Source organism: Periplaneta americana, chromosome 5 (assembly GCF_040183065.1).
Source record: "Periplaneta americana isolate PAMFEO1 chromosome 5, P.americana_PAMFEO1_priV1, whole genome shotgun sequence".
NCBI lineage: Eukaryota > Metazoa > Arthropoda > Insecta > Blattodea > Blattidae > Periplaneta > Periplaneta americana.
Window position 1 is genome coordinate 19,452,208 of NC_091121.1, and position 72,089 is coordinate 19,524,296.

General features: G+C 34.4%; 2 protein-coding genes across 2 annotated transcripts; one reads left to right on the plus strand and one right to left on the minus strand.

The window, feature by feature from the left end:
• Positions 1–19,040: 19,040 nt before the first annotated feature.
• Positions 19,041–44,810, minus strand: LOC138700576 (glutamate receptor ionotropic, delta-1-like). Its single transcript, XM_069827158.1, has 10 exons — positions 44,725–44,810; positions 43,063–43,403; positions 40,687–40,844; positions 38,187–38,350; positions 35,844–35,977; positions 32,300–32,594; positions 29,825–29,954; positions 25,133–25,414; positions 20,549–20,709; positions 19,041–19,224 (listed from the first exon to the last, which is right to left on the minus strand). The coding sequence occupies exons 1-10, from the start codon at positions 44,808–44,810 to the stop codon at positions 19,041–19,043; spliced, it is 1,935 nt and encodes a 644-aa protein (XP_069683259.1).
• A 12,220-nt stretch (positions 44,811–57,030) lies between these two features.
• Positions 57,031–66,189, plus strand: LOC138700472 (sodium/potassium ATPase inhibitor SPAI-2-like). The gene is made up of 3 exons (XM_069827080.1): positions 57,031–57,047; positions 60,128–60,502; positions 63,526–66,189. Exons 2-3 carry the CDS (start codon positions 60,136–60,138, stop codon positions 63,711–63,713), a joined length of 555 nt encoding a protein of 184 aa, XP_069683181.1. The 5' UTR covers positions 57,031–57,047; positions 60,128–60,135; the 3' UTR covers positions 63,714–66,189.
• The last annotated feature ends 5,900 nt before the right edge of the window (positions 66,190–72,089 follow it).

The following is a 72,089-nucleotide window of genomic DNA, read 5'->3' on the forward strand; positions in this document are numbered from 1 at the left end:
GGGGGGGCATGGAGGTAGAGCCCCATGCTTTCCATGACCTCGGCACTAGAATGAGGTGATGTGGTCGGCACCACGCTCTGACCGTATTTTACCCCCGGGAAAGACCCGGTACTCAATTTTATAAGAGGCTGAGTGAACCTCGGGGCCGTTCTGGAAGTTTTGGCAACGAGAAAAATCCCGTCACCACCCGAGATCGAACCCCGGACATTCCAGTCCGTAGCCAGCTGCTCTGCCGACTGAGCTATCCGGTACACATAAAAATTATAGAGCTATTTATAAATGAAAAAGTCACCGAATAAATTATATCTTATGGTTAAAGTAATGAACGAAGTCCTAAAAGTCGTAAATTTACATCATAATTCAAAATTATAATTTATTGGCGAATTCAGAAACTTTATTTTTCTACAGTAGAAATCGTACAAATTATAAGTTCGTTGTTTCGAATATTAAAAAAACAGTAAAAACGACGTTAGAGATATAAAAATTTAAGGCTAAATTATTCCAATTATTTATTAAATGAAATGCTTAAACAATTATGTTTAAAATTACGGTAGAAAATTTGAATTTTTTTTTACTTCCGGATCACTGTGTATTGGCTAAACTGGAGCGGCAAAGACTCTTTGGGCCGTATTTATGGAGATTTTTAGCGCGGGCTTCCGGTGGATGATCAGCGAACTAACGTTTTTCGTATACATAAACCAGTGTTAGCGATATGATATGATATGTTATGAATCTTGTACAAGTAACCAGTCGATAGCCGGGGCTAGTTTAGCACGCTCGTAGCGCGGGCTAGTGAAATGTCTATGAATAGCACCCTTTGAGTTTACGAGTGACCTCGCGAAGGGTGCTCCCCGTAAAGCTGCATCTACAATACAGTTCAATTTTCCATACGCATACGCATGCAATCAGGGAATAATATTCGAAGAATCAAATTTAAAACGCTCGTTCAATGTAGCGGTGAGCAAGATCGGTTTCACGTCCCTATTTCATTTCATTAGATGAAATATGATTATTACTCGACCGAGGCGAGTGGAGATGCGGGCGTAATGTGAACTATCGTGATGACGCTATACGCTGAGGAGTACAAGTGGCGCTCCGGGCTGCTGGACTCCACTGGCCTCGGTCGAGTAATATTTATGTGTACAGAGTGGCCAGTGTACAGTCCACTGCTGTAGAGTAACAGTTAGCATGTCTGACCGTGAAATGAGAGGGCATAGACGCACTGAGCATGCGCAGTATGCTATAGCTGGAAACTGGAAAATTCAAGTGGCCCAAATTTTGTTTCTCACAGCTATATGCTCTTAGGGGAAAGAGAGTAATCCCTGAAAGATTCGTTAAAAAGTGGTTCTACTGTTCCTTTATTGCGAGCTTCCTGTGCATCTTCAGCAGTGGCGTAGCCAGACTAATTATTTTGGGGGGCCAGATATGCAGGGTTTAGAAAGTACCTGACCCATCTCCTGACAATGCCGCTGCCGTCAACTCTCTTGAAACTCATTCTCGGAAGTCTTATTTAACCACTTCCCTTATTATCCCGAGTTAACTCGCGTTGCTAACATGTGTCAAAATTTATTAACCCGAGTTAACTCGTTTGAGTCCCATTGTCTATTTCATAGTGATTTTTTAAGTATGTAAGAAAATTAGTGATGTACAGTGATTCTGCAATATTAAATGACCTCTTTACGAAAATAAAAAAATATGACACTTTTTTTTCACAAAACTGGTAAAATATATAGTAAGGGAAGAGGTTAATAACATACAAAATTATGATAAACAATCATGCAAGGCATACCTATACAAATGCTTCATAAGGTGAACTGGAGCTGTCCAGATTTCCTAGCAACGAATCTGTCGATCGCTGATGATGGATCCTTCAACAAATCCCAAATTTTCTCCCTCTCAATGGATTCAATTGCTAGACTACAAAGCCTTATGCTTGACATGATTGTCGAATTTTTCTTCGTTTCTTCGTTGAAAAGTTTTATATTATTGCCTTAATAAAGGACGAACATTTACTAATATCCATTTTTGGAGACTGAGATGCTTCCGAAAATGAATTTGCAGGAGCAAGAATATCATCTAAACATACCAAATAAAATATGGTGTCAAATTTTTCTAGCTGATTTAACAATTCAGTAGCATCCACAGCTTCCTTCTTTTTATCGCTGCCAGACAATTTTTTAGTCCCAATCCAACACAGTTAAATTGGCTCTTGAAGAAATGAACGCATTTTTGACTTCTTACCTTAATGCTATGGACTGTAACTATTTCTCTGGATCCATGATTTAGATTTAATATTGGGTATTTTCCATAAAAAACGCAAAAATTCGCATATTTTTTGGGTGGGCCTGGGTCCACCTGGCCCACCCGCTGGCTACGCCACTGATTTTCAGATAACTGGTCTATGTATAACAGAGCTGATGAAATGACCTGGGAGTCATGGACAAGAATTTAATGTAAAGTTGTGGACATATTATAGTAGCTACCAACGATATTTCTTTTACATACTTCCTTACAATCTCCTTATTCATGAAAAGAATTTGTGTCGATGGCATAGTTACTACAAATAGTTTTAAAAATTACTCCGAATCTCTGTATGATGCTTCATTCACTCCCCATCATTTCTGCAGTCTCTTTTGGAAATTTTCAAAAAAGTACTGGGCACTACTAGCATTAATATTATTCCATAATCCTACATGTGTTGATTAGCAATTGTCAATTTTCATTATTGCGAACTATTAACCTTTCTAATAGATTTAAAAATTACTCCGAATCTCTGTATGATGCTTCATTCACTCCCCATCATTTTTGCAGTCTCTTTTTGGAATTTTCAAAAAAGTACTCGGCTTTAATTAATATTATTCCATAACCCTGCATGTGTTGATTAGCAATTAATTGTCAATTTTTATTATTGCGAACTGTTAACCTTTCTAATTTTTTATCTCATATTTCTCATTCATTGTTAACTGTTCCTTTTTAGATGTGTTAAACAAAGTAATTTTTTCACACATTTCTTCGTCATTAATTGTTACTTACTGTTAAGTTATTTTTATTATTTGTCTTTTGTATATTTTGCCATCTTGACAGCCTCATAATTAGGGAAGTTGAGCAAAAGAAAAGTCCTAGTTTCTCCTCCAGTCGTTGTTGAAGTTTCTCTTTATTGTTTCACAACAAAATTTCTTTGTTTCTGTGTTCTCGTTTGCCATTTCCAAACTTGTAATCCATAAGACAAATCATGAATTTCAAATGTATTGGAGTAGCGACTTCAACAACTTTCCTGTACTCTGGATAAATGTGGCATTTATCTTCCTTCACAGCTGATCTTATTATTTTATAAAAATTCACCATTGTTAAAAATTAAATGAATTATGTAAAATATGAGACTTAAATATAAACTTTTTCTTATTAAAATATTGACGGTAGTGGATTTAAAATAATACTTCTATTTATTTGTTATTACGAGTATATAATCTTAATTTATACAATTTACATCTTGTATTTATACCTGAATTTATCTACTTTTTCAATTTATATCTGTGTCTTGAACTTATATACATAGTTATCTCTTTTTCATATATTTATCTATTTTATTTATATGGCATAAGTAACAATAATTTTGTAGTATCTATTGTAATTGGGAGTTTGCCCTGTTATAGACAAAAAAAAAACAAATATTGGGATTTTGTGAGCTTAACTTCAATAATATTGATAATGCTTTGTTGACCGATAATGGAACAATAGCATTTGAACTGGATCTGTAAGCTTTACTATAACATTGGATACCTTAGTCAGCGTGGAAAATGTTCTCTCTTTAACTACATTAGTACTGCACGAAGACTCATCTATATGTAAGCAAATTCGATGGAAATAGTTGTTGCTCGTGATATCTCTGTTTTCCGCCTTTTAAGTCGTTCACTACTTCTATCAATTTTGAACTGACAGGTGCTCACCTCTCTCCTGCCTTATATGGAGAAATGCTGATTCATTTTAGAAACTGATTGAGAATTCCGTTTGTTCTTGTCCATTTTGTCTTAAACTCGGATATTAAGTGAAACAGGACACTTTTCAGTTCTTCAAATATGATTATGGAAAAATGGGTCATAACTAGACTAAAGAATTTTAGGTCGCTAATATATGATTTTTAGTGCCTAAAATAGGCTTTGAAGTTCAGGTAACAGACTTTAAAAATCGAAAAATAAGCTCTAATATAAAACCATTTTTTTTTTAAATCAAGTTAGAAAGTTACTGAAATTTCAGTTATAACATTGTGAAATATATTTCAGTGCATATAAAATTATTACATTAACTATATAATATTTATCTAACTTTGCCACATTATTACATTAATCAAAATAATAATACAACACTATTGCTACCACCACTCCTGCCTCCTCCACTACTACCACCACCACTTCCACTGCTCTACTGCCGCTGCTGCAAATGCCGCCACTGCCACTGCCACTGCCACCACTGCCACCAACACCACCACCATCATGAGTTGGTTATGGTCAATTGTCTGCTACAATTTTAATACTCTACTGGGGGTACATCAGAACTCAGCTTTCCAACAATTAAACAGCACCTGATGCTATCTGTAGTTTCATCTACAGGCAGCCAGATTTGTGATCACTGATCACCAGGGAACGGATTTATATGGACTAAAAATATATGAAATATGTAAATATATATGTAGTTATTTTTACCAAAATATGGAATTAAATATGGATTTTTACCAAAATATGGAATTAAATATGGACTTAAAATTATAAAAAAATGACTATGTACGTTAAATATTGGTACATTTTAATCAAACTAAACAAAAAATATAATGGACGTACCTTATCTTCCAATGTAGTTTCAACAAAACACAATTTTTATTGTCTGTTACCATAACAATAGGTTACAAACATTTCTTTCAAGTGCTGAAAAGTGAATCTTCTTCTATTGTCTCTGAGGATAGATTTATACTGACTAAAAGAGCGTTCGACGTCACAAGAAGTAACTGGTACATAATTCAATTTCACAATGTCTGCTGGGGATAAGTCCAAGTTAATCTTCACTGTTGATTCACCACTCATCACAGCAACAACCTTTTGTAGTTCTTCATATCCAGGGTTTTTTGAAAGTACAGTGTCCACCTTAGCTCTTACTGCATCTGCAACTTTACCTCTACCACGATTCAGTTGTTCCACAGTACTATTTATAATTTCAAAACTTTCAGATAGTGAAAGGTGCCTATTTTGGAGACTTTTGAGCGTTTTTATGATGCATGAAAATGTATGCTGAATGTGAGCTAAGTCATTCTTCACACTTATGTCACAGGTAACTGTTTTCGCAGTATCAATTGAGACTGCATCTTCAGAGTCCAATGCAAGGAGAACATTGTTAATAGAGTCTATATGTTCGGCATAATATTCAACTGCTTCTAGCCATGTACCCCATCTAGTTAAAATTGGCTTTGGTGGCAATGGAATTTCAGGGTACATTTCTTTCAACACGTTAACTCTACTGGGAGCTTTGAGAAATACTTTTTTCACTGATGAAATCAACAAATCTACTTTAGGGAAATTGTCTCTGACCACTTCTGCCACACGATGAAATGCATGCGCCACACAAGTAAAATGAGTCAATTTAGGATATACAACAGATAATGCTTGTCCAGCTTTGACCATATAAGGGGCAGCATCGCTAATAAAGAATAACACATTATCGTACATAATACCCTTTGGCCACAGGATACCCATAGCTTCGTTGAACAGTTTAACTATAGTTTTGTTATTGCACTTTTCTAGAACATCACAATGTAAAAGAATTCGTTCAGAATATTGTTCACTTAACAAACCGATAACTACATTACCAACAAGTCTACCTTCTTTGTCGGGAGTCTCATCAATGGAAACCCAAATTGAACTATCTTTAATTTCATCTCTTATCTTCTGTATTGTCTCATCGTAGATGGATGGAGCATACGTCTTCCTAAGTGTTGACTCATCCGGGATTGTATGTTGAGTATATTTTTCAAGGAATTCCCTGAAGACCTTATTCTTTAGTTTGTAGAGAGGAATATCAGCAGAGATGAGAGAACGGCACAGGTCGATGTTAAACTCAGATCTTACATTCGATGTTGTTGGTTGTGTTAAAAACAATTGTCTCTGCTTGGAATTTAGTTGTTTGTTGGCCTGATGTTTACTAGTTGTAATGTGTTGTTGCACCAGGAACTTTTGTGTAGATGATACTGCACACTGACACAAATTACAAAATAATATTTTATTGTCAGTTGATAAACCATCTTCTTTAAATTCTGAAATGTAACTTGTTAGTTTTGATTTTAAATTGACTGAATGACGTACTTTTGGCATATTTACCGTCTTTATAGTATGATTTACAAAACTGAACCTATGTGTACTCTGACTGGCATTTAACTGTTGAGCTGCACAACTGAAGTCTGTTAAAAATTTTAAATTAAATTAATACAGTTTTGTAACTTACTTTCCCATTGTTGATAGGACTGCTAATTTTCAAATAACTCTGATGTTAAAGGGATTACTGAACATGTGTTTAAATCTCTATTGTTGAAATGTATTTTTAAAAGTTAATGGAATTTTGTTTTGGTTTATTGTTAAACCTAATATAATATGGACTGTTTTATATGAAATATGGAAAATATATGGAAATTAACGAAAATATGTACTAAACTCTAAAATATGGAAAAATATGGAAAATAAAAGTAGGATTTTTCAACCCTACACATTGTGAAACATAAAGATAATGCAAAATATAAATTATATTAGCTTTATAAGTAAATATGTATTTACATATAAATCCTTTCCCTGCTGATCACTAATGTCACAACGAATTCTGCACAGAGTCCCCTTATACATCCTGTGAACATAATTGTTCCTTATAGTGGATTCTGATGGAATATTTCTATGGTAATATTTTTTAGAAGCCTTTTCAAATGAGAATTCTAAAGGCCGTTAAACTGGATATTTGCTGCGACAATGACTCAGTATAGTTCAGCATAAAATTAATTTTTGTTTGAAGAAATATTTAATCTCTGGCTTAGTAGAGAAATTTTATTTTATTTATCTATTTTTTTTTTTACTTCAAGTTTTCTTGGTGTGTAGTTTCTTGCACATGTTAAGTGGGACATTTTATAAATGCATATCCTTCACACAGAAAACGAAATGATAAACAGCTTAGGTAAACTGTTCCATACTTGAAATAACCTAACCTAATTTCAAAAGTATAGTAGGCCTTTTTATTAAACATTCCGGATTTCCAATAAGATTTTAATAACGCAAATTTTAAATTAAAGTTATAGGAAACACCATCACTTCATTACACAGTATGCTACACCATGGCAAAACTGGTTTAAAATGTATCCCAGCAAAGAGTAAAAATAAAAAATAAATACACCAACAGGAATTAAAATTTCTTCCAGCTCATGAACAGACTTTCACTTGTATAAACTGGAGAAAAAAAAAATTATTTCAATACTAAGACCTGTTTGCTGCATGCTTGGCACTATACTATCTGTCCATGTGACGTTAAGTCCGAAAATTCTTGTAGCCATTGATGTATCAGGAAAACCTTTGAAGTCTTGAATGTAGCCATTCCACAGTTCATGTATTCATACGCCATATTTTACAATTCAAAAAATGAAGACAGAATCCACAATTTGATTGCAACATATGAAAAGATTACCAGGTAGAAGGGATAGTTGCACTTTCTCTTTTTCCAAGAATTGGGTGCGGTCTTTGTTAATTGTGTGTTACAGCACCTTGAACGCTATAAAGTAATAAAGCAACCCCAGGCCAGATCAAGGAATATGATATGTGTAGTCCTAGTTCAAAAATGAATACAAACTGAAGTACCCGGTATACAACTTGATTACCGGTACACAACTTTTAACACTATATCACTTCAGAGAACGTATTGTTTGTCTTTCTTATGTTAAATTTAACATAAAAAAGACAAACAATACGTTTTCCGAAACAAACTGAAGAATATATTTTGGAATTTATAATATGTTGTTGTTGTTTGTTGTTTTCTAATGCCAGGCGTTTGACAATAAAGTCATTTGACCTCTTGCACTCCAATATTTTTCAAAGATATTATCATGGCCAGCCACTGAAGCACAGATTTTGAGGTGTTCCGAATCCATTTCTTGGTTTGAGTTGCACAATGGGCAGTTAGGGGACTGATATATTCCAATTCTATGCAAGTGTTTGGCCAAACAATCATGGCCTGTTGCCAATCTAAATGCAGCTACAGACGATTTGCGTGGTAAATCGGGAATTAACTGTGGATTTTGATGCAGAGAGTTCCATTTTTTCCCTTGAGATTGTGTTATCAAATTTTGTTTGTTGAAGTCTAAGTATGTAGATTTAATAAATCTTTTCACAGAGTAATACGTAGGTTTAATAACAGGTCTGTAAGTAGCAGTGCTGCCCTTCTTTGCTAAAGCATCCGCATTCTCGTTTCCCAGGATTCCACAATGGGATGGTATCCATTGGAATACAATTCTTTTATTGAGTCATATTAATTGAGAGAGCATTTTAGTTATTTCTGCTGTTTGAGATGAAGGTGTGTGTTTAGAGACTATGGATAGAATAGCTGCTTTGGAGTCTGACAATATAACTGTATTTTTAAATTTATTGATGTGGCATAGAAGATTCCTGAGACTTTCACTTATTGCAATGATTTCTCCGACAAAACTTGTTGTTCCATACCCAAGAGATCTATAAAGTGAGAAGAGACAGCACGTAACACCTGCACAGGCACCTTATTCTCTGGAGATCAAGGATCCGTCAATGTATAAATGAAGCCAGTTATAAATTTTCGAATAAAGTGGGTGTTTTGACTTTTCAAAGGCAAAATTAGTATGCTCCATCATCAAAATAGGCATTTTTAGGTTCTATAAAAGTAAGTACCAATTTTAGGCATAGTTTTCTATGAAACATATACTTGTAAGTTTTTATGCATTTATCATTTAAGAATTAAAATAGGTTTTTACCTAAAATCCGAAGACCTCTCATTTGCTTTCTTAAATTATTACCACTATGTTTCTTGAAAATAAATGATGGCCTGGTCTGTATTATTTCAAACAGCTCCACAGGTGCCAACCTTTCAAGACTTATCAGATCAGTAATCCCACAGCGCTTATGCCCCACACCCCACTTCTGGCAAAGTCGATGTTATTGTTCAGTCAACTGTATGAAGACAGGTTTCAACCTCATAAGTGACACCAATAAAGCATCACTCATGAGACAACTAAGCCAGAAGCTAATGGTGTAGGATGGCCAGTTCCTTTCCCCCTCCCATGCATATATTGCTGACTAGTTACATATTACACTAATCAGACTTCAGATGCATACAAACAATTGTTCTTCCTCTGACACATATACCGTCAAGTGAGATGTACTGCCTGATAATAGATGTACATATCAGCCAGAACTTCAATCAGAGGTAAAAGTCGATGTAATCATATTATGCAGAGTGAACCGTAAGTAATATCATTAATGTCTGGGGGATTATTCATAAACAAAAAAAATGTAATACAGTTTTGCTCGTTTTTTCCAGATAAAAATTGTTTTATATGAAACATTTCATTATGTGATTGAATTCTCAATATGCTCAGTCAATTTAAGACAGCAGTGTACCTATTATGAAAATAAATTATTGAAAGATTTTAGTTTTGTCCTTTAAATGTGTAGAAATTTGATCAGAGCAAATGTAACTTCCTGTTCTGCAAAGGAATTTTACTATGTTACATTTGTTCGGATCAAATTTCTGCACATTTAAAGGACGAAACGAAAATTCTTTCAATCATTCATTATTAGAATACACCGCTCTCTTAAATTGACTGAGCATATTGGGAATTAAATCAATTGCTTCCCCAAAACACGCTATGAACTATTTCATATAAAACAATTTTTATCTCAAAAAGGAAACAAAAACGAGAAAAATTGTATTAAACTTTTTTGTTTGAAATATCTCAAAGAATAACCCCCCCCCCCCCTGAAATTAATTACATTATTTACTGTTCAGCAGCTGCTGCTTCTGCAAAAACAGGATGTTTTGTGATATTTTTGCATCTAACAGCTTGCTTTTCTGCAAATTTGTTCTTGAAGTATACTTCTCCTTATGATATCATCTTGATCTTTTGGATCAGAAGTCGTTCCAGTATTGATGTGTTTAATGTAAACTTGAATTCTGTCTGATTTTTTTTTCTCACAGCATTGAAGACTCTTACCATAGGAGAGTCACTGTGAGGCACACTTAGTACTGCAACACAACGTTTTCCCAACACAACTTTTTTTATGTTTCATTTTTGAAACCTGCAATTTTCATCCTATTTGCATCTACACTGTAGATCCGTTTCAAATCTCTGTGTCTTCCTGGAAGTAATGCTGTAGTGGAGAGTGTTTTTCCTTCAATGAATATAATGTGGACATCCAAAAAGTCCAGAATGAATTTAGAAATTGTTCGAGCCATGTTTGCTATCTTAACCAACTTGAACATGACCTGTCAGGAATTCGCAGCAAAATTGGAGATCCAGAGAATATCTGTTAAAAAAATTCACTCTCTAAGAATACCAGTAGTTTAAGTAGACCTAATAGTGTGTAAATAGAATGAGTATTCTAATTTCTTTATGGTAGTTTTTGATATGTTTATATCTGTTCCTGGAAGTAGTGAAAAAATCTGTTAATCTTAGTATACAAGAACAATTCTGTGGCACCGTATATGAAAGCAATAACCCTCAAATAAAAAAAAGGAGAGAGAGATTATAGTATTAATGTGATGCTACACTTCTCACATATCCTCCCTCAAATTATGTACTGTATGTTGTGTACAAAGTTGAAGTAGAGATATAGAGGTGGTAGCATATTGTAAGCACGTTTAAAATAACAGACCTCCGTGCATAAAATCCTTGATTTCCTCAGAACAGGCCGAGTGAGGGTTATGGGTTTCATGCACGGTGCCACAGAACTGAAAAAATTACTCGTCACCAAAAACAGTCCAAGATTACAGACTAAAAAGACGAAGTAAACACTACAAAGATACCAGAAAATACATTTCCTTTGGAGAGGGAACAGTCAATTGGATCTATGTAATTAGTGACATTGTTTATTTAACTTAAAAATTCAGGAAACATTTTTCTACTTTACACCATTTAATGTTCTAAGCTACAGTGACAGTGACATATTATCGGCAGAAACTGTAGAAAAACTGCTGTAATACAAGCTTTCTCCTTCCACCTCCATTACATGCAACTATGAGTACATTAATAATAATAATAATAATAATAATAATAATAATAATAATAATAATAATAATAATAATAATAATAATAATAATAATAATAATAATAATAAATTTTATTTTACCTGGCATTATTTACATTGTGTATATATATATCATCTCGTCATAGATACAAGGTGTATTATGGTAATATATGATTGACTCATGGCCAGTTTCATCAATCTCTCTTACAATTAATGCTATTAAATCTCTTGTTCATTTAATATCTCATTTTTGTGCTGTTGATTAGTGTAACGAGATACTAAAAAATTTAGTATCACAGCAAGATAACATATTTTATAGTATAATTACTCTTTAAAAAATAATTAGAAGATGAATAATATAAAAGAAATCGGCTCAGAACAAATTATTATGTTAGTTTATCCGAAAACAAATGTATTTTGCATACAGGTTCTCAGAAACTGTATTAACAAAGATGCTGGAAGAACTCTAAGCAAAGTTAGTAGGCCTGCCTATATCTCCATACACAGGAACTTATTGTTACACACTGTACACCAGATTTTTAGAACATAAAATATCCAAATTGGGATTTTGCTAAGTGTAGTAAGATTATATTACTTTGATACTGTATTTAAAATATTAATTCGAATGTTGTAATTTTTAACAAAGAAAGAAAACTTGTAACATACCATTATGTTTAAGGCACCATTCAGTATTAGAACTGTAATATCGAAAGCAATTACGTCATACTTTTCATACAGCAGAAATAAAAAAAAAGGGAACTTGGTTTGGTGCTTATTATGAAGTTTAAACGCTTTTCATACAGTAAGCTTTTAGTGTAGGCCTACTACAGTCTTTGTTTAGCATTAGTTGTAGGGGTGCTTATTATAAAGTTTAAACACTTTCGTACAGTCAGCTTTTAGTGTACTACAGTCTTTGTTTAGCATTAGTTGTAGGGGTGCTTATTATAAAGTTTAAATACTTTCGTACAGTCAGCTTTTAGTGTACTACAGTCTTTGTTTAGCATTAGTTGTAGGGGTTCTTATTATAAAGTTTAAACACTTTCGTAAGGCAGCTTTTAGTGTACTACACTCTTTGTTTACCATTAGTTGTAGGGGTGCTTATTATAAAGTTTAAACACTAGTGTACTACAGTCTTTGTTTAGCATTAGTTGTAGGGGTGCTTATTATAAAGTTTAAACACTTTCGTACAGTCAGCTTTTAGTGTACTACAGTCTTTGTTTAGCATTAGTTGTAGGGGTGCTTATTATAAAGTTTAAACACTTTCGTACAGTCAGCTTTTAGTGTACTACAGTCTTTGTTTAGCATTAGTTGTAGGGGTGCTTATTATAAAGTTTAAACACTTTCGTACAGTCAGCTTTTAGTGTACTACAGTCTTTGATTAGCATTAGTTGTAGGGGTAATCCTCGTTTAGATTTGGAGTCTGATGTTTTTCTGAATTCGTGATGGTTTAAAAACTTAATTTATTACCCCAGAGACTTTAATATATTTTGATATTTTGTTTGCCATATCTTCATCTATACTAAATGACATCTTGTAAGCCAAAAAATTAAAACAGCTGACTCGTTCAATTAAAGTATTATTAATACAAATTTTGCTTTGAATAGGATATTTCTCTTTGAGAGCTATAACTTTAGTTTTATCTGTAGAAATGCTAAGTCAAAAATCTGAGGTAATTTATTGTAGATTACAGGCTGCACTCTGGAGGTCATCGACAGAAGTAGCAATTAAAATTTGATCATCTGCATACAGCAGTGTGTCCAGTAGTAGAGAGCAAATCCTGCATTTATTTATACTGGCGAAGTTAAGGCCATAAAGCCTTCTCATAACCAGTGTTCAGAAAATAGTAGTATTATCAAGGCTGCCTAGACTCTTACAATGCATCTGTCCTTCAGGTCCTTGCAATGACTGGGTGGTTTAGATCATAAGTCTATCATGCAGTGGAGTTTGGGTTCACATCAGTACAGTCAGTTGAATGTAATTTGGGAATGTGCCTGGATGAGGAGTTAGCACAAAGGATCTACAAGGTCGCAGTGACCATCTCGAAAGGTATCAGTAACAATAACAGTCCATTAGTTAACAAAATGATAATATAGGCTACATTGAAGACACACAATACTTTTAACAAGCTGTTAAATCACAACCGGTATTAAATTGTTGGCTAACATCTGTCAGGGCATCTGCATATCAGATGCTAATGAACAGTATGTTATAATTGGAACTTGGAAAATTCAGTTGGCCCAAATTTTGTTTCTGGATCTGTACAATTAAAAAATTCCACAGAAAGGTGAACACAATCAATGAATGCAATTGATATATCTAATTTTCATATTCAATCTAATCTGAATATTTATCAAATTTAGCTATTCTATTCTATTATCTATCCGATAATATTGCAAAACAGGTAACATATTTGCAACCAAGACCTCTTCAAGTGATATCTTTATCCAGTGCTTTTGCTTCAGTCAAGTCTCATTTTACAAACCTATGGATCAACAATTGGCTCTCTTCTGACAAAGGAAAAATTTTACAGTCTGTACAAAAAAACCAAATGACCTGGAAATGTACAAAACCTTGCCCAGACATGTTCAAACATTTTTAACAAGAGCCAGAACAGGTCACATTGCCACTCAATTGTACCTACGCCGATTTCACATTTCTGATAATCCTACTTGTCTGTGGTGTAATAATCATGATGAAGATCTGGAACACATTCTTCTATACTGTCCATCCATAAACCACAAAATAAGTAAATTAAAATCATCAGTACCAGTTGCAAAAGACACAGCCCTGCAGTATATATTGACTACACCCCAACTCTGGCTACTAGCAACAGGCATGTATGATGAACACCGATCAAAATACCCCTCATTTCTCGTGAAAAACAACAACTGAATAGACTACAGTGGATTATAGTGAACTTTATGTTGTCAGCAAACAGCTGGATACATTAAGAAGATTGATTGATCTATTCTATTCAACCTACATACTATCGATATTGATCTATAGGTCTAAATATATTTTAATATGTTCTGTGCATTCTAATTCATTAGATATTAATACATTCCAACCTTAAGCTGACGCCATCCCTGTTGAACTCCTCCACTTCTGCATGTCCTACTCATTTGGCCTCAGGAATAGCTGTGGTCCTCCACTGGCCCGTGGAGAAACGACCTGGAGAAGAAATTCGAAAGAAAGTTAGCCCAATATTGAGTGAAATACAATTAGTTTATTTATAAATTCTGTTCCTACTTCATTATTTGAAGTACAAAGTATTGCGATTCTGCAGGATGTCTATTTCGAGAAAGTACACATTGTCTGAAATCCTGATATGAAGAAAATGTTTTTGAGCACACTGTTTATGTACAACTATTTCTTCTATACTATTTGCTAGGTTTTTATTCAATATCTATATATGGAATATAATAATTTCTAGTTAAGAAATTAATATGTGTATAAAATTAAACACAACCATATATGACTATTTTGGTGCTACTTGACACCATCCTCACAAAAGATTATTAAAGAGCCAAATTAAAGAATATCTAATTTATCACGCCTTCTATTCTGCAAGTGAATTTATGACATTCAACAACGCTTCATGAATATTTCTATCTTGTATTAAATAGGTATTGATGCTAAACCTTTGTGTTGTACTGGTACTAGTAGACTATATTGTAAAACTCTTCTGTATATATTTCAACTAGACTGTGACTATAATAAAATTAAGACAATAATGTACTATTAAGATTTTTTTATGTTCCATATTCTAGCTGTGAAGCGATGTATGAATACCATGGAATGTCAGTGAGTGAGTGAGTGAGTGAATGAGTTTATTGGATGCAAAGGCAATATCACTTACATTTCTTCAATGTAATCTCCTCCCATGTGTATCACATTTTGCCACACATGTGGCATGATACACCATCAGTGCATCGGTTGGTGTCCTCCATCGACCGCACTAAAGGGCTGATAACAGCATCTCTCGTACTGAAATATTTTCCTCACAGAATGTGGAGCACGGTTTTGTAGCATAAGCCTGCTTCTGCAGCTGTCATGCACAGTCCATCAGCGATTAACATCAAGCATGGCAGCATGAGTCATCACCTGTAAATTCAATATTATCTTCACTGCCAATTGGAGGGAACTCAAATATTTTTCTTTCCTAAGACATTTTTCACTTTCTTTGCCTTTTTATTACGATACGTAGTGATTACCTATGAAACTCTTCTTCTTAACAGGGGATTCCTCAGCAGCCTGTAAGCTTGTATTTACTCATTCAACAGCAACATTGGAAGCAGCAGTTTCTACTAATTCACGTTCCTCTTGCACTTTCCTCACATGTTAAGGCACATAACGATAGTTATGTTTAAGATATCTGTTAAAAATATATTACTGAAACATATGCCAATGTGCACAAAGGAATATTTAAATACTGTATAAAGCTTTAAAATTTAACCATTTATTCTTGTTTGTACTGCCCTTGTGTCCTCTCTTGTTTCGTGGAGAATCTACTGGAAGAGAAGCAGCATCAAGACTCAGATGAAAAAAAATAGATTGCCTGCTAGTGTGTGATTACAAAATAATTAGTGCATCTCTTAAAAGAAACTAAGTGTCTTATTTTCAAGTAGGCTAACTATTTTAGTGTGTCATGCATTACTCACTGGGTAAATAGTACGTCAATTGCTAAGTGACTAGTGCATTATATTGTAAGTAACTAGGGTCCTATTTAATAAGGAAGTGACATGTTACTGTAGATTAAGATGATTGTAAAATCACTGTATTATTGTTAGAATAGTGTACACTGACGATACCATGAATAATTGTATTTCAACAGCTATTAAAATATCTAATCTAACCTAATCTAATCTAACCATTCTCAGGTCCCCACTTGTGCCTTCTTCCAGACTATCATGACTTTCCCTTTTTTTTTTTAACTTATAATATTCGATCTCGTATTTACTAGAAATTTTACCACTTATATTAAGAACACTAAATTAATCATCCATTTCTGAATGGGTCTTTATGTTTCACAACATGAGGCTTTTTTACGGTTACAAAATAAATCTGTTGGCATACACCCATTACTTCATTAGATTAAATTATGTGAAACCTTTAACAGTAAGATAAGTATGTTATAAATATAGATTTGAAAAACTGCAAGTCATGTTCTGAATTATGGTTCCATTAGTACAGAATATTTTAATTAATCTTTTCTTGTTTCCACATGCATCCAACTGCAAAAAAAGAAAAAAAAAAAAACTTTACCCTAGTTACCTACAAATTTTTACAAAATAAACTATTTTCGCTATTTCCGCAATAAGAAAACTCCCAATAATATATGATTATAGAAAACTATAGGAAAATACTGTCAACCAAAACTGTAAGAGACCAGCACATCCAGAGACTGTTTATTTTAGGATGGTTATTTATTATAGTGAACATATCGTTGACATAATAACTAATAACTTTAAAGATTTGAAGTGTTCAGGTTATATTAGGCACATAAGGATTTAAATTATACGTATTTTCCAAAATTTTAAATTTCTAGGTTTTTTAAAAACCTGTACACTATTCAAATTTTTGATGTTCATGAAAATGTTGATGGCGTTGTTAACTAATGCTGAGTTCTTGGTAATAAAGACATTAACTCTCCTGCTCTCCAATATCTCTCACAAGCAGTAGGTTTAGAGGAAAGGGCTGGACATCACTGAAGATGATTCTGATCCATTTCGTTCTGAAGACTGCACAATGGACGAAGTGGTGAAGAAAAAATTACAATTTTGTTCAAGCGTTATTAGTATTATTTTCTGATTTTAGCTTAGAAATTGTGTTTCTTAAAACGTCTCTGATGCAATCTTGGTTGCAATGCACCTCCCATAATCCTGATGTTTCCCAAATTAAAATACAACATTTAATGCCATGGCAGCACATCTCACTTGACGACATCTATCAGAGGAAGAACAATCGTTTGTAGACCAGTATACAGACGTGGACAAATTATTAACAAAATTGACGATTTTTATGATAATTCTGTGTACAAAATTTGACTTTTCAATTTAGACTACAGTTGACAATTTTGCAGATTTCTATCATTACAATAGATAGAAATATGCAAAAATGTCAACTGTAGTTTAAATTGAAGAGTCAAATTTTGTAAAAATATATAATAAACATCTTCATATTTTGCTAATAATTTGTAAATATGCAAAAATGTCAACTGCAGTTTAAATTGAAGAGTCAAATTTTGTAAAAGTATAAAATAAAAATCTTCAGTTTTGCTAATAATTTTGAAATATCCAAAATGTAAACTGTAGTCCAAATTGAAGAGTCAAATTTTGTAAAAATATATAATAAAAATCTTCAGTTTTGCTATTAATTTGTAAATATGCAAAAATATCAAATGTAGTTCGAATTGAAGAGTCAAATTTTGTAAAAAAAATTATGCAATACAAATCTTCAATTTTGCTAATAATTTAGAAATACGCAAAAATATCAACTGTAGTCTAAGCTGAAGAATCATATTTTGTAAAAATATGTAATAAAAATCTTCAATTTTGCTAATAATTTAGAAATACGCAAAAATATCAACTGTAGTCTAAGCTGAAGAATCATATTTTGTAAAAATATGTAATAAAAATCTTCAATTTTGCTAATAATTTGTCCACGTCTGTATCTTAAGTCAGATTAGTGTAATATGTAGATGCACACACTAACTACCTATATCACTGTCCCCGGCATCTTGTGATTTAGGTAGCCCCTCATCTAACCCACAATAACATTTTCACATTAGGCCATGATTGTTTGGCCAAGCACCTCCATAGAATTGGAATATATCAGTCCCTAACTGTCCATTGTGCAACTCAAACCAAGAAATGGATTCGGAACACCTCAAAATCTGTGTTTCAGTGGCTGGTCATGATAATATCTTTGGAAAATATTGGAGTGCAAGAGGTCAAATGACTTCATTGTCAAACGCCTGGCATTAGAAAACAACAACAACAGCATTTTCACTTCGTATGTCACGGTAAGTTGTGTTGGTATGACTTAAAAACAGATGAAGCAGTACAAGCACAAGCAAGGAAACAAGTGAAGATGTTGAAGCTATGTAGCAATGGAACATATAGTGTGCTCGATCACCCATCGAATTTATTAGTAGGTATATTCTTACTAAATTCCATCCATAATTTATGTGTTTTGAATATCTGTGACACAAAATCGTGAATATTACTTATGTCCCAGCCACTCTAGGAACTTGATGAAATACCTTGAAAATGCCTTGGATTTATAGTATTGATTATTAGAAATTGATGTGATCACTGGAAGAGCTGTAAGCCCATCTAACCCATCATAAATACGTAACTTACTTATATACCAAAATCGTCGTGCGTGAACGAAGAACGGCCATATTTCTTTAATATATTTAATTTTGTCCTTTAAATGTGCAGAAATTCCTCCAATCATTTATTATCATAATACACTGCTCTCTTAAAGTGACTGAATATATTGAGAATCAAAATAATGACTTTCCTAGAACACGCTATGAAATGATCCACATAAAATAATTTTTATCTCGAAAAGGAAACAAAAACGAGCAAAATTGTATTAAACATTTTGGTTTGAAATATCACAAAGAACAATCCTCTGCAATTAATGACATTGCTTACAGTTTACCCAGTACCTATAGTGAGAAGTCATATCATTTTCTGGACGCCAGTTTCTTACTTAAGAAATCATAGGTTTAAAAATTAGTGACTAAAGTAAGATTTTGGTTTTATGTGATGTTGGATATTTCTCCTTCTGTACCCAGAACTTGGACCGGAAAATCTCCAGCAGGAACATGAGAAGTGCTAGAAGTAGTCCCATAAGTAGGACCATGAAGGCGCTACTTAGATGAGGAAGCGAGAGGCCTGATTTCAGGATATCTGTACCGGGGCTCCTGGAACATGAATGTGGTGCTTTATAGTCACTCCTGCACCAGAACTACTGTCTTCCTCCTACGAGTTTAGCGCTGGGACCTGAGGTATTCTTGCCATCGGTGCGGGGGTTTGCAGGTAGATTCTTTTGTTGCTACAGCCAAGCCGAGACAAGCGGAGTGGGAAGTATTAATCGTCCAAAAATATGCAGTCTTCAGTTTGTAGTAGTGTGTGAATATTTCATATACATATTGTTTACCTAGGTCTATATGTTTTTGTTATTAATATATTAAATATATTGTCCCAATTTTTGCTCAAAAGTCTCCCTGATGTTAGCTATGTTAATATTATATGAATTACTCACCATTACAAGTTATTTTTAAGGAAACATGCTGCGGAAAAGTTTTTGGTTTTATTCTATTGGAATTTTAGAATATATGTGATTGGTATCGTGAAAAACAGATTCCTATAATGTCATGCGAAAATCATTTGATGGTAATATCTTAAAATACAAATCAAGTAGTTTTACTTCTCAAGTGAGTTCAGCAGTACAGTATATTTAAATTGATTACTTTACTAATTTAATTCAATTCTACTAATCACTAAATTTTATAGTATGATTCTTCTTTTCATTTATATTATTGTAGTTGTATTATGATTTTTCTTTTTATTTATTTTATTGTATTTGTATTTCTGGTAGTGTGATGGCCTTAACTTCACCAAAATAAATAAATAAATAAATAAATAAATAAATAAATAAATAAATAAATAAATAAATAAATAAATGAATGAATGAATGAATGAATGAATGAATGAATGAATGAATGAATGAATGAATGAATGAATGAATGAATGAATGAATGAATGAATGAATGAATGAATGAATGAATGAATGAATGAATAAATAAATAAATAAATAAATAAATAAATAAATAAATAAATAATAACATTTTCTACAATTCTTTATCTCTCCAAAAATACGTTAGAAAACTAATAGGCATACTGCTCTCGTAAATTGGGCAAATGTTTTCAGTATGATTGTACTTCCTTCCAGACTGCCACTGTCACTGTCCCCTCCCGCTCCAGTACCGCGCTAGACTAGTCAGAACCGCATTCCTCTCAGCACTAAACTCCTCAGAGGATGACAGTACCACTCTTTGGCGGTGCTGCATAGGCCTACATTTCGTGCTAGAATTAATTTTAGGTGCAAGCTATTTTTTATATACCACTCTCTGGGCCGAACTGGCGTCCAACATTTATTACAGTCAACTAATATAATCAATTGCTTTGGGTTTTAAGTTGTGACACGTTGCCTGTAGCTTTTCAAGACTCAAGTTAAATACCTACCTGGGTGTGAAATCTGAAACCCATTTATCGACGAATCCGCTTTCTATGAGACGCTGGATGATAACGTTGAATCGAGGTATCAGAGGAGACCCTCTACGCAGCGCCAGAGTGGTGTGGTGTTTCAGCAAACAGGCTTCGGACATCACGTGGAACTTCCAGCCCTGAATTCAGGAAGAGAATGCAGGCATACAGGAAGAGAATGGCGAACAGCAGCATGTTTTTCAGTTCGTTATTTTACTATACTTTATCAACTGCTATGGTTATCTAGCGTTTGTGTGAGATGAAGGTGATAATTCTGTGGTGTTCGGTCAAAACATGATAACTCCAAAAAACCTGTATTGTATTGTATTGTATTTATTAACATTCCATGGTATTCATATATTGCTTTACAGCTAGAATATGGAACAAGTCAAAAACTTAATACTATTATAAAGTCTTAATTTATAGTCACAGTCTAGATGAAATATATACAGATGAGATTTACAATATAGTCTACTAGTACAACACAAAGTTTTAGTATCAATTTCATGAAGTGTTATTGAATGTCGTGAATTCACCTACAGAACAGAAGGCGTGAGAAATTAGGTACTTCTTTAATTTGGCCCTAAATAATCTTATATTTTGAGTTTCATTTTTTTTATCGATTAAAAATTTTTACTGCCATATAACGCACTCCTTTTTGATAGCACGATAGACTTGCCGATGGAGTATGAAAGTCATTTTTTTGACGTGTATTTATGCTATGAACTGTTGAATTAGTTACTAAGTTTTCACGATTACATACGAGGAAGATTATTAATGAAAATATATACTGACAAGCCATGGGCATTATTTGTAGTTTTTTTAAAATAGTCCTACACGATTCCCTAGATTTGGCACCTACTATTATTCTAATTACTCCTTTTTGTAATAGAAATATATTGTTACTATCTGTGGAATTTCCCCAGAATATTATTCCAAAACTCATTATAGAATGGAAGTATGCGAAGTATATTGTTTTTAAGGTATTGATATTTACTATCTTTTGCATAGATCTAATAGCAAAACAAGCTGAATTTAGTTTGGGGGTAATTTCTTTAATATGATTTTTCCAATTTAACACATTATCGATTTTTAAGCCAAGAAATTTGGCTGTTGTTGTTTCTAATAGGGATCTATTGTTAATTATTGCGCTAGAAATTTCCAAGTTTGAATTTGCACAGGATTTAAATTGAATTATGTTAGTTTTGTTACAGTTTAATACCAATTTATTAACTGAAAACCAGTCACATATTTTGAAGAGAATTTCCTCTGTTGAAGATTGGAATGTGTTGGAGTTATTGGCTTTTTTGAGATACAAGCATTTTTATTTCCACTTTTGCTATACAAATCATAATTCTAGTTACATACAAATGTGAAAGAAAATAGCATAAGATTAGATGGAGATATCACGGCTGTACCGAACGAAAGAGAACTGTTTTTATATAGGGCTGTGCTTTTAGTTAAAAAAAGGTCATTTTTGGAGTTATCATGTTTTGACCGAACACCACAGAATTAGGGATCGTATTCTGTCAGTTATTCATAGATTTCAAAAAGGCATATGACTCGGTTAAGAGGGAAGTATTATATGATATTCTTATTGAATTTGGTATTCCCAAGAAACTAGTTCGATTAATTAAAATGTGTCTCAGTGAAACATACAGCAGAGTCCGTATAGGTCAGTTTCTATCTGATGCTTTTCCAATTCACTGCGGGCTAAAGCAGGGAGATGCACTATCACCTTTACTTTTTAACTTCGCTCTAGAATATGCCATTAGGAAAGTTCAGGATAACAGGCAGGGTTTGGAATTGAAAGGGTTACATCAGCTTCTTGTCTATGCAGATGACGTGAATATGTTAGGAGAAAATACACAAACGATTAGGGAAAACACGGAAATTTTACTTGAAGCAAGTAAAGCGATCGGTTTGGAAGTAAATCCCGAAAAGACAAAGTATATGATTATGTCTCGTGACGAGAATATTGTACGAAATGGAAATATAAAAATTGGAGATTTATCCTTCGAAGAGGTGGAAAAATTCAAATATCTTGGAGCAACAGTAACAAATATAAATGACACTCGGGAGGAAATTAAACGCAGAATAAATAAGGGGAAATGCGTGTTATTATTCAGTTGAGAAGCTCTTATCATCCAGTCTGCTGTCCAAAAATCTGAAAGTTAGAATTTATAAAACAGTTATATTACCGGTTGTTCTGTATGGTTGTGAAATTTGGACTCTCACTCTGAGAGAGGAACATAGGTTAAGGGTGTTTGAGAATAAGGTGCTTAGGAAAATATTTGGGGCTAAGCGAGATGAAGTTAGAGGAGAATGGAGAAAGTTACACAACACAGAACTGCACGCATTGTATTGTTCACCTGACATAATTAGGAACTTAAAATCCAGACGTTTGAGATGGGCAGGGCATGTAGCACGTATGGGCGAATCCAGAAATGCATATAGAGTGTTAGTTGGGAGGCCGGAGGGGAAAAAGACCTTTAGGGGGGGGGCGAGACGTAGATGGGAGGATAATATTAAAATGGATTTGAGGGAGGTGGGGTATGATGATAGAGACTGGATTAATCTTGCACAGGATAGGGACCGATGGCGGGCTTATGTGAGGGCGGCAATGAACCTTCGGGTTCCTTAAAAGCCATTTGTAAGTAAGTAAGTAAGTATTCTGTCTTAGGGCGTACGGCGATAAGGTTAGTTGTGCATAGACTATATTGATGTAACTTCATGTTGGCGCGTGGAAGACTATATAATCTTATTAAAGACATTTTGTGGAAATGGGATATTACAAAAGAATAAAAAATGTTCATTTATAAAACTTACGTTGTACCAATGCTAAGTTATGTGGCTGAAACATGGTTAAGGTCAAAGCAGACTGCAAGCAGCAGAGATGGGGATATTAAGAAGTATTGAAAGGAAGATTAAAAGAAATAGAATTAGGAATACAGACATAGAGATTACAGAACGAGTTGGTGTTAGACCATTACAAGAGTAAATTGAGCAAAAGAGTCTACAGTACAATGGTTTGGAATTGTTAAAAGGATAGTATCAGAGAGGTTACTAAGAAGAGCATTGGAGATGAGAATAGCGAATAAGAAGAGGACAATGGGAAGACCAAAAATGAGGTGGTTGAACCAGATAAGGGAGAAATTAAACGAACAAGAGTGATGAGTGAAAAATCTTGAAAGGCTAGAGATGTCTGGAGGAAGCTAAGTCGGATAACCCATATAAACGTCAATAGAGGAAGAAGAAGAAGAAGCTACCTCTTGATTTACTCAATAAAAATATTGAAATGTGTTCAAAAGTAGATTGAAACTTTATTCATGTGAAAGAACATATACTTTTAACGAATTTTTATCACGATTATATTTATTGTGTTTAATTATATTTAATGTATCTTAATTGACTATTTATTTACTTACTTGCTTACAAATGGCTTTTAAGGAACCCGGAGGTTCATTGCCACCCTCATAAGACCGCAATTGGTCCCTATCCTGAGCAAAATTAATCCAGTCTCTACAATCATATCCCTCCTCCCACAAATTCATTTTAATATTATCCTCCCCTCTATGTCTCGGCCTCCCCAAAGGTGTTTTTCCCCTCGGCCTCCCAACTAACACACTATATGCATTTCTGGATTAGTCCATACGTGCTACAAGCCCCGCTCATTTCAAACATCTGGATTTAACATTCCTAATTATGTCAGGTGAAGAATACAATGCGTGCAGTTCTGCATTGTGTAACTTTCTCCATTCTCCTGTAACTTCATCCCTCTTAGCCCTAAATATTTTCCTAAGCACTTTATTTTCAAATACCTTAACCTCTCTCAAAGTGAGAGTCCAAGTTTCACAACCATTCAGAACAACCAGTAATATCACTGTTTTATAAATTCTAACTTTCAGATTTTTTTGTAAGCAGACTGGATGACAAAAGCTTCTCAACCGAATAATAACAAGCATTTTCCATATTTATTCTGCATTTATTTTTCTCTTGAGTGTCATTTATATTTGTTACTGTTGCTCCAAGATATTTGAACTTTACCACGTATTCAAAGGATAAATTTCAAATTTTTATATTTCCATTACGTACAATATTTTCGTCACAAGACATAATCGGGATTTATTTCCAAACCTATCTCTTTACTTGCTTCAAGTGAAATTCCCGTGTTTTCTCTAATAGTTTGTGGGCTTTCTCCTAACATATTCACGTCATTCGCATAGACAAGCAGCTCTTAATTGACTATGTCCATCTGTATTATGCACAACAAAAAATACATAAGAAAAACTGTTAGCTATAAACTGTAAGTGGAATAATCATTTTGTGAAAGTAAATTAGAAACGGTTCATTCATTCACAATACGATAAAATAAACGGAATTGCTGTGATATGGGTAAAACGTGTGTGAAAAGTAGCCAATACGTCGTTTTCTTGGAATTTATTCCAAGAAGAGGAGAGCAATATAACAAAATATTATTTACATGATTATAATCATGCTATATAGTTTATTAATCTTAGTAATAACTAAGTTATTTCAAGTCCAAAACAGGCAATGTCTCACCGACTGAGAGGCATAGAACTCCAAGCTTCGTCTGTACATGAGATAAGCGAAGTTCCTGTTCTGGTTTTGAAGTTGATCCACAGCCTCCTTCATCTTGCTGACCGGCTGGAAGCGGCTCACCATTTCCTTGAAGAGAGGATTTTCTTCGTCGTCCCTGGATTTGTTCAGAATCGCGACGAATTTCCAAGGCGTTTTGAGAGTGAGGCCTGACTCCAGGAGTTCCTTGATGTCGCGAATGTCGGTAGGTCGCCATGGAACAGTCACGTTGCTTCCCAGTTGCGCCTGCAATTTTATTCACAATCCACATATAAATTCTTAAAATACAAGAGGAAAGCTTCTGTTTCAAAAGCTGGAAATTTGGTGTTGAAATGACCAGAAATTTTGCCTGATGTCTCTCAATCAGAGAATGGTTATTTCACGCGTTGTAAATCTACGAAACTTGAAACTACCCTTTTGGCTCACATCATAAACCTGTTTTGTAATGCGTGTTGCAGTATATATGTTGCATCCATTTAATTTGGTAATTTTTTATCTTTTCCATTAAGCTTATAGTTTTTAATTAATTTCTCATGACTTCAATTTTTTTGTCCATAAGTGTGTAATCCGCAACATACAGTAGCGTGCAAATTAATCCGAACACGACATATTTTTACATTTTCTGTCATTGTTGGCCTCACAGCTGCTCATACCGCTTTAATTGATATCTGTAGTACGTGTAATTCCATTGTTGAAGGTCTGTCATTATTTTTTTTATAATATGTGACATTTTGCCTGTCGTTTTGTACTTATAAGCATTTCAGTTGTGTTGAAGACTTAATACTGCAATCCTGTGTACAATCTTCACAAATGGATACAACTCCACGAAAAAGGTCTAAAATTATAACTTTAGCAGAGCATTCTTCTATGACAGAGGCAAATTGCTGCAGAATGTCACATCGGTTTGGCTACTGTTAAGTTGATCATAAAACGATATAGGGACACTGGATCCATCACACCCCAGAAAAAAGGAAACTGTGGCCGGAAAAGGAAGACTTCACCTCCAGATGATCGTTTAATTGTCAGGAAAAGTAAATTAAATCCTAGATCAACTGCTGTCGACTTAACCCTCGAGTTAATGGCTACCACTGGGGCGAATATTCACGTCACAACAGTGCGGCGTAGGCTTTTGGAAGCTGGACGAAGGGCTCGTAAGCCTATTAAGAAGCAACTGCTAACCCCTGTTATGTGCAAAAAACGCTTAATGTGGGCAAAATTACATCAACACTGGACAGTGAATGACTGGAAGAATGTACTTTTTTCCGATGAGTCTCATTTCGAGGTCCACGGCCACCGTGTTTCTTACGTACGGAAAGGATCCGAAAAAAGTAACAGCAGCTCATCTCCAACAAGCACCCAAATGCCCCCCTAAAGTAATGTTTTGGGGTTGTTTTACACATGAAGGGCCTGGAGCATTAATACCTATCAAGGGAATGATGAATTCTGACAAATATATTCACTTATTGGAAACCAGAATCGTACCCCAGCTGCAAAAATCATTTCCAGATGGCAGAGGTGTGTTCCAACAAGACCAGGCACCATGCCATACGTCTCGAAAAACTACAGAATTCTTCAACAAGAAGAATATTCAGGTATTCCCCTGGCCAGGCAACTCACCCGACATCAACCCCATTGAGAACTTGTGGTCAATTTACAAAAGAAGAATGCAAAAAATGGATTGTTCTACAAAGGAGAAGATGATTTCTGCCCTCATTGGTGTATGGTTTCGCGATGAAGAAATGAAGAATATTTGTGGGAAATTAGTGGAATCCATGCCAAATCGTCTCAGAGCTGTTATTAGGAACAAGGGAGGCCACATAGATTACTGAGGTATGTCTTAGATCCTTTCTTTATCCCGATTGAGTGTTTTTGCATAAGTAATTACGTTGTTAGGATTAATTTGCACGCTACTGTATCTTACGAATTTCATTTCGTTGGCTATAATTTTTCATTCTAGCAATGGGGAAGGTGGAAGGAGGGAAGTACAGTAGACTCTCCTAAGTTCGACAAAACAGAATTGAAAGTTCAGTCCAATAAGGGTAGTGGGTGTGGCAGGTGAAATGAATACAAATTCTTATTGGTTATCTATCAACGAATACATTTCCTGCTTGCCCCGAGACTTGTGTATGCGTTTCTAGTACCACAGTGGGTTTCGACAGTTCCGTCTCACAAATGGCACAATTCTCAAATAGAAAAATGAGAGTTCATGAATTTAAAATCAGTGATTAAATATGGATGTCCTAATCAATAAAATATTCTGTTTTCCTTTAACAAAAGTATCACTACAAGACACAGAACCAATTCCCATTCAAATGGAAAACCCATTTCTTAGTGTCCCTACAGGGGCAGTAGAACTATAGGAATGTCGAACTTGATTTCTGTCTAACTTAAGGCTTCCACTGTATAAGAGGAAAAATCGCGGAACACCTTCACTGTTGTAAGTTTTGTGTGCTCTGAGGACAGTGAACACACCCAAAATAAGAAAAGTTCAATTAAGTTTATGTGAATATAATATATTTGTTGAATTTTTCTTTCATTTTTGCATAGGCTAAAGATATAAATGTTAATCTTGCAAAGTCTGTTGAAACGTTTCTAATAACGTTATTGGTAGTGGATGGAATGTTGAATCAAAACGAACTCAGTCCATCTGCAGAATAGGGTAAATGCTGTTTGAAACGGATTCTCCCTATTTCTGTAGCAATAAATCTGTGAAGGAGTGCTTTCTGAAATAAACGGATTTCACAGATCGATTTATTACTACAGAAATAGGGAGAATCCGTTTCAAACACCATTTACTCTGTGGATGGACTAAGCTCGTTTTGATTCAACACTCCTCAATATGAATTCCCTTGTGATATTCAATATAAAAAAAAAAAAAAATTCATGATGCATAAAATCTCAGAGGAACAAGAAACATAATCCCTGGTTATAAAACTTGAGTTTTGGTTGTTTTTTACTATATTTCAATCCTTTATCTCGTACAACACAATATTTGCTGTGCCCTTGTGAATACGAAATATAGTGAACAATTCTTTTTTTTTTTTTACACTCCACTTTTCAAATTGATAAATTCTTACTCTAAAAATCCTACGTATCCTCAGCCTTACTATTACTTGGAAATTACCTTCACCAAATTCACTGAGAATTTCAATAATCTCTTCCATTTTACAATCATTTTTTTTCTTACGATGTTTGGTGACGTATACACGTCCGTTGATGTGACATATTAATGAATTTAAATGCTATTATAGTCACAATCATGCCATGGTATGAAAGAAAAATTTCACAACCTCGAGCGGGAATCGAACAGGAAGTCGCAGGTTCGATTCCCGCTCGAGGTTGTGAAATTTTTCTTTCATACCATGGCATGATTGTGACTATAATAGCATTTAAATTAAATCATTTTTTATTTTTCAGGCAAATCAGTTCAAAATTATAAATTTATTTTAAAGTTTCTCAATCATATGATTTATCATTTGTTGCAAATTATTATTTGCTAATACGTCTTATAGAAAAAAAATATATGAATGTTTTCGCCTTTACGGCATCATCAGATATTCAAAATGGTACAACGATATCTAAAACGTAAGTCAAATACGGTATTCACAGTAATAAGCATAACAATGATTTAAATAATTGATCATGAGTTATATGTAATAAGAATCTGATACTGGTGTGAGAAATGTTCAATTTGACTGATTTGTGTGTAGTTTCGCCGACTTGCCGAAAATGTATTGCACATAAGACTTGCACTATTACAACATTATAAATTTTAATTATAACATCAATAATATTTGCATAATATCATGTTGAATCTGTATCACACAGACATAAGTATAAATATTTTACTTTTTATCAATTTTAACAACTTTTTACATATATAATAGTGACATTGAATAAATACATAATATGTAACATGAGTTCTATGTAATTTACATTTATATTTTATATTTTTTTATATTTTTACATTTTCGGCAAGTCGGCGAAGCTACACACAAATCAGTTAAATTGAACATTTCTCACACCAGTAACAGATTCTTATTACATATAGCTCATGATCAATTATTTAAATCATTGTTATGCTTATTACTGTGAATACCTTATTGGACTTACGTTTTAGATATCGTTGTACCATTCTGAATATCTGATGATGCCGTAAAGGCGAAAACATTCATATATTTTTCTTCTATAAGACGTATTAGCAAATAATAATTTGCAACAAATGATAAATCATATGACTGAGAAACTTTAAAATACATTTATAAACTCTTCCATGCTCTTGAAGCTAAATATTAACAATATGACTCACAGTCAGATTTTTTTAGACTTGCAGCACATGAATAAGGCAGACTTAATCACTCTTAAACTTAAGCCCTCCTTCCTCAAGATTTAACTTTAATTCGAATTTAAGAGTTAAACCAATTTTGGAAAACCCATTTTCAGTTTAAACCAAGAAACAATCTAAGTTTAAATTACGTTTAACCACGTTTAACCTCTAGTTGGAAGAAGCGGCTGTAAATAATGTTGATCTTTCATGTTCTGTAATAAGTAATAGTGACCTCTTTCATATCTTAGATTAAAAATATTTGTCCCTCTTGTGTTGTAATTAAGTTATGTTGTCCCATCTTACTGTCTTAAGTAACTTCTGCTTTGTACCTGGTATGCAACGCTCACAACGATGCAGTAGAGGAGCCATAGAGACACGAACGTGCGAACAGGCTGGGATCTGGGTTGAGTTAAAATGGGAGCAGCGATCAGCGTGTTGCAGGTGTAGCATAGCACCGACCTATAATCGACATGACAAACAGGGGATATTAATTTCATGATAACTTTACATGAGCAAAAAAGCAATTTCGCAATTACTTAACTACAACAAACCAATAAACCTAAAGGGTGTAATTAGTATTTTGTTATTGAAGTGTTGTATCAGTGAAGAAGTGTGTTGTGTCAGTGAAGTGTGAAGTATGTTGTGTCAGTGAAGTGTGTTGTGTAAGTGAAGTGTGTTTCTGTCAGTGAAACTTAATAGTTTATAGTGGCAGTGCAAAGTATTTGAACAGTGAAATGTTTTTGAAGTGTTAGTGAAATCAGGATAGAATCAGTGAAATGTTTTTGAAGTATTAGTAAAATCAGGATAGAATCAGTGAAATGTGTCGTAATTCCAGTGCAGTGAATGAGTTGACAGCGAAATGAGTGTAGTGCTGAAAGGTACTTGTGCAGGTATGAACATAATATCATAGTCGTGGGTTTTATTTCGAACTTAGGGTTAAGATACAAATTAGATTTACTTTAAATGTTATTTTAAGTGATTGTGCTTCATTTAATTTAGGATGTTCCCTGTTATTATTATTATTATTAATTTATTATTAATTGTGTTTATTATTGTCATTATTGAGTGTAATTAGTTACCACTGCCACTGGGTATATACCCATTTGCAGTGTGAATAAATACATACATACAATATTCTTAGAGATGCAACAAAAATGACCAAGAAAGACATTCAGAATAGCAGATAACCGTACAAGTTGTAACTAGGGACCCAATACTTTGGTAACTTTCTTTGAAACATTAACCCTTCAAGATACCTGAAATTTCATATTTAAGCAAAAAAAGAAAACTCGCGAAATAAAGCAAAATTTGGATCTTTATGCGGAATATGTCAATAACCACGAAATATACTCCCTATTTACAAACAAATACGAAACATGCACCAAGATTTTATGCAATATTGTTAAAACATGTTTGTAACTTTTGTTTCAGTTAATTTGCCAATCGATTGGTAACGCCAATACTTCTGTATTTTCTCTATGGATAGTGTGTACACTGACGTTCAAAGATATGAGACTTACGATTTGGTGATCGTGCAAGCGAACTTTGCAAATACTCGCTGATTATAAGATATTGCAGAGTATAAGGGACAATAAGACTGAATTTTGAAATTTTTACAAAATTTATTTAATTTTTATTTCTTTTTAGATGTATTAAGAACAAGATGTGTTTCTATTTTGAGCTCAATCATATTGCTGATAGTTTCGAAGTTAATTTCTTTTTCATCATCATCATATCCCTCTCGTATTAGACCCTACAGGATCTGTTACGGTCTCATGCCAGCGCTTTCGTGGTCTTCCCAATTTCCTCTTTCCTCTTGGTACATAAGTAAGAAACTATTTAGGCCATCTAGTGCGATCCATCCTTTCGACATGTTTTTTCCACTGAAGTCGATATTGTTGAACAAAATTAACTATAGGATCCATTTTTAGTTCCTGCAATATGTCCACATTTTTACGGTGTTCCAGCAAAGAGCATCCCGCTGTCGTCAGCCTTTGCTCATGAGCTTTTCTGATTGTCCATGCCTCGCTACCGTAAGTGAGGACCGGTCGAGCTAGTGTCTTATATACCTTTAGCCTTGTATGTTTCTGAACATGGGAGGATTTGAAGACGGCATTAATGACGCCAGTGATTTTTATAAATTTAGATATTTTGTTTGACATATCTTCATCAGTGATGTAAGAGAGGTTATAACCTAAATAGTTAAATGAGTTAACACGTTCAATTAAAGTATTATTTATCATGATCTTACTTGGAATTGGGTTCTCTCCCGAAAATGCCATGACTTTTGTTTTCTCTTTTGAGATTTCCATATTGAAATCAGAGGCGATTATTTGCAAATTATAAATGGCTCTTTGTAAAGCATCCTCTGTTTGTTAATTTCTTTTTAATTATGAAAATTAGTGATGTAATCGAAATGTTCCACGAGCATTACATTCAAACATAACAATTTTTCTCTTAAATGCCCCAGATCAACAGAAAGATGCACAACATGGCACAAGGATACAAATATTGATCCCATAGTATGACAAATGTCTCAATTCTGGTGGGGAATATGTTGAAAAATAGACAATTGCTATATCTGTTCCAATAAATCTTTCCATGAAATTGTAATTTTTTCTGTAAATGGCCCCAACGAAAATCACTTTCTGGACGGCCTTTTAATTAGCCTTTAATTTAAGTAGCCAAAATTTGTACAAGCACTTGTTTTGACATTAACATGGTGGAAGAAAAAAAAATGACTTTTTTTTATCTGCCCCCATCAGAATGTTTACTTGTAAGAGCATCTCTTCTTGTACACGCACCTCGGAGTTCTGTACACTTCTCGATCTGGTTCCAGCCGTCTGGGCAGCGCTTTGGGAAGACTCCATATTGCAAAGGCAGAAATAAGAAGTGCTACGAAAAGCAAGCTCCAAGTAAGCAACGTAAACTCAGTGGTGAGCATCACCCAAGCTGGAGTTTGTCTTCCCGCCCCGAGAGGCACGCCCCACCCGTAGCAGTCCACTCCCAGGCTCGTCGAGTACTCCAAAAACCCGACATCCTGCATACCTTCAGTCACGTGACCGAAACCCACGTCACTGATCTTGTTTTTGATGTCCGCTGCAACGACAAAACGAAATAATTCTTAGATACGTAAACAACGTCACTTCTACATGACAGGACAGTGTAAGTTAGTACAAGTATACTTTAATGTTTAATAAACGATTAATCTCAATTACAAACACGGTAACATTTGTGATCTTCTAGTAATGGTAGTAGCCTAATATTGGTGGTAGTAGTATTGCCAGTAGATATAGTAAAAGCAATAGTAGTAATCATATTGATAATAGAAGTATCAGTAGCAGTAATAGCAGTAGCAATAGTTTAATAGTATTAGTAGTAGCAGTAGTATTAATTAATAATAAAAATACCAACAAAAGTATTGTTAATAGCAGTTGTACTAAAATTATAGCTGGCGCCAGCGTTTTTGGCGTGTGTCCTAGATATATAGTGCCCAGTTTATGAGCACATTGCTAGTGCAGCTGAGAATGGTACCACTTCCTATACACGTCACATCAGCCATTTTTCAAATACAGTTCTCAGACTGACTGTGGCAAATGTAAAACACTAGCTCTTAACGTTCCCATTACTTATTTCACACGCCAAAAACGGTGACGCAGACTTTAACAGTAGTAGCAGTAGAAGTATCAGTATCGGTCTGAGTAGAAATATCAATAGCAGTAATAGTAATATTATTACTAGTAAAAGTAGTATCTGTAGCATTATTAGTAGTAGTAGTAATAGCAGCAGTAACAGTAGTAGTAGTAGTAGTAGTAGTAGTAGTAGTAGTAGTACCAGTACCAGTATTATTAGTAACAGAGGCAGAAGCAGTAGCAGTAATAGCAGCACTATTAGTAGTAACAGTAATACTGGTAGTGACAGTAGCAGTATCAGTAATAGTGAAAGTCAAAAGGAGTATATTACTAGTAACTGTGGCATTAGCAATTGCTATAAAAGCAACGGTAATAATACTAGTATTGGCGGTACCAGTAGTAGTAGTAGTAGTAGTAGTAGTAGTAGTAGTAGTAGTAGTAGTAGTAGTAGTAGTAGTAGTAGTAGTAGTAGCAGCAGCACTCATAGCTTTGGTAGTAGTAGTAGTAGTAATAATAATAATAATAATAATAATAATAATAATAATAATAATACCAGTATTAGTCCTGATACTAGTAGGAGTGATGTTGCACCCGTTAATAATAATAATAATAATAATAATGGTTTATTTAACCTGGCAGAGTTAAGGCCATACGACCTTCTCTAACACTCAACCAGGAGTAAAACTGCGATACAAAAAAAAAACAAATTTACAAAGTAAAGTACACTACAATTTTACAAAAAAAAACTGAAGTAGATAATCATAATATAATGTAAACAAGTCAGTAGAAATCAAGCATAGTATATAACATAGAGAAAGAAAGAAAAATGCATAATAAAATGTGAACAGTAAGTCAAAATACGAGTATATGAGACATACAAAGTGTAAAAATAAGAGACAATAATAACAACAACAACAACAACAACAACAACAATAATAATAATAATTATAATAATAAATAGTGAAGTACAAAGCAAACAATGAACACAATTTTTTTTAGGTACACAAAGTAGGAAAAATTATGATTATAAATAGCTCAAGTTGTCACATTATAGATATACCATTATCGAGAAATATGATAAATAATAATTGATAGACGTTCCAACCAGGGTTTAATAATCGGCTTCCTAATCAATTCAAAATGGATATATATATATATTTACAAAAAAATAAAATAGGTTAAATATCACTACAATATAAAAAAAAATGTAGTGAATGCGTGGAAACATGCAATACAACACTTCTCATAACAGTAAGTTAGTTTGGCAACTCGTCATAAGATAATTTTCTAACTGACAAATGACATGACATTATGAAGAACAGCATTTTATTTCAAAGAACTGCATCGGAATAGGAACAGATCCCATTCGTCTGCTAATTCCCGCCCTTTAGGAGAAAAGAAACAAACCTGACGTCAATTGGGTGTTTGGTGACCTTGGCAACAAATAAACCCTTTGTCACACCTCATCAAGGACGGCAAACCACGGGGTGCGCCGCACTTCCCCGTTTTAACTGACCAGTTAAAATGAAAGTAAAAAGAAAATTTAAATGGGAATTTTAACATTTGTGTGCCAAAATTACGCGGGGAAAAAAATAAAGTCCATAACTGATGTTTAAAAGTTGGTGTGCGAAAATTCTGCAAGTAAATACGGTAATAACGTGGTGTGTTAGTTTCCAACACAGAAACTTATGTTACTATACTGACGACAATGTTGAAACCAGTGGCGTAGCATGAAATTTTGAGCAGGGGAAGCTAACTCAAGTTGTCTTTCATGCAATATGAGAAAACGTATTACAAAAATACAATCTTAAAATAAATAGTAGTCAATTTCAAGTCAGCAGTCGAAGATTGGTTGGAACATCGTAAGTAACACCAATAAGGCATGACCTCAAATGATACGTAATAAAATACGATTTCACGGTTTACACATATCTCCTAACAAATAGACACGTATACGTATAACATTAGCTCACTCCCTGTCATACTTAGAGAAATCACAATATTAGTATCATTACGTAAGTATGCGTCTGTCTTTTGGTTGTGTCCTTCATTGACAGCAAGGGAGTCGGTCATTTGTTTTTTAAATCACACTTTTGTTCGTAAGTCAGTTTTCATAATACAATTGTCCTAAAAAAAATTCAAGTAAATTAGTGTCAGGAACTGTTATTTCGCTCATTATTTATTATATCAGCGACAATGCACACTAACACTTCAACTGAAAACAACTGAAGAAAAGGGATAACGCGGAAACTACTTATTTTAAATGTTAAAGCTAGCTTCTTTGCGAGCCTTGCGACTAGGGTAGCTTAGTTAGAAAGGGATGGAAAATCTGCGGGGTGGATTACACAGAAGAAACCGGTCTGCTTGGAAGCTGGTGTGTGCAGGCTTCTTGTTTACTGCTGCATCACAAATCATCCTGAGCTGCCGCATCACAATATTTAACGCGTAAATATAAATTCTATTAAAATTAATAAATAATTTTCTCCATAAACTGCAGGTTTATTATGAAATTATTATTAACTGGGGAAGCTGAGCTTTTTAGCTTACATTGAGGCTACGCCACTGGTTGAAACCATTAAGATAGGCTATATGGATCATATGCGGAGGCAAAGAGGAAGGCAGAAAATAGGGAATATTGGACTATGCTGAGTTTTGCAGTGAAAGACCTGCCCTTGGACAGAAAACTATGAATGAATGCATGAATGTTGAAACTTACCAATCATGCCGGTAACTGTGCCGTTGAACTGGACCCACCCCCAGTGCGATCCGTCGCTAGGCAACATAAATCGAGGAGTGAAGTTCATCTTATCGGCCAGTGTCTTCATCAGGCGCACCTCTATCCCGTCCAGTCTGCAAATACCAACCAGTGTAATACAATACTCAATATAATACAACAGACAGAGAAATTGTTATTTAAGTGTCAGATACGTCTATAGTTTCTTTAATTTGCTTAATCCATGCGCATGAGATGTAATGATATAAGGTAGAAAGACCTATTTCAAAATAAAATAACGAATAAAGAACGACAACTTTAAAAAATATAGGTTTTTCTGGCGAAAGTACCTATAGATTAAGCGAACTGTAACAATCCTTGGGTTTTATTTGCTATAAATTATTATTATTATTATTATTATTATTATTATTATTATTATTATTATTAATTGCATATCGTTCCTGTATTTCTGTCATTTTTATATTTGCTATTGTTCTTATAATGATTGAGTGGAAGAGAAAGCCTTATGGCCTTAACTCTGCCAATAGAAATAAAGAAACAAACAGATAAATAAAATAAATAAATACATAAATAAATAAGTAAATAGTTAAGGAAATAAATAAGTAAATATTTAAGGAAATAAATAAGTAATTAAATAAATAAATAATTAAAAAATAAATAAGTGAATAAATAAATGAATAAATAAACAATTAATTAAAAATTAATAATGGAATAAATAAATAGTTTAATAAGTAAATGGGTAAATAAATACTGTAAATAAGTAAGAGAATACATAAATAATTAAAAAATAAATAAGTAAATAAATAAATGAATAAATAAATAATTAATTAAAAATGAATAGGGAATAAATAAATAGTTAAATAAGTAAATAGGTAAATAAATACTGTAAATAAGTAAGAGAATACATAAATAAATAAAAAATAAATAAGTAAATAAATAAGTGAAAAATAAATAATTAATTAAAAATGAATAAGGGAATAAATAAATAGTTAAATAAGTAAAAGGTAAATCAATACTGCAAATAAGTAAGAGAATACATAAATAATTAAAAAATAAATAAGTAAATAAATAAATATATCACTGTGTGTTTATTTCAAATAATGATCCGACAAGGTTTTATCACAGTCTAGTATATACAGTCACGAAGCTCAATACGTAATAAATATGCATCCATAGGTAGTTGCTAATCACTAGGATCGCTACTATCGCCTCATTACAGACAATGCGAAATAGTACCTGCACAGTCTATTGTTCCTAATACCCTCATAAACTCAAGCTTCGTGACTATATATACTAGATTGTGGTTTTACTCAAGATGGTTATATTTCATGTGCATTATTCACAAATAAACGGAGTCGGAACATTCCGAATGTGAACAAAATCAGTCGAATAGTGTAGGAAAAATCGCTGTAGGATGGCATACCCGAAAGCATTTTTCCGATGTCACGAATGATGTAAACTTGTATTTTCGTAAAAAAATCTAGAGAGTATTTTTCAGCATTGAGATCGTTTCTATGAACAGTCCGTGTAATGAGAAAGTAGCTATACATTTTTTCTTTATACAGGGTGAATACAAATTCAATCGACAAATCTTGTTGACTGATAGACATAGTTGGAAGTATTTTGAGGTAGTAAATTATATGACGGAAGCCATTTGCTTCCTAGCAACAATGCGCGAAAGTGTCTAGGGAGAAATCCGGTAATAAAATTACTTCCTATTGTACCTCAATTCAGTCCACTACGCAAGACATTCTGTTTACAGATCACCTACCCAGGCAGTGCAGTGACTTGGAAAACCTTGACAACGCTCTTCGTGATAGATACATTCTGCGTGGTGGTCTAGTATCCTGACTTGCTAGGTCACCTGATCTAAGCCCGTTTGACTTTGTGTGAGGACAAAAAATTGTTGTAGTCCAGTTGAATCAGCCGAAGATTTTATGTGGACAATCCTATAGTATTAATTATATTTTTGTTCTCTAGTTTTTGTTTGTTCAAATAATAAATTACAATTGTGTTACAAATAAAGTTAAAAGTAAGGTGATAAGGCATAAATAATTTTGAAATAAAAATAATTAACATCCTGTATCTTACAAATAATTGGTTTCTGAACATTGATTTTCTATTTCTATGTTGCTTAATTGAGTGTCTTCTACGACTCCTGGAAGTTTGTCGGTTGAATTTAGATTCATCCTGTATATCCGACAACAATAATAATACCAATAAAACAAAACTGGAAGTATACACGGAAAACATTAATGTCATCTGCACGACACATTTTGTGTATGTAACAAAGAGACGAGTCGCAAGATAGAGAGGTTTTCGTACTTTGGTATTACTTTCGGGGATCCGGAGCGATGATGGTGCACTTCTTTATCCGTGATCTCTTTGAATATCACGTCAGGTGCGAGGTCCAGAGTCGTCAGTCTCAGTGTACAGCCGTGAAGGGACGTGACCATTGGACGAAACGGCATCTTCGGAGAAGATGTGTTCTAAAAGCAAGATAAGTAAACAATGTCACTGTCTACAGTAAGATCGCTATCATCCGATAGAAACGGAAGCGAATTTAAGGCCCATTCACAATGAAAATTAAACATAACGTAAGCGTTAACTTAAGAATGTAAACGTTACGGTAAAATCACATCGTTCATGATGGGGACATAAACATAACCGCAAAGATACTTGGTAACCATGGAAACATAACAACGACGCCATTTCCTCATATTCTGTCGTATACTTCAGCGCTCCACGATTGTGCACTGTTTGCAAATCACGTAAACTTAACCATGAACGTTTGGAGTTCGCAAACTTTCATGTTAACGTCTAACGGCAATGGTTACGTCAGTGTTTATGTGAATCATTGTGAATGATCCCATTTGATAACCTGGCCGCAAACTTCTGTGTTTATGTTACGGCCTAGATCATATATGTAACAGATATGTCGGGCTTATAGGCTTTGAGGTTAGCAACTTTTGTCAGGTTTACTACGCTGCCATCTAGTTGTTACATAAGGAGTCACGTCATAATTCCCATTTGAATTGCATTAGCGATTGTGCTGCCATCTCGTGTTCGTTTACGGCGGACGGGTGGCGATCCTGGCGGTTGTTCTCTTCAAAGTGCTGCCGATTTTAACGTAGCGAGGAGTTATCTGTTACATATATGATCTAGGGTTACGGTTATGTTTAATTTTCATTGTGAATTCGTATAACGGACTGACCGTATTTGAAGTTATGTTTTCGAAAATGGATGCTCAATAATGAAACAAACTTACAAAACCTTAATATATTCAAACAAGATGATTACCAAACTTAAAATGAATACTTTGTGTCTTTCCATTCTATAATAAATTACGGATTAATATTCCCGGGTATCTCCTCTGAAGCTAAATTTATTTTTGTTTCACAAAAGAAACTCGTGAGGATTATGACAGAGGTGCATAAAAGGACATCATGTAAAAACATTTTACAAAATTTAATTTTTTAGTTAGTTATTTAACGACGCTGTATCAACTAGTAGCTATTTAGCATTAATGGTATTGGGGATAGTGAGATGGTATTTGCCGAGATGAGGCCGAGGATTCGCCATAGATTACCTGGCATTCGCCTGACGGTTGGGAAAAACCTCGTAAAAATCCCAACTAGGTAATCAGCCCAAGCTGGAATCGAAACCACGCTCGAGCGCAACTCCGGATCGGCAGGCAAGCGCCTTAGCCGACTGAGCTACGCCGGTGACTTTTACTTTTACCTTGTGAATACGTTCTTCCCCTGATGATGTTTTATGTTAAAAACCTAAATGCATTTATATTAATCAGAACATTCATAATTTTAATACAAGACACAAATCAGAGCTTCACCTATCTTCTGTTAGTCTCAGTGGTTATAAGAAGAGTTTACTATTCATGTAAGACGGTCTTTAATGCACTGCCTAATTTTCTTAAGGAGCATTAAGGCTGAGTTTTTAAAAGAAAGGGTCAAAAGTCAATTTTTGTTTTCTGTACGAAAATATTTCTTCGGCAATTAGGAAGTTGGTAGTAAGAGGTTTTTTCCCTTTGCGTATTCTTTGAGGCCCAGGACCGATTTTTATATAGGCCTGCTACCAGTCCTGCTACTATTGGTACAACTATTGTACTGGTACTACTACTACTGGTACATCTACTGCTACTTGTACTGCTACTGGTACAACTACTGGTACATATACAGCTACTGGTATTTCTACTACTGTTCTCCAACCAGGAGATCAACCGTGAAAGGAATGTGCTTACTATTGCGTCATCTATTGGAGCGAAGTAGATAGATAATATTATCGTTATAACGTCAGTTTAAAAACCATACGCTCTCCTGCATTTGTTATTTCCTGTATGGAGATATTAAAAGACAAGGAGATTAACAGTGATCTAATTATGTAACTAGGGTAGTATAAATATGTATCTATCAATGTTATTGTTTGTGCTGTGAGAGCGAGCCAATAGAGATACGAGTACCCACGTGTGTGACCTTATGACATCAACATTCATTCACAGCATTACCCCGCTGCGTTTCATCCCGCAGGGACTTTCTCGTGGTTGGAGCACAGTACTGGTACAAAAACTACAGTAAGCTTACATACTACTGCTACTGGTGCTGTTACTACTGGTACAACTCAACTACTGCTACAACTACTACTATTGGTACTTCTACTTCTAGCACAACTATGCTGCTGCTGCTACTGCTACTGCTGGCACTGCTATTGCTACTAGTACTGCTACTTATGAATCAAAGTATGCACAAAAGTGGTTATTATACCCTTACTTGATTGTGTTAAAGTAATCAATAGAAGCTTAAATTGTCACCTTAGACCATATATCTACGAGTACAGGCGAATCGCCTGGTACACAATCTTCTTTGTAGGGCTCGTAAGTGAAAACCTTTACAGCTGATTCTTCTGGCACCAAAGCCACAACATCCACAACTTCCGCCTGAGCGAGCCACCGGAATATCTCTTCGAGTCCTTCGAAGATATTAATATATCACCATACATATCTAGTGTATACATTTCGGGGCTGTATAACAATTTTTAACAATTTTTTTAAACATCCGACAAGTTAGGCAAAATATTAGTGAGATCGCAGACTTGAATAATTATCTATATACTTCTGAAGGAAGATTACGGGGTGAACACAAATTCCCGTTGCCCCCAATTAATACCTCAAATATATATGCTATATAGATAGACATGCATCCACTTTACACTAACTGTGTGTCGTAAGTGTCCAAAGTGTCAGTATATCCCCCATCATTCCCCTCACACAAAGTAATGCGTCGCCAGGTTCGGTGTGACATTCGCCTCAGCATTGATGGTGTAATCTGTTGGAAAGCGCGTCGCACGACGTCCTTCAATTCATCAGTGATGTCGTACCGTTCCTGTGCAACAATGTTCTTGATGAAACCGCACAGTGCATTGTCATAAGTTGTGAGGTCAGGTCTGCGAGGTGGCTAGTCGAAAGAAGCTGGTAAGATGGGTGACCCAGCGGATAGGGATTATAAAGAATGGACACAGAGCGAATTTTCCTGTGTTTTGTTTCTCTGTGCACCAGCGTATAGTTCCACTTTCAAGCGCTAGAGGTTAGTGTAATCGAGCATACGCTAAGATAATAATTGAGTATAGAGTTGAGACACGGGATCCGAACATCGCCTACCTTATTGCATAATCCAGTAACGCTTTCCTTCAAATAAATTCAAGTTAACACCTTTTCCTTATTTCTCAGTGACGAACTAGTTGTAATAATAATTTTTTATATTTCAGATATAATAAATTATATTATAAAATAATATAATACATTATAAAATTAAGTATAAAATTCGTTTAATATTTGTCTATAATGTAACATAGCTATATGGTTTTACTTCTCATAAGAGTTTTGTTTTTCCATTTTCAGTGCTATCAAATCATTACATATTATTTTAATTGTTGTTGGGTTCAACGTCTCAACTCTCATTATAAAGAAACTCTAGAGTCTAGGCATTACAGTTAATGACGGGTTTATTATTTTATGGATCCAATTTATTTTATTTGAGTAAATAATGTACCTAGATATTAATTATATGTGTTATATTTCCGCTGTGTCGACTGCTAGCTGGTGTGATGTCAGCGCCAACTCTAGGGAGAAAGCAGAATCTCACGCTCTAGCTGGCTTGAAGGTCATTGAAGTCAGTCCGGCTACATCAAAGATACCGACGCGAAGTGTCCATACTTAATTACCTATACACTGGGTGACCCATGGCCAATCCAGCGTTGTGGAAACACCTCATTGAGGTGAGGTTTCATCAAGAGCATTGTGAGCCGGTGGCCTCAGTCACACACTGTACTTTATCAATATAGTTTTTCCTAGAATATAACTGTTAAGAATCATCTGGATGGGCTACACGGATTCCCGGTGATCATGGATCATAAATTAAGAACCATTGAACTAAACAGTTAAGCTAAATTACAGCAACACGTTCAAACAGTACGCGTTATGACTAAGCCAAATAGCATTTGAAATATTCTCGTATAAAATATTTGTTTGAAATTAGGCTATGTCAAAAATAAAGATTTTTATGCTCGACCATGCCGAAATGTAATAATTATACACCTGGTAGCAGTCCTTTAATGGACCTCATTAAAGTACACCTACTCATTAAAGTACAGGTCTTTAGCCAATCACAAGTCAGCTTTGTACCATTATATCGATTATTCTCGGATATGCAATCGACAGACAATTAGCGAAAAGTCACGGAGGCTGGAAATCCAATACTGTCGCAAAAGGTTATGTTCTGTTACTATAATAATTAGCGTTAATTGTAAATAATATTCAAATAAATTCAATTTGTCATCTCGTTTTTCAATTCTAAATCAATTTCCAGGTTATATCAGACTAATGTTCATTCTTATTCTGTGCCAAGGTCAATGACATTCGGCCTCGGAAAAAATCAATACTTTCGCGTCTGCGCACATCTCACAATTCAGGTCAGTTCGCACATAACCATAAAAAGACCTAATTTTCAATACTTTCAAGTTAGAAATATGGTCGAGCATAAAAAGTCGTATGAAACTTGCCTATAATGGTAATTAAGACGCTCGTATGAAAATTATGAAACTCGCTTGCGCTCGTTTCATAAACAATCATACTTGCGTCTTAATTACTACCATTATAGCCTCGTTGCATAATGTACTATTGTAGACTTACTTCTGTGATCAATTATTGTAGAGTTGTTCACTTCCGTGAATACCAAGATAAAGTGAGGTCGCAGCCAACACTCCGCCAGTGTAGAAGTCAAAGAGGCCAGCATATCTGTCAGATGGTCTTCCAGGAATACAAAAAGACTTTCGACTTCGAAATTGCAGTTAAAGAGGTTATCCATGTGATCTGTTGAATTTGTCACAAGGCGAGGACACAGCAACGATTCCAGAAATGATTCTGCTTGAAGGTTACCCAGTGACCAAACTACTATTTGACGGGCTTCTTCGAAGTGCCTAGACGAGATGTGTCTGAGATAGTCATCCATAACGCGTGAGGTGCCTAGAAAGCTGCGAAGGAAATTTCAAGATATAGTACCTATTAACTTATTAGTAAAAAGAAACATAAGTTACTGGTACCTATATTGTGTACGAGGAAAATTATTGAATAAGAAACTTTCTAGGTAGGCCTACCAGTCGCGAAGTTAAGAAGGTAATAATTGGATAGGCTGAGAAAATCTGCTTAGCTGGTGTATTTTTATAGAGTAGATAGATTTTTATCGACTTTTTATCAACATTTTTGTCATACAGACCCCCAAGAAGATGATTATTCATTTTGATATGTTTAATTTTGTTGACCAGTGTAATACTAAAAAAGCTAACCGATTTTTAATAACAAACCAGAAATTTATTTAATATTCTAAGCAAAATAGTAGTAGTAGTAGTAGTAGTATTTAGTAGTAGTATTTATTTATTTAACCTGGTAGAGATAAGGTCGTCAGGCCTTCTCTGCCCCTCTACCAGGAGATTCCAACTACAATATCAACAATAAAATTACAATTAGTATTAAATTTACAATTACAATTACAAATAATATTACAGTTAGTATTAAATTTACAATTACAATAAAATCAAAGTACGAAAAGATTACCTGAATAATTAAAGCTAGATAATTTATCATAGAGAAACAAAGAATATTTTATATTTACTGAATTACAAATTAAATCTAGAATAACAAAATTGTATAGTGATGAAATTACTGAATATTGAAAAATTTGTGATAGATTAAAGAAAATATTTACAAGTAATCAATTACTGACCAAGTGCCTAGTAAGTTTTCGTTTGAATTCAATTTTATTTCGACAGTCCCTGATGCTAGCAGGTAGCGAATTCCAGAGTCTTGGCAGGGCTATTGTGAAAGAAGATGAGTATGAGGAGGTGCGATGGGATGGTATTGTTAGTATTGTTTCATGGCGAGAGCGTGTGTTCAGATTATGGTGGGAAGAAAGGTAAGTGAAGCGAGACGACAGGTACGAAGAATAGAAGAGTTCAAGATTTCGAAGAGGAAGAGAAGAGAACGTAAATTTCTTTTCTTATCTAGTTTAAGCCAACCTATTGCTTCCAGGGATGGGGTAATATGATCATATTTACGAACATTGCTTACAAAACGTACACACATGAATTTTAATGTAATAAATTAATTTAGCTTACTAATAACAGCAAAATGCAGATATCGCATTCTTGACTTTTTTCGAGTTAAATAATCCAGCCAACAACAGATTAGAGCAAATATCTCAATTTTTTCAAATTGTCGGTTGGTGTACTGTTGCGTAACTACGTCCATTTTAGGATAAACTATATGTGATATCTATATTTCAAATACAATACTAACCTGTCTTTAATGTCCAACTTTCCGGATATTCCAGGGGTTTGTGCTGTCATAAGTATCAGGAAGGATATCCACGTCTTCTTCAACATCGCCTGCTTCTAGAAGCGAAGCTCCTGACAACATTACAACCTAGCATTACTGTCTACTTTATTAAGCGTTTAAGAATTATGATCACATTGTTTAGCATTTGTACATAATATGTCATGTTGGACTTGTCTTACGCTGTATGAATTTTGTTGCTTACCTTTTCTTTACCTCATTTAACCTACTCACTACTGATTCTGTTACTACTCGTATTCCTGATTGTCACCACCATCCACCATTGCTATCTCGTAATTTTATGCTAAACTTTCTGGTAGTTGCATCAGCCGACTATGTTAAGATTCACAGTGTCCAGGTCTCGAAGCAGGCAACCCCGTTTGTCCTAGACTAGATTCTGCCCGCGTTGCCAAACTGGAGAATGGGGAATGCTATAGAGTATAGACGTACGAGTATATTCACAGAGCACGACAACTGAACGCTCTGCGGAGCAGTGAAATACTGCAGCCAGCTCTCCAGCGAAAAAATGCAGTGCAGAGGAGGATTGAAAATTACAGACGTCTGTCGCTCATGGATACAGTGTCTATCATTTTTATTCGTACATATCTAATTTAAACTAATAAGACAACATTATGTACAAAATAATTATACTCATATACTAATAGTAGTGTACCATGCTTTAAAACCATTTCTTAGAACGTTAATGTACAACCAGTTTTTATTTTAAGCTCTAATTAACAAAAATATTAATAAATAAATTACTTTGAAAGTAAAACTGTATGTCATTTATATTCGTACACTTGAGTAATTTTGACTTATTCGGGGGTGCTGTGCCTTAATGGTAACAGCGAGTGTGCATTACCGCGTGCTCTAGGGTTTGTTTTGCTTCAGCAGCCAGTTCTGTTCAAAATGGGCAAGTCGAAGGAAGTCAGTGCCGAGCTAAAGAAGACGATATTTAGACTGGCTCTTGAAGGTTATTCTTTACGGAGAATAGGCAATATAGTAAACAAAAGTCATTCCACGATACAATACGTGGTTAATAAATTCAAATACCGTAGATTTACTGCAAATCAGAAGAGAAAACCAAAAGAAAAAATACTAAATGAGAGGGAAAAAAGGTTTAAAATAAGACAGATAAAATCAAATCCACGGTTAAGTGTGCCGAAACCACGTTCTCTCATGACAAAAACCACAAGGAAGACTGTTAGTGTAATAACGGTACGACGTGTCCTATATAAATATGGATTTCATGGTAGAAGGATAAGAAAAAGGCCCTTTGTAAATAGAAAAAATTGAGCTTTAAGAATTAAATTTCCTAAAGTTCATGTAGATTAGGAGCAAGAATTTTGGGACAGCGATGAGACCAAGATTAATCTTTTCGGATCCGATGGTGCCCATAGACTGTGGAAAAAGAAGAATGAGGCCGATAAAGTGGATAACAATCTTCCCACTGTGAAACATGGAGGTGGCGTCATAATGATTTGGTGCTATAAGTCCTCGAAAGGCGTGAGTAACATCGACTTAATTGATGCAATTATGGACAATGTAGTCTATAACAACATCTTGAAAAATAATGTCAAGGAAAGTGCAATAAAATGGATTTGCCGTCTGTCTACATTTTCCAACAAGACAACGACAGCAAACATACGGCCGAAATGAACAAACAGGCTGATATGGAACGTCCCGAAACAACTCCATACTCCTCCTCAATCACCCGATCTGAATCCTATCGAGCATTTGTGGTCCAAACTTAAGGAAAATATACATAAAAATACAATTTCGTCCAAAGAACACCTCAAAACTGTTGTGCTGGAAGAATGGCGAAATTTCACTCCTCAGCAATGTAAAACATTGGTAAAATCCATGCAGAGAAGGTGTCAGGCAGTGATCAAAGCCAGAGGATATGCAACCAGGTATTAGAACGTAATTGTTTATCTTATTTATGTATAGTTATTTAATTTTGTTACTAACTGTACGAATACAAATGACAAGTAGAGAAATTACATGTTTTGTTAAATTTCGTTTATTTACGTGTTTATGGTATATATGGAATTTACGTTTCGTTTTATTTGTTTTCATAATGCTACTGAACAGAATTTTCAAAGAGAAATGTAATACTTTCATTTTATGTGTCTTTTATCACCAAAGTTGTTACATATTTTCACCTGTACGAATAAGACTGATAGACACTGTATAATAGGTATCATATTCACTTCCTCAACAATTAATGGGCTTTAAATTTAATAGAAATAAACATACAGTATTTCATATAATTATAACCTTTGCATTTGAGAAGATATAGGCCTACTATTACAATCGGCATACACAGCGTTTAATAAGAGTACATATGTTCAATTACGAGGATCGTTCCGAAATTAATCCTTCCAATTTTTTTGTGTTGATCTACAATGTCTGAGCGGAATCTTAGTGGCGTTGTAGTAAAGATTGAACATTCACGCCAACTTTTCGACAATTGAGTTATGCAGCGTTAAAATTCAACTTCAGGAGACAATTATTAAATATTACTTTTCCCGAGAGAACCTGTCGTGCTTCGAGGGTTTTCTACATGTCTAAAGTCACAAATTTCCATCAAAAGCTGTTGAATGTTTTTCTTTCCCCCCCCCCCTTCAAGTTATGTGGCAAAGGTAAGTTAATTGAATTTGTCTTCGTTTCTGTTTAGGAAAAGAATCTGTCATCTGTTTGGTAACTCCTACGAATTTTCCGCAAATTCATTCATTCATAGTGATCTGCCCAAGGCCAGGTCTTTCACTGCAAACCCAGCATTATCCAGTCTTTCCTATTTTCTGTCTTCCTCTTTGTCTCCGCATATTATCCACTTATTTTAATGTCGTCTATCATCTGATATCTTCTTCTGCCCCGAACTCTTCGCCCGTTCACCATTCCTTCCAGTGCATCCTTCAGTAGGCAGTTTCTTCTCAGCCAGTGATCCAGCCAATTCCTTTTCCTCTTTCTGATCAGTTTCAGCATCGTTCTTTCTTCACCCACTCTTTCAAACACACCTTCGTTTCTTATTCTGTCTGTCCATTTCACATGCTCAATCCACACCTAAATATTTATAATCTAAATACCGGTATTTTATAGTAATGAACTAAAAAATATTCGTAAAATGTTTCATTTTATAATTCTACGCGGTGAAAAATGTGAAACTCTGACCTACCCAACAGACGGACGTAGCATATTACTTCGGAGTAAATATCGAACTCCGAGCTGCACTAAGCGATCTGCAGCGTGCAACTACCGTAATATGGGGTGAATCCGATCAAAATTTTCATTTTTCTAAACATAAACCATTTAAGCTTACAGCCTAGCGAGAGCCGATTTAATTTTATAATCGTCTATTCTCTAGAATCCTGTGTACCGTATATAAATATCCTCCACTGATTTCAACTTCATTTTTTTATCTTTTATTGTTGATCGGTTCGCCTCAATAGAGGGGCTGAATCCGACACACATTATTTTATAATTTAATGTCGGATACATACAACTGAATATGTGAAAACGATCACAATTGACGTTTTAAAACAACTGTTAAAAAGAATGTTTCAATATTTATGACAAAACATAATAATACCAAGATCATAAATGACAATCAATATCGTAGACTTCAATATTAATGAATGCATATTTCCCATGTCGCAAGGTTTGTTGCACCACCTTCCGAACTATCTGCCCTTCTTCTACTTCGATGGCAGGATGTATAAAAATGTCACCCTCTTCCACCTTTTTCCGGAGAAAGCTCTTCTCATACAACCCCTCGCCTATTTTTCTATCCACTTTTCCAATGAAAGATTGTATTATTTTCTTAATGGGGAATTTTATAATAGTGAAATTATTTTCTGATAGCTTAATTTATCTTTCAGTGTCGTGTAAGGGATCCCATGTTCTTCCGAAACCTTTCTAATGCTTAATTTTCCTAATTTTAAAGCTTTCACAACATTACAAAGGTACACTGAGTTGCAATTGCACTTTCTTGTTAGTTCTAGCTTCCTTGCATATACCCGCATTGTTAAATTTAACCTACAACGTAACGAAAATTGAGTAAAGAAGCATAACTTAGTAACAAAATTTATTAATCCCACTCATGAATTACCGGCTTCTTCCTTATATACGGACGTGATCGGAGTCGCCTTACAAAAAACAACACTACAATAAAAGGGGCGTAAAATAAGAACAAAAATAATTTTATCTCTAATAATTAAACTGACCCTTAATAATATTGAGTTACTCTATTAACAAAATATGTAGTGAAGTACAGTACAGGTTTCCTACAAGAAATGTAACACACCTCAAAATTCTTCTCGCTACTGAGCATTGAGTTGCACGTGATTGAATTACCAATTGTTGCTAACAAATTATGTATCTAAAATGCTTTCAAATTACGTTGCTTCTGTTATGTAAACCGCAATATGGATTCCATATTATCGCCTTTCTTATAACAATCCAAAAAGTACAACACTAACGCGTTTGAAAATTCCATCAAAAAGCTCTAAATTCTATTAAAACACTTAAATATTTTGACGGATGTGTGGGTCACTGTTTTACACGTGACAAGGACGAATGTTTCTTTACTTTGATGTGGAAAAAAATACCAACAGTTGAGAGTGGAATATTTTGTGCTCGCCTAACACAAACTACCCATCCACACTACTTTGTATTCGTTAAATGGCGAGTATTCATCTCCTTGAATTTGGCGAAAACTATAAGCGCAACGCCGCCTTAAGGTATTTTTTTTAATTTCACAGTGAACTGTCTTAAGGGTATTATGTACGTGAACGACCACAAATATTATTAGAAAATGCAGACTCTAAATTTCTAAAATTTTATAAGAAAATGAACTCACAATTGTACAAAAATTACAAGGTACTACAACAAGACTTATTAGAACTTAAATATCTGATAGAAGTATAAAAAAGGCTACTAATAATATTTTTCAAACCAGTTTTATCAAAGTAAAGGTAAAAGGTAAAGGTATCCCCGTAACATGCCATGAAGGCACTTGGGGGGCATGGAGGTAGAGCCCCATGCTTTCCATGACCTCGGCACTAGAATGAGGTGGTGTGGTCGGCACCACGCTCTGACCGCCTTTTACCCCCGGGAAAGACCCGGTACTCAATTTTATAGGAGGCTGAGTGAACCTCGGGGCCGTTCTGAAAGTTTGGTAACGAGAAAAAATCCTGTCACCACCTGGGATCGAACCCCGGACCTTCCAGTCCGTAGCCAGCTGCTCTACCAACTGAGCTACCCGGCCGCCAGTTTTATCAAAGTATGAAAAAAAAAATTCTGCAGTTACGTCATTTGGTAACCATAACATTGTTATGGTCTCTCTGACAGCTTTATTATTTTTCCTGCATGTAATGAACACTTATTTCTGAAAAGTAGACTACTCTCAGACATGTAAAGTTGTTTATTTTAATACAATTAATTTTTTATTTGTCCTTTAAAAATATATTAAAATTTACATAATGTTTCGTGACTTAATTTTCCTATTTTCAAACAAATGGACATTATTATAGTCTATCTTTTGCATAAATGCATCTTAAATCAGTGTACAAATTTTCAGAATTCTATCTCTAATAGTTGTGGAGTTATGAAATAATGTGTAAAAATTTTTAAATTTTGGAAAATTTATTTTAAAGTAAAAAGTGAATTGTAAAAAAGTATTATTAGTGACCTTTTTTATACTTTTATCAGATATTTAAGTTCTAATAAGTCTTGTTGTGGTACCTTGTAATTGTTGTCCAATTGTGAGTTCATTTCCCTATAAAATTTTAGAAATTTAGGACTTGCATTTTCTGATAACATTTGTGGTCGTTCACGTACATATACCCTTAAAACACGAAAAACATCAACGTACCGTGATCTGACAGACGGCTTGACCGCTTCACTCAGAAGAAGAGTTGATGAGAATGAAGCAGCAGACATCCAATAAGGTATAGTAAAAGATTGACCTTTCTGACAATTCTTCTACCGTTGTGATGTCTGAATTATAAGCTATTTCATATTGACATGTATGGAAATGGTTTTCGACATGTGACTTCACGTGATTGGGGGTCATCAACGAGTCATTCCACTGTGAAAGGGGCATAGTTACCGAGTGATTTTAGGCCTACATATTGGTCGATGGTTGCGACGATAATGTGATCCATGCTCTTTTATGTGGTGTAAAGGTTTTATAAAGTAACAATATTGACGGCGTCTATTAAGTAATATTGCGTAGTGCACAGACAATGTCGGTCGCTGATAATGGCCTCATGCGATTTAATCACTTCTAGACTAAATGTGAACCTGGATTACTTCTCTTCATTATTACCATTATATGGATTAGACGAGAAATTGACAGTCTCCCTTTCAACAAAACTGTCATCGCTATCAGTTACAAATTAGTTCTTAGCACAAATGTTTCGGTCCATTAGTTATTATTTCTAAAGGTCTGCCTTTCGCATGTAACATTTTGGTTCATTAGAAGTTATTGTTGTATAGATCACAGATTCTTTACTATTTCTGGCTTGCCTACCTCACTAGGTCTGACATAGATTTTACCGTACAGCCAAGTTAAATTATAGGCTGGTGTTTTCAAGTTGGGGAATTCCCTGAAATAACAACTTAACGCAAATTACGTCGTTTTTTCGTTTATGGCATATATTGAATCCTTAATTACACATTTCCCTTCTGACAAAATATTATTTCCCTCCAACATTTGAACGTCAATGCTGTTATACCAGATCTAAAATGTTTGATGCTTTGTATCTCCAATTCAAGATTTTGTATTTAAGTTCTTCTTCCTGAGAACGTCTCATTTAATATTATATAAAATTAAGTAATTGGTTATTATGCCTGTGGAAATAGTGCTTATATTAAACTTCTGTTTATCACTTCAGAGTAAGAAGTATAAAAACAATAATAATTTATTTTATTTGTTACAATTATTACCAGTATTATTATTATTATTATTATTATTATTATTATTATTATTATTATTATTATTATTATTATTATTATTGCACGCATTGTATTCTTCATCTGACATGATTAGAAACATTAAATCCAAACGTTTGAGATGGGCAGGACATGTAGCACGTATGGGCGAATCCAGAAATGCATATAGAGCGTTAGTTGGGAGGCCGGAGGGAAAAAGACCTTTGGGGAGGCCGAGACGTAGATGGGAAGATAATATTAAAATGGATTTGAGGGAGCTGGGGTATGATGATAGAGACTGGATTGATCTTGCTCAGGATAGGGACCTATGGCGGGCTTATGTGAGGGCGGCAATGAACCTTCGGGTTTCTTAAAAGCAAGTAAGTAAGTATTATTATTGAGGAAGTCAGAAAGTAGGAAATACTGGAGAAAGCTGAAATACCTGTCCTTGGGCGGAATACTAAATGAAAATGAAATTATTATTATTATTATTATTATTATTATTATTATTATTATTATTATTATTATTATTATTATCATCATTATCATTATCATCATCATCAATAATATGTTAGCCACGAGCGATTAGCCAATAGTAGAAGCACAAGAGTTACAATAATTACAACAAAAATATTAATGAAAATTACAAAACAATTAATAATTATTATGGTAAATAATTTACAATAAATATGCAAAACCTAAGTTTATAAATTAAATGAGTCAAATTTATTGCTGTAAAATTTGTCAATTTTAATGCATCTAGTCCACACCTGTTGAGTAACGGCTAGCGCATCTGGCCGCGAAACCGGGTTCGAATCCCGGTAGGGGCAAGTTACCTGGTTGAGGTTTTTTCCGGAGCGTTCCCTCAATTCAATTTGAGCAAATGCTGGGTAACTTTCGGTGCTGGACCCCGGACTCATTTCACCGGCATTATCACCTTCATATCATTCAGACGCTAAATAACCTAAGATGTTGATACAACGTCGTAAAATAACTTATTTAAATAAAAATTAATGCACAGGGGAAAGCGATTTAGAATTTCTACTGTAGAACATTTTTAGATCTCTCATACCTTCCATAAGAACACGAAAGCTTACGTTATTTATAAAAAGCCACATGTTATATCACCTTTAAGGGCCTTGAATAAAAATAGAGTATCAAGATCTTGGGTACGGAATATAAACTGTGAAATTTGAAAAAAAAAAAAAAAAAATCACAATTATTCTCGTAAATATTATTGGAGTCACCGGATAGAAATCTGTATGAATATAACGATATGAACTTTCGTTGGATACTTTTTAATTTAGCCGAATGACAGATCAGATATCGAATGTTGAAGACAATGCTACCCTTTACAATATAAGACGACATACAACTAAAATTAACAATAAAAGGAAATAGAAAAAGGGATACGCGGAACAACTTCTGGAAATACTAAGAGAGAGAAGGACTAAGACAAGGAAATTGACGAGGATTTTTTAAATGTCCCTACTCCTGACTTTTAGTAGGTTCAATGATGATCAAAAACGCCTTACACGGACTGAAATTATTGGTGTAATGAGACGTGTTAGGTTTATGTCTTTAAACCCTGAACAACACCAGGGATCTTCCTCTTCCAATATGTGTCAAAGTTTTCCATCGAATACATTTCCATCAATATTCACATTCCACAGACTGTCAAATCCTTTCCAAACACACCCAACTAATACGTTCCAAATACAACCTATGTCATTCCAATATTCTACGCCCACCTACGAAATGTCACCATCAAATTATCATCCATTACAAATTATTAATTTATAAACGCATCCGAGTCTGCAACTCACATTTTGTCAACTTTAAATTTTCCTAATCAACAAGCAGATAGATGTTCAACACCTCACCTTGAAGTTAGCTTACATTGTTGAATGAAACTGAAACATGAATGGAAAGACAGCAACTCAGCTTTATCATTACATGTGTAGCTTTTTTTTTTAAGCAACTGATTTTTCTTTGGTTATATATGTACAGTGTTGGAGCTATTGCTGTTTTGTTTAACTTTTTGGAAGAAGAACTTTTGCAGTTTGCATAACTTATGGACATTAGACATACCTAATAGATTAACATTTAATATTTTGCACCTTTAAAATAATATTTTCGTAGCTACCAAAAATTAGTTTCGAGTAAATGCAAGATAAATATTTCAAAGTCGTATGTAAACAAAGAATTACCAAGTATCAACATGAGTCCTGCAGATTTTGCGCTTTTAGAGATACGACGTTCTACTGTTTGATAAAGGATTAAATAAAGATTATAAAACTGCCTGTAACTCAATATTCAATTTTTGGGAGTTACAACAGTATTATTCTAGGGTTCCAATATGATTCTATTTTTCAATACTGCAAATAAAAGTGAATTTAATGTTGTTTGTAATTGGACATATTCGTAGTAGTTTAAAAACTGCTTTGTATTAATACTACTGTTCTCCAACCAGGAGATAAACCGTGAAAGAAATGTGCTTACTATTGCGTCATCTATTGGAGCGAAGTAGATAGATAATATTAGTTATAACGTCAGTTTAAAAACCACGCGCTCTCCTGCATATGTTATTTCCTGTATGGAGGGATTAGAAGATCAGGAAATTAACCGTGATCTAATTTTGTAACTAGGGTAGTATAAATATGTTTGTATCAGTGTTATGGTTTGTGCTTTGAGAGATAGCCAATAGAGATACGAGTACCCACGTGTGTGACCTTATGACATCAACATTCATTCACAGCATCATCCCGCTCCGTCCCATTCCCTGGAGACTTTCTCGTGGTTGGAGTACAGTATTGTTCATTGGTTTACGTTATCTGCACAGGGAAGTTGGCAGCTACAAGGTTGCTAACAGTTTACAGAGTCATGTGTAAACACAATTTTATTTTGACTGATCTCGTATCTCGTATGTAAACTGTGACATTATTGAATACAGAAAATTAATTATGATCTCAAGCAGTACTGATAAATAGAGTGGGGTCAGAGGATATCTTGAGTGTCAGGTTCTTGAAGACGGCCTTCAACTCCTAACTAAAATCAACGAAAGTGTGTCAGTGCCTTCCAAGTTACAGTACAAGGAAAAACGAGACTTGAAATTATTGTAGGGAAAAAAAAGTTTCAGTAGTACTCATGACAACACGCCCCTGTAATTTCTATAGGCTATGACTATGGCTATGGTGTGTTCAGGATGTGATTAATTATGGAGATCTACAGAAATTCGATAAAAAAAACATGTCATCTGAAAGTTGGGGCTACATCAAAATGATTTGGGGGTACGAAAAATCCTCACTCTGAAACATTAAATTATACCACACTTCTCATCTTCTATCGAACATAGAATAATGCACTCTTTACCACACGTACATTATTGGAAATTATCTATTTTAGCACACGCATTATCTTTTATGCCTAATAGTTTGAGAGAAAAAATATAAACTGGAAGATTGACTTTTAATTTGGAATATTATGAATGGTTTGTTTCCGAAAACCTTCTATTTTTCTCAAAAACCGATTTTGACCCATTAACATAATAAACGTATTCTTACATTCTGAATCCAATGCTAAGGTTATTTTTTGCCAATTCCTGGTATTTGTCACTGAAAAATTATATTTAAAATTATGATTTCTTTTCCAAAACCTTCTATTTTGTTTTTTTAACCAAAATCTATTATCTCATTTTTTAATTTAGAAATTGGTTGTAAACTATGAAGTATTCTGATACATTTAATACACAGAATGGTATAAAATATCTGTATTTATTTATTTAATTTCTTCCTGTAACCACTACAGGTTGCCATCTACAAAGAGTACCATGATACAATAGAGTAAATGCCTTGAGGCTTAGTGATATATTGTTGTTAGGGTGAAAAATAACAATTTGAATTATATTGAAACACATGATATTAAACGAAGTAACGTCAAGGAGATGCGAATTAGTCATGGTCCATATGTATGATGCCTGAAAATAGCTATTGAGCTTTTGAACACACATTTTAAAAATTGTGTTCGTGTATTTCAAAGCCAGCAATTTTTCTCCTTGCTATAAAAAATTGAAAGTGAAATAGAAAGTTTTGAAAACGAACCATTTTTTATTTAAGAATTACATATCGAATATCAATAAGAATAAAATATATAATATTATATCACGCTAAAACTTACAAAAATAGCCTACTATTAGAATATCTCAGAAAAATTTCTAGCAGGAATTGAGCAAGAAATCAACTACAAAGCAGAAATTACTCTATTTGCCGACAATGTAATAATCTGGAGAGTAACAATAACATCATATAAGAACTATAAAATGATTTAAATAATTCTCTCCAATACTAAGAAAAGTATGGAACGGAAAATATTTAAGTTCACCTTCAATCCAAACAAATCTGAAATAAACTTGTCCGCAATAAACAAGAACCCTAGATCATATATACCCCAGATAGGTCAGCCTTATAGGCTTTGACGTTAACAATTTTCGTCAGGTTTACTGCGCTGCCATCTAGGTGTTACATAAGGAATCACGTCATAATTCCCATTTGAATTGCATTAGCGACTGTCCTGCTATCTCGTGTTCGTTTACGGCGGATGGGTGGCGATCCTGGCGGTTATTCTCTTCAAAGTGCAAACGATTTTAACATAGCGATGACCTATCTGTTACATATATGATCTAGGCAAGAACATATATTATGTAACCTGGATCATAACATTCAGTTAAAAATTATAAAAATTGAATAAACCCGTACGAGAAAATGTTCTACTTCGTCTATAAAGGGCTTCTAAACCGGTCAGTGTATGGGACCGATGCCCACCCAGCTTGGTGATTAATTTGGGACACTACAATAGGTAGCGAAATCCGGTTATTAAGACCAGCTATAACGGCTGGGAGTTAATCATAATGAACACACGTTACCCCCAGTCAGGTTGAGTGATCGTTCATCTCTGTTTGAGGCATGTGGACGTGAGACCAGTAGTCGATCCATGGGCTGTCGCGCCAAGGGCTACTTATATACAAGTCGGTAGCGTCTCAAAATTAATCAGTGCTCTTACAACAGATCGACCTCGCATGGTTCTATCTGGATTCTGAATTATTTCTAATGTAAATCAAACATGATTTGAGATTCATTTGAGGATTTGCAGGCAGTACTTAACATCCCTTCTTAATGTGGAAGGAAGACCATATATTGTACTTGAATTAATTTTTTTTTTTTCCTCGAGACGGACTACTTGTATATCATGTTTTGCTCGGCCTTGTGCGACATGATTTGGGCTTGACCCTGGACTCCACACTATAAATCCAATGTTTGTTCGCGTGGCATCATTCGCGAAGACGCTTTCACGAGGTAAGTTCACAAAATAATACGAGGGGATATCAGCTTGTTACGCACCAATTAGAACGAGTAATAATAATAATAATAATAATAATAATAATAATAATAATAATAATAATTCCATAGCACTGTAGCAGCGCGTGTACCTCTAGACTAGCCGGCCCGGGTTCGATTCCCGACGGGGTCAGAAATTTTCATGTAAAATTCCTGCCTCGAGACTAGAAGATTTCTAATCACTAAATTGTGCACCAATATACAGGATGTCCGGGAAAGACCTGACGAAAAAAAATAACTATAACTCTGAAACTATTGCATTTATTATCGTGATGTTTTCACAGATACAAAGAGAAACACTTTAAGTTTTAATGTGCCTCTATATGATTACCATTTGTGGCCCGGGCTATGTCAGGAGATACTCAATCTCCTGCCACACACGCGAAAGCATGCCTGTGTGACCAGTGCTATTGCTTCGTAGATTCCGCCACGTAACTCAGCAATATCGGTCATAGGAGTACGATACACTTTATCTTTCACGAAACCCCACAGAAAGAAATCCAGTGGGGTCATGTCCGGCGAAAGTGGTGGCCATGCTGTAGGTACGCCTCTCCCAATCGAAAGGTCAGGGAATGTGTCATCGAGGAAACCGCGCACATGGTTAGCATAGTGTGGAGGGGGGGGAGCTCCGTTCTGTTGAGACACGATTTCTGGTGTAGTCGTGGGACAGCGTAATTTCGCAGCATATCCAGGTATGTGTTACCTGTCACTGTAAGCTCTTGTCCGTTTGGAAACGACGTTGTATACTAGCTTGACTGACTTAAATTAAGCCAGCTATAAAACGCATTTCTGCTTTCTTTACTGTGGTAAACATTGTTCGACTGTTCACGTGGTACACTCACAACTTGCATTCTCAGCTCTCAGAGCAAGACTGACTACATACGCTGCGCAGAACGAGTTTTTTCTCGTTTTTCTCCTCGCGCAATGGTATGCGCACGCGCGTAACATGTTGCTAGGTAACAAAACTTATCGAGTTTCTCTTTCTAACTGTGAAAACATTGAGGTAATAACTTTAATAGTTTCAGATATATAATTACTTCTTTTTCGTCAGGTCTTTCCCGGACACTCTGTACATAAGTTAAATCCCAAAACTCTCCGCAGTGCAAATGAAGAGACGACATATGCCACAGTTGATAATGATTCGGCCCGTTACGTCCCTTGTAGGCCCATTATCCGGATTGCCTTCGGCATGTATAGTCCGATTATTCTCTTGCAACAGGGCAATGCGAGACCTAATACCTTTCGAACAACGATGGAAAAAATCCAGGAATTGGAAGGAATCCAATTGCTACCACATTCTAAAGTTCACCATCTGTTTAGATCAATGGCCCATTTCCTGCATGAAAGAAATTTCTAAAACTGGAAACTCGTTGAAATGGGTATCACTGAATTCTTCGCATCAGAACCAGAAAATGGTACCGTCGCGGCGGGATAACATACCCTTTGAAAGGTGGTTCAAGATCATAGGTTGTAATGGCGCTTGCTTTGAATATTAGATTAATTTCTTGTTACAGCTCACTCAACTAAAATTTTGCTCCAAAACGGTCATTACTTATAAGGCAATATCTGTAAATATAAATTCGATTTTAGGTGTAACGTGCGTTTTTGCAGTGTGTAAGAACCTTCCGAGACATTCCGATTTAAATAAGGAACTGTTTCACTCCTTTTCCTTGTCCTCTATTATCCAGTACTATTTTCACTTATTTCCCTAACCAGAGGTCTGCATCGGACGTTTTCGCTCGAGCGCCAAGTAGTTCATAGCATAATCCGATAGGTAGCGCACATGCATGATGGGTAAAATTGTCGCGAGCGATAAATCCTCGAACGGTATAATCCGAGCGTTAGACATTCGTTCTTGTTACAGTGATGAACTGTGTAGTAACATTATAGATGTTTATCATTTCAAAAATTGGCAGTGTTTAACTAACCTCCCCATAGTACAACTACAAAACTTACTTTAATAGTACATTATGCAACGAGCCCATGATGGTAGTAATTAAGACGCGAGTATGTTTGTTTATGAAACGAGCGCAAGCGAGTTTCATAACCTTCTGCGACAGTATTGGATTTCCAGCCTCCGTGACTTTTCGCTAATTGTCTTTCGATTGCATATCCGAGAATAATCGGTACTTGCGGTTTTATAATGGTACAGTGGTGATTTCTCATTGGCTGAACAACTGAATTATAATGAATAGGTGTACTTTAATGAGGTGCATTAAAGGGCTACTACTAGGTGTATAATTACTACATTTCGGCATAAAATTTAATATAAATGTTGTAGGTAAACTTTCCCCCCCCCCCCACACAGGAATGATTTTGTTTTTGCCACGTCTGATAGATGTTATTGGATGTTGTAATTATTATAAACGTAGAATACAATCACGATAATGCAAGAACCGTATCAAGTGTTCTAGTAATAGTAATAATAATAATAATAATAATAATAATAATAATAATAATAATAATAATAATAATAATAATATCTAATAATTAGTGAATCAATCTTTGCGTCTGTAACAGTTGTGCAGCATGATTATTCGTTTTATCGTGTTTTCTGTGACGTTATCTCTGTACTAATATTGTTATTAATCTAGGCTACTGCTATATCAATAATATTTTGTAAAACGTTTCTACATTGTCGCAGTATATAAGCGGAACACTATGTACCTATCATATTATATATATTGTAAATCAAACATTGAATAATTATTAATTAGCAATAATAACTGTATATCGAAGTTTTTCATACTATTTTATTTATAACTTCATGTTCCTGCTTTGGTGCGTTCAATTGACTGTTCCATTAAACGTTTGTCATAAACGCAGAAAATAAAGCCTTATTTTTACCGTGTGAGCAAAACATATGTGTATCTTATCTGTCGCCTTCCATACAAGATAAGACTGTGCTTCTATTTATTACGAGCGTATCACGACCGATCTTATTTCACTCCATGGTGCGACACTCGACTGAGTTCAAGCGAGCGATTTAACTCTGCCCCTAACGCTGTGTATTTTGAACTATTACTTTTGCTTTACAGGTTTCAAAATGACGCCTGCGGTCTACTATGTGGCTTCATTAATGCTCTTCGCATCTAGTGTTGCTGTTGGGCAATACCAGGGGCCTTATAACATTCCACTTCAGGGACAGTTTCCTTCCTACAATCAATACCCGCTACAGTTCCAATTCCCGAATCCTCTGCAGTTTCCAACTCAAGGTAATATGCCAGGGGTTCATGTGCCAGTCCAAGGTAACACACCAATCCAAGGACAAGTGCCAACACAAGGACAGCTTCCAGGATACGACCAAGGGCTAGTTCAAGTTCCCACGAGTTATCCAACTTCATATTCTACGGCATGCAGGTACTGGTGCCAGACTCAGGGAGCACCATCACAGTTCTTCTGCTGCCCCATGGGTGAGTTTCAGACTCTTCTAGACTAAATCAAATTAAGTTTCTGTTCTAGATTTCGAATGAGCATAATGAGGAGAAGAAGAAACACTTGATGCGAAATGTATTAATGGGGGGACTGGTGAAATGTTGGCAATTTTCAAACAAAAACCGAATTATTTTTTTAAAACTAAATCAACAATGTCTTATTTATATGTTAAACAAGTTTCAGTGTTCTATGGCACTTGGAAGAATAAAAAGTACGTCATATTTAAATGACCACACTCTTGCATTTCAATGGTATACGAATGTTACAAACTGTTTTCTCACACTTTTTTATTTATTTTATTTATTTAACTAGCTAGTGAGTACAAATTGAAATTATAAAAAAAAAAATGTTTCTAGCCACTACCGTTCTCACTTTGAGAGAGGAACATAGGTTCAGGGTGTTTGAGAATAAGGTGCTTAGGAAAATATTTGGGGCTAAGAGGGATGAAGTTACAGGAGAATGGAGAAAGTTACACAACACAGAACTGCACGCATTGTATTCTTCACCTGACATAATTAGGAACATTAAATGCAGACGTTTGAGATGGGCAGGGCATGTAGCACGTATGGGCAAATCCAGAAATTCATATAGAGTGTTAGTTGGGAGGCCGGAGGGAAAAAGACCTTTAGGGAGGCCGAGACTTAGATGGGAAGATAATATTAAAATGGATTTGAGGGAGGTGGGATATGATGATAGAGAATGGATTAATCTTGCTCAGGATAGGGACCAATGGCGGGCTTATGTGAGGGCGGCAATGAACCTCCGGGTTCCTTAAAAGCCAGTAAGTAAGTAAGCCACTACCGTAAGAGCCAGGCTCGTGTGCGGTGTGGTCTTAGTCAATAATATAACATAAAATTTACAAGGACAGTTTACTAAATACAGTAAGTAACTTAATTCTAACCAATAAATAACACACAAGAGCAAAAAAAAAAAAAAAAAAAAAAAAAGGGGGGGGGAACTCATTTAATGTAAATTGGCAATCAGACAGAAGCCAGTGATATTCAATAAAAACATGAATATAGTTGACAGAAATAAAAAGTAAAAAATACACACATTTGTTAATATTATATATCATGAATAATTTACGAAATCTCTTTTTTAAAAGCTTCAATTTTAAAATATTTCGAATTTGCTTTTTTTTCAGCACATTTCAAATTTTGTAAAGCCTCTGGTAAATTACGTGTTAGGAACATGGAATTTTTACTGCATGTTCTGTATACTGTGGATAACAAAACACAGAAACTTTTTTGATGAACTAAAAATTTTCGGACATATGCCGTATCTTGTTCCGTCCGAGACGAACCATCCATCCAACACGAGACGACAATTCAAACTGAGTGAACTCTACTATTGGGAATTCCCTTCAAGATCTTAAAACCCAAGCCTTAAGCGCGCGGTCCTAAGGCTCGCGGGTTCGATTCCTGCCTCAGGTAAGGATGGATGTCCTTCATTGATGTTCTGCCCTGTGTATCTCTGTGAAGGTCCCTCGCTCTGCTGCCACCAGGCTAGGGGAGGCCCACATATAATATGTCTTTGTCTCGTGTGTGGTCCATAACATCGTCTTCTCCCCTACAGGCTTTGGGGCGTGACTGTGTTCTACAATAGGAAGAGATTGAGCAAAAAATATCTTATCATAGACCCATACTAACAGATTCCCAACAAACTAATTCGGATGAAACACAGTAATTTTATTATAAATACTTGTACAGACATAGGTACGTATATCGTATGTACTTAATAAAGAAATAAAGGAAACTATAATCATTAATAATAAAGAAAATGCCATCCCTACTAGAGGCCAAATCGGCCAAGAGTTTGGCAGTATTTTAACGCTTCTATCTTTACAATCGGCGTTAATGGCAGTAGGGATGTCAATCCTATATGCCCACCGTCTTTACCCCGAGGAAATATCCCTCGTACTCATTTCTATTGGAGCCTCAGTAAATACATAAATAAATAAATAAATAAATAAATAAATAAATAAATAAATAAATAAATAAATAAATAAATAAATAAATAAATAAATAAATAAATAAATAAACAAACAAACAGACACAAATAAACAAACAAACAAACAAACAAAATAAACAAACTAAATAAACATATTAAATAAATAAATAAATAAATAAAATACATAAATAAATAAATTAATTAATTAACTAAATAAATTAAATAAATTAATTAAATTAATTAAATAAATTAAATTAAAGAAATAAATTAAATAAATTAATTAAATTAATTAAATAAATTAAATTAAAGAAATACATTAAATAAATTAAATTAAAATAAATAAATAAAATAAAATAAATTAAGTAAATAAATAAATTAAATAAATAAAATGAATAAAGTAAATAAATAAAATAAAATAAATAAATAAAATAAATAAATTAAATAATTAAATAAATTAATTAAATAATTAAATAAATTCATGAAATAATTAAATAAATAAAATAAAGTAAAATAAATAAATAAAATTAAGTAAATAAATTAAAATAAATAAATAAAATTAAATAAATGAATAAAATAAATAAATAAATAAAAAATTAATTAATTAAATTAAATTAATAAATTAAATAAAATAAATAATTAAATTAAACAAATAATTAAATAAATAATAAATTAAATAAAATTAATTAATTAATTAATTAAATTAAATGAATAAATAAAATAAATAAAATAAATAAGTAAATAAATAAATAAAATAATTAATTAAGTAAATTAAATGAATAAATAAATAGATGAATAAATAAGTAAATAGACAGACAAACAAATAAATAAGTAAGAACAGTTAGTTAAAAATCTAAATATGACAATAACATCGAACCGAGAACATAAAAGGTAACGCAATTACAGAGATCCCATGAATTCCTCGTCAAATTTTACTTACTTCTGTTTGCACTTTTATCGCATATTGATGTACATATGAGTAAAATCCAGTAACATGGATAACATAAATATATGGATGCTGGACTATATTCATAGCAATCTTTTTGCACCGCAGGAGGTAAACCTGGATCCTGCCCGTACCTGAATCCGGCACTGTGCACGCACATGGCGATAGGGTCGACCGCCGTGGAGTGCGCGTCTGATTACAGCTGTGGACACAACGAGAAATGCTGCCACGACCCCTGCCGGAGCAAGAACACCTGTCAGCTCGCCATTACGCCTCGTGTCACGCGTTTCTACTGAGATGGAATAGTGGTTAATCTACTAATTCAGACTTTATTTTCTTGTAATGTGTGATTATTATCCTTTGAGAATTTCATTGGCCTACATTCTGAAATAACCTTTTACTTTAATAAAATATTTAAATAATCCTAAAAGTTACTTACACTTTAAACGTTACAGAAAGAATAGAAAATAGTTCTGACAAAAAAAAAGTATTTTTATGCAAGTAACTACTTCTTTAATGGAAGTTTAAACAGGAAAAGTGTCACATTTTATGTGTAATAGAAATAGTGACATGACATAATATTAGATGGCAACACGCGTACCCTTTGACGAATGCAGCATCTAGCGGAGAGTTCTTGAATTTCGTACTATGCTAAAGTATTTAAAAATTCCGTAAAGGTGCTGTTACCCATATCGTGATTTAATAATTCTTGGAAGAGGAGATAAAAACAGGAAAAATAGCACATTTCATGTGAAAGAGGAATCAATGATGTCATGCAATACAAGATAATAGTGCATCAGCATTAGTATTTCTGTCAGACTATGTAACAAGAAAAAGTAACGTCATTTAGGTACAGAATAAATAAATAAAAGTATAGGACAAGTCCATATTTCAAGAGAGGACAATCGTTAAAAACAAATGAAAGCATAGGACGAATCCATAACCCAAAATATAAAGACGTAGTCACGTAATGAATGGAATTTAAAAGTACGTCGTCATTTTTTTTAATATTTCACTATAATGATCTACGGTCTGATCCGTTTGGGTATGGATAATTTTATCTTATTATTATAAATCTATTATGATAGTAGGACAAATTTATTTCTGGTTATATTATGATTAAAAGATGGGAGTTTCCATATATGATAATCAACAATGCATAATCTGAAAGGACAAATGAAAATCGTGGATGATTAAATGGCTACTACAAATCAACAGCGGGCACAATATGTTCTTTGGTATGCTAAATTTGAGAGCGTTAAAAGAGTTCAAAGGGAATTTCGACTTGAGTATGGTGTGCGTGATGTACCTAAATACGATTCCATAATGTTGTGGTATCGAACATTTGTAGAAACAAGTTCTGTGTTTAAAAAAACCATGCAGGAAGTCGCAGGCGAAAACCAGTACGAGAAGCAGCTAACTCTTGGCTTGGCCCCCGAACTCCCCAGATCTAATCCCTCCCGACTTCTTCGTATGTGATTTTTGTTAAAGACATTGTCTATTCACAGAAACCCAGGAACATTGATGATCTGAGAGTAAAAATTACTCAAGCTTTTGAACAAATCACCCCTCTTATGTTACAACGGACATGGACTGAATTTCATCACCGTTATGAGTTGTGCAGGGTGCGCAATGGGGGTCATGTTGAGTTCTGAGGAATCTCCCATCTTTCAGTGTTGTATGCACAAAGTTTCAACAAATAAAGTTCTGTAATAAATGTTTTACGGTGTTTTTATTTTATCCATACCCAAACGGATCACCCTGTAGTATCAAAATAAAGATTATTCTCTAAGTTGATGAAATAAAATTTTATAAATATGAATTCTGAAATTCCAGTTTCTACATAATTATCATAACAACACGTCTTAAAAAGATATTACATTATTAATTTTATTCTAGAAAGGATTTGGGTGTTTAATGCTTGCAATATGCACGCGCATTAAGACAATTTCAATTCATAAACTGCATATCGAACAGTTTTATTTTAATTTAAAATTGTAAAAAAAAAAACCCTTACCTTCTCAAAGACGATGTTGAATGTTCCCAATTTGATTCAAGGCCGACATTGAAGCGTATACACATTTTGATTCACACGTTGCAGCTCTGCTTCCGAAATATTGGCTATTTCTTCTCTTGTGTTCTTTTTGACGTCTTCGATTTGATTTCTTGACCAATACTGATCCCTTAGTTTTGAATTTGTTCTCTATTTTATGAACTATTCTCCCGTCAGATGCATCAACCACAGGAAATCGTTCCTGAATTTCTCTACGACACTGGGCAGATGAATGACTTGTTTTAAAAGTTATAACAAATGAACATTGTAAAGTTTAGAACCACTTCGCAAACAGCACACACAAACAGACTGAAACCGCACTGCACACGTCTCTCAAAACAACTGAATTGACTCATACGCACATGCCGCCTTATCGCTGTCTACCTGCTTGGCTTGATCCGTATTCCGTATAGCAGCGAGGCCAATAAAAATAAATGCAGTGATTGCAAGTAGTCCTTATTGAGATATGAAGACGATGATTGCTTCGCTTGGTTGCGGTTTTCGAGAGCAGGACCCGAGACTTATCTTTACGCGTATGTTTACATTCTCCCATTGGACGTCCTGTAAGACTAGAGCAGCCGCGGCGAAAATGCGACTCACGAGCACATTGTGGCTCGCAGAGCTTTTCTCTCGCTTCCTACCTACAACCCCCACCCTCTTACTCACTGGAGTCAAACTCCGTTCTATTTGTATTTGTCTCGGACCTGCGAGTGGCGTATCGTCGCAATATCTCTCTCGAAACCATGTACCTCTATAAAAAAAAAAAACGAAAGTTTCAAGTAGGATGGGAGGATGCATTCTTTTGCTTACAATATGATAAAAATATTACATGTATGATTTGTTCACAAATATTACTAGGAAAACGGTTGTATAACATAAAACGGCATTATAAGTTACTAGGCCTACATGTTACTGATGAAACATTAAAAGGTTAAGTGTTATTATTATTATTATTATTATGATTATTATTATTATTATTATTATTATTATTATTATTATCATCTCTGTACGTCGATTCTTTCACAGCAGATGTACGAATAATGCGGTTAGATTTTCAATTTAAACTCACAGATTTACAATGCGACGTTAAATGAAAGCTAGATGTAAGGACTTGACAGATATTGAACTTTTCAAATCCTTGGAAAAAAATAAATATTTGAAGCTTCGTTCTTTCGCTTGCTCTGTTGAAGCCATGTTCGCTGTAACTTACGTCTGTGAAAAATTATTTTCAACAATGAAAATAGTAAAAGGTAAAGGTAAAGGTAAAGGTATCCCCGTAACATGCCATGAAGGCACTTGGGGGGCATGGAGGTAGAGCCCCATGCTTTCCATGACCTCGGCACTAGAATGAGGTGGTGTGGTCGGCACCACGCTCTGACCGCCTTTTACCCCCAGGAAAGACCCGGTACTCAATTTTATAGAAGGCTGAGTGAACCTTGGGGCCGTTCTGAAAGTTTGGCAACGAGAAAAAATCCTGTCACCACCTGGGATCGAACCCCGGACCTTCCAGTCCGTAGCCAGCTGCTCTACCAACTGAGCTGAAAATAGTAAAAACCAAATTTAGATCACGACTGACAGACAAATACCTTCGTGATCAACTACGATTGGCAGTAAGTGACATAATTCCTGATTTTGAAACTTTGTCGCAGAGACATTCTGAAGACAGTTAATTTTAGGTTGTGATAATGTGTCCTATGTTTTCTTGTTCATTTCTTTCTTCGTTACACGTCCTAAACATTAACTTCCCCTTCGGTTGTCCGCCTCCCTCCATAGGTGCTATGCACGTTGCAGCTTACACATTGGCTCGGCGCACCATGGCCTTTTCGCCACGGCTGGACTAGAGTATTCATCTAGCGGCAGCTTATCACATTTCCAATAACCATAGCTGCAAAATAGATCCACCTACTATATTTTTACCACTGGCAAGTTCTACGTTGACAATATGATTTTCTAATACTTCTTATCGTATTTTTATAGCAACAGACGCTTACATGAATGAAGACACTGAATCTATTCCAATAATTTTCCACGAAGTTGAGGACTCCAGTACTCGTAGTGGTTCCTAGTTTTTAGGCGGAGTTTATCACATCGGTGTAAAATTGCTTCAATGATCAAAATTAAAGCAGCAACTAGAATACCGATAGATAGATTTATGAGAATGGGTGACACAGCTTCGAACTCGACGCTCTGGAATCCCGGCTCCCCTTCTTCAACTGGCATTCTGAAATTCTTGCTGCAAATCCGGTTGAAGATTCCAGTCCTCCTAATGAAGCGTAACCTGAAATAAAAATCCATAATTAATGAACTATAGTTTTGAGAACAAACTGAGACATAAACTCAATGGAACTTGCGGATATGAGATTTCTAACAGCCAGGTAGACATGCAGGGTCCTTAACATATATGGCTCCGGGCGACAGGTCGAGCACCAGCCGGTAAAATGCTACTTACAACGACGAAAGCAGAAATGGATTATGCATATGTTGTCACTCGTCTAAGCTTATCAATTGAAATTATTATTTCGTGCTCAATATCAGTTTGGAATTTCTCTAATGTGTAAGGATTCTTGCGAAACAACTTGTCTTTCAAGCTACCCCATAAATAGAGAAATTAAGGTATGAGGGGGGGGGAAAAACGAAAGAAATATAGTAATCCAGAACTGTAGGAAGAAAAGACGAATTTATAAAATACTAGCCGTACCCGTGCGCTCCGCTGCACCCGTTAGAAATTAATATAAAGTAATTACATAATTAAAATAGGACATTTGATCCAGGGAACATTCGTGTTTGATAGAAGGATAAATCGTTTAATATGTTACGTACTTAATTTAAATTGTATTTAAAATATTAAAATGCGATCATTTTGATCCAGAGACGACACATTTGGTGCAATGACAATTCCTTTAACATGTTTCTTAATTGTTATTACCAATTATTTTTGGAAAAGCGAAAATTAACAGAAAAATTTTGGCTAAAGATTTATATTATATTATATTATGTTATGTTATGTTATGTTATGTTATGTTATGTTATGTTATGTTATGTTATGTTATGTTATGTTATGTTATGTTATGTTATGTTATGTTATGTTATGTTATGTTATGTTATGTTATGTTATGTTATGTTATGTTATGTTATGTTATGTTATGTTATGTTATATTATATTATATTATATTATATTATATTATATTATATTATATTATATTATATTATATTATATTATATTATGTAAAAAGTGTGTTGATAACGGATGTACTCGAATTAGAAAGTTTTTAATTTGTTGTGGGAGCTCTTGAATCTCAGGAGGAACAACTTTTACAACAGCTCAACATAATCTGCTTGGCTCATTACCCAATTTTTTTGCATTGCATTTATTGCATATATATTTTATGTATTTTAACACGATTCATTTGTGCATAGTTAAAATTTGAATTATAAAATAATGGATTGCTAAGCTAACGTACTATTACTGCATACTAAATCAATACACTGTCGTTGTTCGTTAATTCTCTGAGATAAAAATGAATATGTTTATAAACATTATTTTAAGAAATACAGGAAATGAATATACAGAATAACCTATCAAGTTTTCTGTGCATAAGAAGCTACTCGTATTTTAATCTTACCTGTCCTCAATTCACTCACAAGTTACTGTAATAACATTATAGCATTATGTCCATCCAGAGAAACTACACTTTCCAATGATGAAATAATAATTAATTATACAAATCGGTTAATTTAGCTTCCGATATTACTTCATAAAAAACACAGAAACATTCCCCTTATAGACGAAGTCATTTGTTTTTTAATTCATTACACGGCCTTAGATGGCAGTTATTTTAATTTTAAAACTCATTTATCTCATTAAATATCAGTCCTATCAAAATTTTTCAAGGAATAAAACTTATCGCAAATTATTTTTAAAGAAACGTTTGTTATGTAACATTTTTCACAAAAATCAATAATAAGCGAGATATTTCGATTTATTTAATTCAGGCCCCCTTATAACCCCCCTTTTAAATAATGTATTTTGAATGCCATATAGCCTAAAATCTAAGTTACAACGAACTTAATTTATATTCCAATTTTCATCGAAATCCGTTCAGCCATTATCGCGTGAAAAGGTAACAAACATACAGACAGACAGACAAACAAAAATGTCAAAAAAGCGATTTCCGGTTTCAGGGTGGTTAATTATATATGTTAGGACCAATTGTTTTTGGAAAAACGAAAATTACCAGAAAAATTTCGGCTACAGATTTATTAAATCCGTTCAGCCATTATCGCGTGAAAAGGTAACAAACATACAGACAGACAGACAGACAAACAAAAATGTCAAAAAAGCGATTTCCGGTTTCAGGGTGGTTAATTATATATGTTAGGACCAATTATTTTTGGAAAAACGAAAATTACCAGAAAAATTTCGGCTACAGATTTATTATTAGTATAGATAAGAAGAGATAGAGAAACCAGGAAATGTAGAAAGAAAGCAAAACTGAAAATAGAAAAGAATAGAAGTTGGGAGAGAATGAAAACTTACTTACTTACTTACTGGCTTTTAAGGAACCCGGAGGTTCATTGCCCTCACATAAGCCCGCCATTGGTCCCTATCCTGAGCAAGATTAATCCAGTCTCTACTATCATATTTCACCTCCCTCAAATCCATTTTAGTGTTATCTTCCCATCTACGCCTCGGCCTCCCCAAAGATCTTTTTCCCTCCGGCCTCCCAACTAACACTCTGAAAATACCAAAGAGAAAAGAAGAAATAGAGTAGCCAAGAAATCTGGAAAAAAAATACTAAAAGGAAAAGAAAAAGTAGAGGAATCAAGAAATGGAGATATAAAGGAGAAATGAAAAAAGAAAGGATTCGATTAATTGAAAATTAAATCCACAGAGAACAACGTACCATTGCGTATAAGGAAATAGTTACAGCATGTGGCTAGAGTCGATAACGTAAGAATTATTCTCCAGGTGCTATATTATTAATTGTAAGAGATATGGAGAAAAGTAAAACTTCTAAACAGGTGTTTTGACAGCCAGGATATAACTTTATTTTCAGATAATATTATGTTACGGTTACGTTATTTATTTTTGAAGTGAAATAAGCTCCAAGGTAATACAAATCACTATCATATCTTCCATTGGTGAAACAGTAAAAATGGGTGCTTCATATCGTAATTATTTAGGGTATAAAAAGAAATCTGCCCCTGAACGAGTGTGTTCCAGGCAAATTTTCCAATCATTTATTCGCTAAAAATTTCCTTCTATGCGTACAGATATTTCTCCAGATCTCTCCTGACTTCATTCCTGTCTGAAAATTAAATGAGAGAGAAAGAAAAGACCGAATTTAAGATTTCTTCAAGACTTCTACAAGGTTCTTAGGAACGTGAGGTGAGTAAGAAAAATAGTTTAGCAATTTTTATTATTTTATATAAAAGAGGTAGATGAGACTCACCAGGACCACAATAAAATTCTCAGATATACGATATACAAGTTAATTGTCATTTTCTGTGACTCAAAAACGATTCTTTATTTATGCTCTTAATAGTACATCCAATTTCAATGCATCACCATCATCATCATCATCATCATCATCATCATCATAACCATCGATTGATATTCATAGCAAATTCTATTTATTTATATTAATATCATTACCCCACTTTTTATATATATATATATATATATATATTACAGGAATTTTTTTAATTCTTATACAATGCGTTATAGTTTTTTACATTTTCTTTACACATATAATTTGTTAAAATAGGGGCCTATAAATACTACAACAAAGATTCTGGTGTATATTAAGATGTCAGAAACACACAAGCAAGCAATTCAAGCTTCGGAAAAAGAGCGACGAAATAATAAATTTCAAGAGAGAGGTAATGTAATAAGCGTTCATGAAGGGGTATATCTCAGACTTTGCTAGACATATCTAAAAAAAAAATCTTTACCACAAAATAGAAAAAAAAGCGTTTTCTGCAAAGAAAAGTTAATTAAAAATGTATTTTTTGATCCATTTTGAATCTTGCGTACACCAATTTTAACACTTGAATATAATTAATTGATGAACTAGTGGACTTACTCGTGTTAAATATGTAATATTTGTGCGGCTTATAGCTGTTTCAGTGCTTCACGCACCATCATCAGAGCCTCTGATGCGCCCTGACCTGTATTTGCGTACTAGTTGACTCGTAGAAAGGTCTTGATGATGGTGCGTGAAGCACTGAAACAGCTGTAAGCCGCACAAATATTACATATTTAACACGAGTAAGTCCACTAGTTCATCAATTAAGTACTTTTTGACATACAAAGTGCACCCCCTTTAACTTTAACGGACATAACAGAATAAGTTAATCTTGCAGATCCTCAAGACGAACCTGTATGTAGTTCTGAAACATCAATAGAGGTATAAAAAATCAAAATACCGGAACTTAATATCCATCACAGTCACCCTGAAAGCACAAAGATACCTGAAAAATGACCAAATACTTTTCATATCAGAGTTAATTATTTATTAAGTGTCCTTAATTGAACAACATATCTACATTTTAAGTGTACTAACGTGTATTGCAGCAGGAGCCTGTAGGAACTGTTCTTGCTAATTGCCATGGCTCT

Bases quoted from the DNA above. Each gene is read 5' to 3' on its own strand.
- LOC138700576 (XM_069827158.1), bottom strand. From the start codon at position 44,810: ATGTTGAAGAAGACGTGGATATCCTTCCTGATACTTATGACAGCACAA. The intron at 38,351-40,686 runs GTGACAATTTAA...TCTTGCTTTTAG, and splicing joins TCGTAGATATATGGTCTAAG to AACACATCTTCTCCGAAGAT. The intron at 29,955-32,299 runs GTGCGTGTACAA...TGTCGATTATAG, and splicing joins GAAGTGTACAGAACTCCGAG to GTCGGTGCTATGCTACACCT.
- LOC138700472 (XM_069827080.1), top strand. From the start codon at position 60,136: ATGACGCCTGCGGTCTACTATGTGGCTTCATTAATGCTCTTCGCATCT. The intron at 60,503-63,525 runs GTGAGTTTCAGA...TTTGCACCGCAG, and splicing joins GTTCTTCTGCTGCCCCATGG to GAGGTAAACCTGGATCCTGC.